The 56,862-nt window shown below is 44.0% G+C and overlaps 1 protein-coding gene across 1 annotated transcript; it reads left to right on the top strand.

The window, feature by feature from the left end:
• The first annotated feature begins 10,287 nt into the window (after positions 1 to 10,287).
• On the top strand, positions 10,288 to 46,343 carry CABLES1 (Cdk5 and Abl enzyme substrate 1). Its single transcript, XM_009582356.1, has 9 exons — positions 10,288 to 10,354; positions 12,622 to 12,714; positions 19,773 to 19,850; positions 30,197 to 30,296; positions 31,821 to 31,977; positions 32,752 to 32,855; positions 42,737 to 42,843; positions 43,781 to 43,988; positions 45,556 to 46,343. Exons 2-9 carry the CDS (start codon positions 12,686 to 12,688, stop codon positions 45,694 to 45,696), a joined length of 924 nt encoding a protein of 307 aa, XP_009580651.1. The 5' UTR covers positions 10,288 to 10,354; positions 12,622 to 12,685; the 3' UTR covers positions 45,697 to 46,343.
• Positions 46,344 to 56,862: the final 10,519 nt, after the last annotated feature.

Genomic DNA, 56,862 nt, shown 5'->3' with positions numbered 1-56,862 from the left:
CGAAAGAGGAGGGAGTTTGCTTCTCCCAGAGCAGTTATGCTGGTTGGCTCCGGGACCTGTCCCTGGCAAGAAGAGCAGGGAAGAACCGAGCTCTCTCTTGCGAGCCCCAGGCCCACAAGCTCGCAGGCATGTTGAAGCAATTCTGCTGGACAGTGAGGATCTTCCTTTACCCTAATAATGGATCTTCTTGTACTGTTTTTGAAACATGTCTACATTATTGCAAATACGTTTTTAAGTAAAGCATAAGCAAATGCAATATTTTAAGTAAATATGTCTTTCTGTACTCAAATGTGTTTGGCATTAAAGGTGACTGTGCATGAACTAACAGGCAAGAAGGCATTAATCCCTGTCGATGTAATAATATTTAAAATTATGGCACTGGACTGTCTTGCGTTATCACAGATATCCAAAAGTATACCCAGTATTGGATATCTAAGCTACCCAATATTTGACTTCTCTGAAGCGTATGAATTGGCTTGGGCTTTAGCAGCGCATGGCCAGCAAAAGGAGGGCATTGACTCCTGGGTATGTAATAGGATGGTGGGAAAAGTGCCTGATCCCGAGGGAGTTTGTAACAAATGTGCCCAGCACTAAATCCAATGATCCCGAGGGAGTTTGTAACAAATGTGCCTAGCACTAAATCCAAAGTATGCACCAGTAAACACTCTGATTGCCACCACCTGTGCCAGCATTCATATCTCATGCATGAAATGCCTCATGCTAGCTTTTGCTTGTTTGGTTTCGTCTTCATGTCCTGCTCACATAGGGGACTTCCTTTTTTCCATCAAAAGAACTTTATCCAGGCAATTCATAATGTCTAGGATAAATTTCACAGCACAAGACAGACATGGACCTGTTGGAGCAGGTCCAGAGGAGGGTCACGAAAATGATCAGGGGGATGGAACGCCTCTCCTACGAGGAAAGGCTGAGAGAGTTGGGCTTGCTCAGCCTGGAGAAGAGAAGGCTTCGGGGAGACCTTATAGCAGCCGTTCAGTACTTAAAGGGGGCTTATAAGAAAGATAGCGACAAACTTTTTAGCAGGGCCTGTTGTGACAGGACAAGGGGGAATGGTTTTAAACTAGAAGAGGATAGATTTAGACTAGATAGAAGGAAGAAATTTTTTACAATGAGGGTGGTGAAACACTGGAAGAGGTTGCCCAGAGAGGTGGTAGATGCCCCATCCCTGGTAGCATTCAAGGTGAGGTTCGATGGGGCTCTGAGCAACCTGATCTAGTTGAAGATGTCCTTTAAAGGTCCCTTCCAACCCAAACTATTCTATGATTCTATGATTTTTTTAGCAATGAGATTTATTAAGTGCCTGTTCAGATCTCTTCTAAGTCTAATGTTAAGATGTGGGATTGCAGAATATGTTTTCCCAGATAGCACATGTGCATCTGGAGGCAAGACAGGGATATGAGTTGGGCTGCAGGTAACCTAAGAAATACTGCAAACAAAATAAAGGAAGACAGTTTTAATTGCATAGGTATGTATGCAGGCTAGAATTAAAATCTTTTTTTCAGATGACTTAGGAGTGCATATATGTGTTTCCATGTGTTATGGTATCTACTGCATATAGCCTTGACTTGCAAATGAGTTTCTTAGTTACTTCCAGAACTTTGACTGCTCTGAAATACAACATTACGGGATTTGATACTTTAAAAACTGGTCTTGCAGTGTGGCTTACTCAAGTAGTGTCCTCGGTTTAAGTGTTGATTCTTCATCTCTTTTCTTAGGAATAGGTATCCTTAGGATGTGACTTTTAAGGAGCAACGTTGCTTGTGGACAGACCTAAATATTAATCATTTTACAATGCACAGAGTTTGTCAGGCAGAAACGACACGTGAAGAATCCGTTAGATTAATGTTGATCAGACAAAGGCTACTACAGTGTGGGTTTTACTGTAGAAAAAGGACATAAAGATGGAGAATTTGGATGTTCTTTACAGTGCTATTGTATCTGCTTTGGCAAGCATCCTTGTTTTCATAAGGACAGATGATTAATCTTGTTGTTTGCTCCTTTGCTAGTTTTGAACATCTTTAATTAAGCTGGTGCCCATTGATGTCTTACCATGATAATATGTGTTAGGTTATGAGGTAATGGCTGTTTGAAAAATATAGCTGTGGCATACTCAAAATAAATCACTGCGCACAAGCCTCCTGAAAGCTATCACGTTGCTGCAGAGTCAGTAAAGTGAAGACAGTGAATCTGTAAATCATTGGTTACAGATAATAGAGGATGTAGATTTTAGGCGCTTCAGGATCCGGAGAGCTCTGCTGTCTTTAAATGAATCTTACTGAATTGCAGCTGTAGCTCCTCATTATGGCTTGGGTAGAGCCAACAGTAGGAGGATTGGGTGCAGAGGCAGCTGCCTGCAGAGGGAAGATGGCAGGTTTCAAACCATCAAGATCTGTCTTCGGTGAATTGGGAATCCAGCTGGGGAAGGTGAAAATGAAAGGGCCCCCAGAATCAACAACATGTGGTGATTGCTCTTCCATTCTCCCTAGACTCGACCCTGGTTTTTTTCCTTCACTAGAGATTTCATACCAATGCCTAATTTTGAATGCTTTTCATCCCAGAATCATGTCTTCTAGCAAGACTAATAAGTAATATATCAAGTTGAATTGTGCAAGATGCTAAAAAAAAAAACCCCAAAACCAGTTCTACCGTACCTTCTGTTTTTCTGCACACATGCGTGTGTGCATTCACGCTATACAAATGCTTCGCCAGTGAACAACTTGCCTCTCAGCAATTCTAGTGTAAGTCCGCTGTCTCTTCGCAGTGCTAGTACTCCTGATTTTGTATTTGATATAACCAGACCAAGATGATCCCTCTGAGACATTGGGACAGAGCCATGCTAGAATTTTGTGGGCCATTTGAAGGATCACGTATGTAAAGCTACATAATGATTTGTGAACAGAGCGTGATGTTGCATTGCCACACTATGAAAGGTCAGTGGGATACTTCAGTATTGTCATTTTGATTTCCTTCAGTCTTTCTTACTGCTTTCTTTTTGTACTCTGTATTTGACAAGAGTATGACTTGTACACAAAAAAAATTCCTACCTTTGGGACAGCAATGTAGGTATTTTTTACGCTGAGATGTTACGTGCAGACAGGTCAGCAGGCAGCAGTTTGAGTGCTGTGTATTTCGAAGCTTCTGCCTTGGGTATTGTGGGAGGATGAAGCTTGGAGGAGGAGTTGGATGGCAATATAGGTAGGATACTCAGTGCAGGGGGGAACATCGGATTTGGGAGGAGCCTGGCATGGAGGCATGTTCATGCTCTCCCCTCATCCCCTTGTTTTCTGCCCATCTTCCTGCTTACCCTGGAAAGGTTGATGGAGACTGAGGAGGCATTTGGCATGGCATTATTCTCCTAATTATCGTTAGCTTAGGGTTTGAAGGTCTCTCTCTTTGCGATACATACCCCAAGAGGAACAGGTTTTTGGGGGTCCTGCTAGCTCAGGATTTCTGCGTTGGAGACTTTCCTTCACAGCCCAGTGCAGAAGGCGGTGGTCTTAAACCATGTTTGCATCCTGCCTGCACGTAGGTGACAGCTAAATGGAGATCTCTTGGTATATTCTCTGTGTGTTTGGGTTGGGCTGCTAAATTAACAAAATAACCCATTTTCAGCGTGCGCCAGATGCTTTTAACTCCCGTTGTGGGCAGCCTTGCCAATGCGCTGCACAGCTTGGAAGTTCTAAATGGAGTTTGATGTTCTTTGCAGAGAATGACTCTGCTGCGTAATTATGATAGCACACAATTAAATACCGCTTTATATCGGTTTGGGTAGCTCCTGGAAACTCTGTTTCCCTTAATAATTTTTAGTAGTCTCAGGGTTTGTTTTTCCTGTGTTTGTCTTCCTGTGATACTGGCAAAAGATAGGAAGAAAATGAGCTGGGACGTAAGAATCGCAGTAAAAACTTCAGAGGGAGGGCGAGAGGTGACTCATTAGCAGGTCTTTCATCTGGGTTCCTGCTGGGTCATGGAGTCAGGGGTCAGGAATTGAATGGGAATTCGTACACAGCTGATGTATTGTGTAATATTTCAGAAGAGTGTATTAATTGATGGCAGCTTAGCCTGGGAGTTTGGGCAGAGGCGTTCAGCCGGCAGGCTGAGGAGGAGTTGGAGAGAGGTGGCTCTTAGGTTTCCCCAGGGTGATGAAGGGGCTGGGGCTGCTGGGGATGGGGCATTGCCCCCTGCTGACTGCCGCTCCCCTGGCCCAGGGGAGAGCCGGCAGCTGCGTTTCTGTTTATACCCAAATCCTGACTCCAGAGGACTTAGGGAGGAGAATGGTAAATGTACCTTATTCAAAACTCAGAGTTGCTTGGAAGAGTTGCTTGGTCAGCATGTGCTGAAGGAACTAGAATACTGAACGGCCAGGGTTTGCTGTGGACTATAGACCAGAACTGTGTTTTTTTATATATACTTCTAATATATAATACATATATTTACTTCTAATCTTTTTTTTTTCCATTCTAGCACCTACAAGAATACTCTCCTTGTTTTCTTTTTACTGTTCAAGCCATTTTGGTGCTGGAGGGGACAATATGAAGCACAATGAAAAAACAGCCCTAGGATTGCTGTTCCTGTAGAGGTAGGGTCAAGGTGGTGCTCTGCCTGGTTTGAACTGTGGGAGCTGCACGTCCAGAGCATGTTTTGGTGACTCCCCAGGGAGTGTTTGCAAAGGACTGGGTTGGCTTTTGGGCAAGAGCTCCTCTTTGAGTCCGGAGCTGGCACCTCTCAGAAGGGTGGATGGATGGCAGAGGGAAACCCTCCGCTTACACCTCTAGGCAGGCCCTGAGGTATCCTTACAGGTATCCTGATCTCACTCTCCATTGCTGCAAGTTTTATAATGACCTTCCTTCCACTCCCCTTGTGTACATATCTGGGGTAGTCTTCCTGCGTGTAGGATACATCTTTTGTTAAGAAGGCACAGTGAAAATAAGGAACTCGGCATTTTCCAAGTGCCAAGCAGTCTTTTGCTTTTATGATGCTCCCAAGCCACAACATTAGAAATGCAGTTGTGACCAGAAGGTAATAGCCCTGATGTTTCTGCCCCGTTGATCTTGTTCATGCACGTTCATTTTCCCCGGCCACCTGAAGGGAGAAGGTGACCCAGCGGGCATGTGAACTACCAACAGTCTTCAGCTGCTGAAACGTCTTTGCCCTCCCGAGTGCTCCCATCAGTGTTAGCGCAGTCGGCAGATGTTCAGATGATTAGCACTTGTGTGTCCCATCATCACTGCATCTCTGAAGGGGTTCAGTTGTCCCAAAGTGGAGAAGCTTGTCCTGAGGGATGCTTTTGTTCTGGGAGCCAGTGTCACCCACGGTACTGGCTTCAGCCATTGTAGGTTTGTAATCTTAACAGAAGCAGGGGGGATCTACACCCACAACTTTCACAAAATTTAGGCGTATTTAAAATGCAGTTTTTTCTTCCTGGTTTTGTAGCTGTGCTAGAAAGTCATTACACATGGATTTATTTTTCCTTATCTCTTGGATTATCATCGGCTTTCTTCCTTCCTTCCTGGATGAATTTATCCAGTGCTCTGATTACAGCTCCATTTTTTTATCACCTCCTGTCTATGGGGCTTAAGATTTTGTATGTTTAACATAATTGAGCTGAGTATTTTGCAGCAATTGACAGTGAAGATAATTTTCCACCGATTGATGGGTTGGTTACAGTGAATCTTTCTGCAGTCTACTCAGTTTGGCTATTTGCTGTTTTGGTTGCAGACCTGCTTTATTTTATTTGTCCTTGTATTTTATTTCTGTTTTTGTCCTTGTATTTTATTTTCATTTTTGCAACTGAACCACATATTAATCTGACTTTGGAGAGGGGAAACGGAGACAACATTTTAGGTTTTAAGAAACTTCCACAAAGATTCAGACAGCTGGGCAAAGATAAATCCAGTATGCAAACAGCGTCATGAATATCTTAGAAAACAATCATTTAAAATACCAGGGCATCAAATATCTCTTTAGTCTCTTTTTTTGGACTGGGCTTGGGATTTGACTGTAGGGTATTGGTTATTTCTGGGCTCATGTAACAATTGCACAGGGAAGAGGGAAGAAACAGGAAAAAATATTTTAGATAGGTGTTTAAGGAAAGTGGTATTACATGATTTTAAAACAAAAAAGAAATCTGTAAGTTGCATGAGACTGTGACTGACAATGTCCTACAGGGGCTGATTGTTAGAACTAGGAGGTCATCACCTTTCCAGAGCTAAACTGCTTTCTTCTGTGTGCTTGGGGGTGCAGGGAGAGAGGGGTGAGTTTGGTATACCTGGGATGTCGTAGTTAAACTAGGAGGAATTTTTTTAAGGCTTTCCATGAACTAGGAGAAATTAACATTTTTACTGAAACATCTTTAATTTTGTTGTTAAGGGCAATTGTAATTTAGTGTGTGTTAGCTGGCTGACATTTACTCTGCACAAGTTTTAAAGCATTTTATATTGAAAATGTATCTGCCTAAAGACTTATCCCAAACCCTGAATCCTGTATGAGTCACACAGTGCTATTTTATTTTGGTCTGCGTATAGATACTCTTCCATAACAATAGAAGGATTTTCCTCTAATTATTATTGAAATAGGACATTTTTTATTATAAAACAGGTATCGACACAGCTTTACATCAGAATGATGGTGATGTGTGATATAAAACAGTTTGGGTTATTTCAGTGCAAGTGTCTACATACACCAGCTGCTGTAGCACGTTAATCAATTTTTGAAAAATAACCCTTTTAGAAGTTGTATAGACAAGCCCTGACTGCTTGCCTGCAGAAAGAAAGATGATAAATTAATTTAACTATTAAACACCAGTTGAGGTGGTTAATTTTTAATGAAGACAATGAAAAACTGGTTTTGCTTGTATTCCCTGGAACACCCTTTCAAAAGCTTTGCTTTTCCAAAATTTTTTTTTTCCTATGCGTGTGGTGCAGGATGTGACTTGGTTCACAGCAGGTAGGTTCATTAGTTGGCATTTCTGGTATAATATCCCGCTGCGGACAACTTACAAATATTGGTATTTAGGTCATCTTAATTAGGCCTCGAAATGAAGATGTAAGATAAAGTGAAGTAATTGCACATACTTCATTGCGGCTGAGCTTCTTCAGTGAAAAGAGGGTGCAATTCCCGGGCAGTATGAACTGATTTAAGCAGAGTTGCTGCAGATCCGCCTCACCGGTGCTCCTGTGGTTGTACAGGGAGCTGAACCGATGAAAACGAATGATTTTGGGGAGAGGTGAAAGATGTGGCAGTTTTCAGCTGCGTTAGGTGCTGTGCTGGATATCTCTGCTCTCACTACTACTGATGCCAGCACAGGGGGGGAGGATTGGACTGGGGCAGCCCCCATTTATATCACTGCAGGCTTCTGTGTGACCCATGCTTCTTCATTGCTGGTGATTTGGCGGGGTTCATCTGCTTTCTTCCTTCGCTCCTTCCTGGATGAATTTATCCAGGGTCATGCTTACATTCACGCTAGTTCAGAGGGAGCTCAGGTATCGGTGCTCTCCTCCCAGGCTTGGCTGAGCAGAGCGCTTCCCCCCATTCTTTGTGCAGACTCACTTGCCATGTTAGGTCCCCAAAATACTGCAAAGTCACTACCGGTGAAAATCACTGTAAGCTCTTTTGTGCCAAGAGGGGTGGCAGCGATTCCCATCCCACTTGCGTTGCATTCGAGGTTAGCAAGCAAAAACCAGGAGGCAGCATCCCTGGTGCTGCGTTTAAGAAGTTGCAACCAGCAAGGGGTGCCAGAGGAATCTGAACAGTCAGCAGGCAATGGATGACCAGCGTTTAAAGCTGCCCCGGAGCTGATGAAATGCAGTTGTGTGTATTTCTGCCAACCAATGCATCTGCCTTAATAACAGATGCAGATGTAGGACGTGCAGTCTTCAAACCCATCTCCACCAAGCCATTGGCAGTGAAGTGGAGGATGGTGGGTCACTGGGCGAGGAGAGGCTTGGAGGAGGGTTGCAGTGGTGGCTGGAATATGCATCCAGTGTTGTGCAAGCGTCTTACGGCATCTAACAGGCAGCAAGGGGAAACACTGTGTGACTAGTTTGATAAACGTAATACGAAGAAGGTGGCAAGGTTGTACTGTTGTTTATCTCTCTTTGGCTAGCAACACGCAAAGTATGCTTTTGGTGTTGTAACACCGCAAGATGGGAAGGTGCCATCATTTAAGTGTGTTATTAAGCTAATAACATATAAAGAGGTATTAAAAAGCAACAGCTATCATCTGCTACATCAGTGATGCTGGTAGTTGAAACTTCCAACTTTTGTTTATGGACCGATGTAATTGAAAATGGAGGGGGAGCTCCTCCTGATCTGAATTTCTCCCTGTGAGAACATCTCTTTGTGTCCTCTGACTGTGGATGGAGCCAAGGGAGCACCCGTGGGCACAGGAGGCAGATATTTGGTCTCTTCTTCCTTGTCTATGCCAGCAAATTCAGCACACCCTGAAATGCAGACTATTTTTTCTTAATATTTTGAAGGTGTATCCTATCATGTACCAAATCTTTTAAAATTCTCATTTAGACAAAGCCTGAGGGGATTTAGGTTTACATATTTTCCTAGGAGGATTATGTTTCACACTTAGTTGCTCTATAAATTGTTTGAGGTTTTTTAAAATTATTTTCTAAGTACAGGAAAAGCTACATACACATTCAGACTGTCCTGAAATGTGTTGTCTGGGGTTTAGTGATAGAAATCTGGTGTTCGAACTAGTAGTAAACTGGATCACTGAACCTCAAGGTTATTTTGAATTGAAAAACATTCCGGTAATCAGATTTGCAGCACGGCTGCAGGAACAGTTGTAGCAGCACAACTGGAAGGGCTAGCAAATTGCAAGAAGGATTAGAAACTGCTTACACTGGCATCAGAGAAAACAATTTATTGTGAAAATACAGCCCAGGAATAAATTAATGAGCACCCTTCCAAGCACGGGGGTGCTCATAACACACTGAGATTCTGGAAGCTCTTTACATGCAGATCAAGGCAGTAAGGCAGCTCAGTGGGAAGGATATTAAGGTAATTGGGAAAAAATAGTGGTAGTCTATGAGGACTTTTACAATTTAAGTTCACACTCATAAAATCACTGGCGAGGTGCTGTACAGCTCAGCAATGGCCCCTAGGAGTGATGGGTGCTGACAGTCCCCGTGCTAGCCGGGTGCTGCGGCACGGCGCCTTCGCTCCGCTGGCTGTCGCAGCTGCTTGACACCCACCGACCGGGGTCGTTTTGATGATTGCCAGCTTAATTTTTCATTATGTGCCTGCAGGTGGGCTGTAGCTTACACATTTATTTTTTGTATTTACGGTGTTTTTTGGAGGGCTGGGTGCAGCTTATTCTTTTGTGCTGCCATTTTTCCATGACGGTAATTGCCGAGTGATCTCTCCCCCTCCTTATCTCGCCCCACGAGCCTTTCGTTGTATTTTCTCTCCCCTGTCCAGCTGAGGAGGGGAGTGATAGAGCGGCTTTGGTGGGCACCTGGTGTCCAGCCAGGGTCGACCCACCACAGGTTGGAGGTTGTGTAGCAGCAATTGCTGCTAAAACCAAGCCTGTACCGGGGCTTCTTCCCTGCCCACTAGGACAGTTGGAAAACTTGAAATGCTGAGATTTCCTTACTTCGTTTCACTGAAGGTGGAGGAGGGGTCTGACTCAGCCCTGGAAAACTGGTTCAAAACAGGGCTAAACTCATCTGTGCTGCTCAGAGGGATGGTCAGAGCTCCCTTCTAAACTGCTGGTTTGTGCCCAGTGCGGCCGGCTCATCTTTCATCTCGCTTCAGTCACTCCTCACAGGAGTGATGAGGTGGACATCACTGAGGAATGAGTGGCATTTATTTGGTAAAAAGGGCAAGGGGCAAAGAGAAGTGTCCCCTGTGGCAGTGTGAACGACAGGCAGTCTCTGTAGATCTATGTCTGCGTTATTTTATCACAGAGCTGTACTTGTAGCATTGCAAGCTATACCACAGCAAATGTGGGACTGGTGTTAGGTGGGCGTTAAACCCTTGAAGGAAGGAAAACCTGAAAGCGCAAACTGAGGAGGAGCTGTTGGGGAAGTTTCAGCTTCTGTTTTGCTATAGAAGCTTTTCTGGAGTAAGTTTGCTTCTGGTTGGGATCAAATTGATTTAGTAAGGTAAGCAGAACAGAACAAAATTGATTAATTACCAAAGGTATGGCTTGGCTAGTGAACAGCAGTTTGTGAGCTTTACTAAATAACAGCTCTGAGGACTTTCTCATGCCCTCTAACCCATGGTGATCTTTTGTGTTCTGTCTTCTCTGCAGACGTCGGCTGATCTCCCAGCGATCTTCTCTGGAGACTCTGGAGGACATCGAGGAAAATGCCCCACTGCGGAGGTCATTTTATTTACTCTCTCTCTGGTTACTTGTCTGTAAGGCACGTGCGTGGACAGACTTGATGTCCCTGTGCATGTTGGAGAGTAGCTGGGTGTTCACGTTAAGATGTTCTTCGTAGTGGGTAAAGTGAAACCTCACGCAGCCTGCAAGGTGGTAGGTGACATGAATTACACGTTCCCTGGCTTCAGGTTATTAAATAAAAAGTCAGTATTTAAATAAAATGTCAGGAAATAAAAAATCAGATTTGATTAATAGGGAAGTTTAGTTGTCACTAACAGGAATGACTAGCCTCTAACATAGTACCTTTAAAAAGTAAGTACAGCTGGTTTCATAAAGTAAGCTTTTGAAGGCTAGTATTTTTAGTATTCTTACTTTTTATGGATTTTTATCGTTTGTTCTCTCAGCACACACAATCTTATTTCGGTAACTGGTGTTACTATCTTTGTGTGTTGGCTGGTAGGTTTGTGACTGCTACCTCACTAATAAATCTGCCCCCATCCTTGTTATATCAGCAGCTTCAGTGTGGTTTTATTTCTGCATCCAGGAGGCCACAGCTTCTCTGGGGACCGCAGTAATTAGTCACTATGCAATCCTCTGGGGTGATAGAAAATGGAGCAACTGCTTAACAGTTCAGAAATGGGCTGATGAACGATCTGACTGGTGCATGGTATGCTTCCAGGTCAGCTGTTCGGCAAGGCGGCAGCTTAATTTTGAATGTCTCTTTATCTTAGGACGTGTAATTCAGCTGGTTTATATCGGTGTTTAGCCTATAGCCTTGTTTATCCACATGCAGATTGGCTGTCTCTCCCCACCTCGAAGCAAAGACTTAATAGCAGAGGCTGTACCAACTGGCCTATTACCAAGGCTTGATTATTTTTACAAAGCTTACCGTTGAATGCTTACCAGCATTTTATGAAGCTTTTTCATAAATTATTCAAACACATATAATTGGCAAAAGGTATAAACAAAGTATGGTTTGCGAGGCAGTATTTTTACTTGCTAATTTGCAGAATTGATGCTAGAACCTCTCTCTTGGTGGTATTTTCCTGTGAAGAAGCTAACAAGGCTAGTTGCAACCAGAGGGTGAGGGAATTTTACTAACAGGAGGAAGGCAGAAATGGCAGAGTGATGGGGCCCCCCCCTCGGGGTGTGCCCATGCAGCGTGATGGCATTTGGGTACAGCAAACAGGGACTGGCAGTCTCTGGTGACTTGGGACCAGTGGTCTGTGGTTTGAGTCCAACAAAAGGACCTCTCAAGGTTGGGAAGCTGCTGAACTCTGCCTATCCATAGGAGAGGATGAGAAAAATAGGTTAGGGAGGCTCTATGCAGAGGGACTGTGCTGGTCCCGTGTGCCAGCGGAGGATGCTTGTCCCGTAGCTCCCACGGAGGATGCGGCGGCTGCGGTCCAGCAGCCCCGGCCGCGCAGCGAGCGCAGGAGTTATCTTCGGTGCCTGCGCGTCGTGCCGTGCCTTGCAACAAAACAGCACTGAGATGAAACAGAGAAAGCTTTCACATGGCGCTGTGGTTTCAGTTGATTAAAAAAAGCAAGGCTGGAAGCGGGGGGGATATTGCTGTTTGTGTCATCTTTCCTCCCTCTGGCAATTTCTTTCTCTAACTGCAATTTAAAATGTGCGTTCAGATGTAAAATGGATTTAAGGATTAATGTTTTGAAGAATGATTTTTTTTTCCTGAGGTAATTTATTTTATTTTCAGTGGTTTTTTATGCTGTCAGGAACGTGAAAAGTAATATTTAGAGTTAAAAGCAAATAGGAATTATCCTTGCAAATGAGAGATTTAAAATCTTGCTAAAATTAAAGCAAGAAAGAACTTTCCTCAATAGCTCCTTTATCAATAGCTGAGGAGGATACAAAAGTGTGGGTGTTGGTGTGAGTGGGAAAATCGCATATTTACCAGGTTTTGTTTTAGTTTAATTTTTTTTTCCTCTGAAAGCTTGGGCTAAGCTGTCACGGCAGATTACAGGAAGTTTTATTTTGCTGAGGTTTTTTTATGATGTGTTTTTTTGCTTGAAGGGAGGGGTGGTGGTGCCTTTTCTTATTACTATTTTAAATATTCTTTTTTATTTGAGCTGTCGCATTTCCAGACTTACTGTCTTTATTGTTCTTGCTGATTCCTAACACAGGGTGACTTGAATAATTTGTCTCGTCTTTCCTTCCTGCCTTTGTGTAGACTTCTTGGCTCTACAGCAGGGAACTGAGTACTTCTACTTTTTTCTTTTTTTCTCCCCCTCAACTGATTTATTTTTCAGATGTCGGACACTCTCAGGATCACCCAGACCAAAGAACTTTAAGAAGGTTCATTTTATCAAGAACATGCGGCAACATGATACCAGAAACGGCAGGTACTGTGCATGCAAAGGCTGCTTCTGCAACGGCAATCCATGGGGCGCAGGGGGAAGGGCAGGGTCAGCATCCCCGTGCAAGAGCACAGTGTGCCATTGCCACTTAACTGAATATATAGTAATGGGCTTTGAAATAGTCCGTGAGGTGCAGGCTGCAGTGCACGCTCCTTCCTCGGGTGAAGCATGAGTCAACAGAAGTGCTAGCCCATGGATTTTCAAGACCTGTGTCTCCATAATACAAATAACTTGCATAAAATGAAAATCAGTCGGAATAAACTAGGCGTAATCTGGTTGCATTTCTTCAAGGGTGGTGCCAGGTGCTAAGTGTGAGAGGGGCACATGGCCGAACCTGGCGGGGGACAAGTTTAGCAATGGCTGAATGACATTTCAACATCTATTAGCGGGTATAAGGGTAGGCGTCAAGCTAGCTGGGTTGTCAGGGCTGCCTGTGGCGGGAGGCTTACTGGACAAGTGACTCAAGAAAACAGCTTCAGGGAAAGGTATTAAGATTATCCTGAGTCTTACAAGATAAATTATAAACGTGACAGATCCCGATCGCACCATTGCGTCCTCCCGGATGCAAAGTGCTGGTTGGTAAACGTGCAGCTGGGGATGGTTGTGGCAAGGTGAGGAGTGGGATCCTTGTTTTCAGGGCAGAGGCAGGCAGAGGGGCTCCCGGGGGTTGTGCGAGAGGTGCAGCTGTGCCCACGGCACACCGCGAGGCTGGGGCACGCGCTGCCCGGGTTGCAGCCATAGGCACCAGTGGGACCTATACAGCAGTGGTTGGCAGGGACTTCCCATGCTGCAAAGGCATGGTGCCTGTCGTGGTGTTCCCATCAGCAAAATAGGTTCTTCATTGCAGTATCATCCAGCTCAGAAGTGAAACTAGCTCCTTCCTGCTTGTAAAGAAGACACCTGCCCTCTCTGGTTTTTTCCCAAGACAAACTCCCCACGTGATTTTATTCTTGTCCTTCCAAACTTGAATAGGTTTTAAATAGACTACCTGAACAGGTTGCATATAGACTAAACCATCCCACTGAGTGCTGACCTTTGCACATACCTATTCTCATACAACTGCCGTGGGTGAGAACCACATATGTTCCTGTGGCCCAATTTGTGCACATAGCCTGTGGTTTCCATCAAACGTGGAACCAAATCAGTAGAAATTCTGACATTACCTTGAACCGCAGGTTTTTATGAATTGAATTCTGATGGGTATTACTTGGCTCGAGCTAAATTTTCCTCGCGTTTATTCTCACACGTACAATTAAATGACGTGAAAGGTAGTAATCAGCATAAATATTGCAGAAGGTGGCTCTGAGAAACGACGGCTTTTAGAAACAGCTTTTGTAGCAAACAGACGCATGCAGAACTGTTAACTATTGTCTGACTGGCAGCTGATTATTGTCTTTATAACAAATACATGTGATACCAAACGCTGAAAAGCAGCCCTTTAATTTTAGTCTGTTTTGTACATAAATATATGTACAGTCTGGGAATTTCTTACAGCAAAAAATACTTATTCATAAAGTATTATGCAAATTCCACAGAGAACGAGTAATTTCTGAGATGCATATATAAAATACATCCATAAACTTGATAGAAATATTACCTGCAAAAAAATGAATAAATATTTGGTTTCTGAACTCTTTTCTCCATCTGTTGCAAAAAAGTATTTGAAGGATATTTCCTAGCATTTTACCTTAGTTCATGTATCAGTCATTACATCTGATAATATAACTGAATATTTTTCTTGCTAAGGAAACAGTGAGCTGTTCCGTTATTCAGCTGGCTTCTTATCTTCATCAGCAGACACAGTTTTCCAGAATATTTCCATAACCTTAATAAAGATCCCTTTACCTAGAGCACAGACACAATAAGAATAAGATACACAGTTTTGAAAATGCTTTCTGTCCTATGGACAAAGAGCCATAGCGATATAAGCTAAAAATAAAATGCAAAGTCAACACTTTGTGTCACCCCTAAGGCCAGCTAAGTCTAGCAGTAAGTAATCTGATATTTATGAAGAATACCGTGTTTTTCCGAGGGGTCTGGATGCTATTGCAGTCAGTGAAGTTAATAGGCATTCTGGATGAAAAGGACTTCTGGAAATTCAGGTGGATCTGCTTTATGTGTTCATTGTAAAATCAACGGAGTTTGAGTACCTTAAGACCTTTAAAGCTGGTGTCCTCCCTGGTTCCCTGTGACACGGAGGAGCATAGGTATTGCAATGGATAGAAAACCCTCCTGGGGCTCCTTCCCCTGCCTGGGACCTTGTCCCAGGCGGCTCGTGTGTGACCGTACAGGACGCAAGCGCTGAGCCGGGCTGGAGTCGGGCTCTCTGAGTTCTTTCCGAAAAACCCTGACCCTTCTGTCGCAACACGTCAGCCTTTCACTTAACTTGAGGAACCCAGCTTTGAAAACATATACACAGAATATATTTTTGCGTGGTGAATTTGATAGCTGGGCTTTAAAATAGCTAGCGCTTTCAGTAATGGTTTCACTGGCTTGTGACTGTGAGTGCCACAGCAAAGAAAACTGCAATGTGGATGATAGCTCCGGGCTCCTTTCTCTGGTGACTGCCCTTATTTGCGGCTCTCAACCTGTAAAGTGATGTGTCCTTGTCCTGCGGCACTGAGAGCTCTTCCCTTCTCAGCCCCGCACTGAGCAACGATGCTCTGGGTCCAGCCTTCAGCAGTCCAGCAGCAAGGCAGGACCGGCTGTGGTTAAAATAACAGTTCAGCTATTTAGCACAGAGAAAAATCACCTACACACAGACCGCAGCTTATCAGCTAGTCCTTGTAAAGCTCCCTGTTGGTGGTTCTGTGCGGTGGTTAAACCGGTTTCTTCGGATTCGTAGGACATGGCTTATTAAAGGAGCTGGAAAATTAGGTTTCCTAGACTGTATTATCAAAGCAGTCTTGTAAAATAGCACAAAATAAATTTTCCCGTTAAAAGACAAAGACAAGTTAACCCTAACATACAAATTAGCACAGGTAGCCACCAGCGTGTGGTTTCACGCACTTTACTCAGCATGTTTATTGGTGGTATCTTCCATAATCTGTGAAGCAGAAGATTTCCTATCTAGCAGAAACAGGCCACCAAAACAGCAACCTGAGCCAGCTGAACAAACAATTCATGGTGAGAATGGGACAAGAACGTTTTTAGAGTCATCCTATATAGCAGATACAAAAGCAGTAAAAGAATGCTCCCCTCCCACCCCCATGCCATTGCTTTCTCAATTTTTTTGTTAGTATACAGATCTAAGCCAAGGCCAAACACCACCCATAGGTCATGAAAGGTCTCTTTTGCTGCCCTTTTAATTGTGGAAATGCACACACATGCACTCTTAAGAGGTTGACTATTTGCAGCATCCTCACCGTTCATAATTACTCTCAGCCACCTTCCAATAGCCCCAAAATGATGGCTGCTACCCAGACAGCATCCATGGTTTGTGTGTTCACCTTTGCATGCAGGGCAGCAAAGTCCTGGTAGTCAAACATCATCAATCAGATGTGAGAAAAGAGATTACAGTATTCCGCATGTGTATGGTACATATGATGTATATATCACATTGCCTGATCACAGCCTTTTGGTGCAACACAATCAAACCTAGAGAGATGCTAAAGAAAACAGACATTATTCTTCTTCAAGTCAAGCAAATTATTGATTCTGTTGAGAGCCTTGTGCTCAGTAAGTTTTTGTGGTTTCATAGGATACACCTCATTAAAGAAATGGGAAGATTAGCTTTTACAGTCTCAGTTGCACATTGTCAGAGCTCTCTTGCAAAATAATGGTTGCTCTGAACCATAGTAATTAGTACAACTTCTTGGTGAAATGTGAGAATTAGAGAGTGAAAACCTTTTCATGAAGTAATTTTAAACATGTCTAGGTGGCACAATGGCACTCAGGGCATGTTAACCCACTCTGACTCAAGCTGCTTCTGATGTCGGAGGTAGCTCATTCAGAGCTGCGCAGGATTGTAGACGCACTTTGTTGAAGAGTTGAAATCCAGGAAAATGCTTTTCTCCCATAAACAATAACTCGATTTTCTTCAACAGCAACAGGCTTCCACCACACCTTCTTCCCCAAAGCATACTTTGTGACAAGTTTCTGGACTTTCTGCTCCAGCAAACCACTGCAGGCCCTCAGAATTTTTTTGTTTTCCATGCATATCATCAGACCTCTAAATAAAATGCCATTTTATCCCTCCGTGATGAGCTTCTGACCACTGCCTTCCCTGCTTCTCTTCCAGTCCAGCTCCTAAGGCTGGTTTTGCACCGGCCCCAGCCTCCAGCAGCTCAGCAGATGAGGTTCTGTGGCATCCTGGCAGTGGAGGCCGTGGGCTCTTCTCCTGCTCTGCCTGGGAGATCTTTATGTAAAGAGGGTCCCCTGGTTTATGGAAAGAGAGGCAATACTTGGGTCCCCAGGGAAAGAAATCTGAAAAAACTAGAGGCTGGGCTGGTGCTTTTTATTTCCTTTCTGGTCTGATTATTTCTGATACACACAGCAAGTTTTCTGTGGTTACTTCCCACTGTTGTCTCTGCTTGTGGACATGGAAGCACCAGTTTGTTTTTCTTTAAGAGTTGGGTTTTTTTTTTTTAGGGACGTGTAGGGCGTTGGTGGAAGAGCTGTATTTCCAGAAGCAACCAGAGGGAGTGGGGGGAATACGCTTAGTGGGTACCGTGGTTTTCCGAATTCAAAGATGCTTTCTGATGTCAGCCTCGAAATCTGTGCCAAGTTTCATACATCAGCACACAAGGCTTCCAGTGAACAAGCAAGCTGTTGTGAGTAGCAACCATTCAGCAATAAGCAGTGGCAAGCACAAAATTAATCATATGCCAGGTTTTTTTGCTTGTGGATTGCCTTTCTTAAATGTGAAAAATTATCCCCCCCTGCTCTATAACTTACTGCTGCACCATGAGACCATCTTACAGAATCTGAGATGTTTACCATAGGTAAGGGGTGTTATAGCATTCAGACAAACAATGAAATCCTACTTTATCTGCTGCAGGAGAACTTCTAATGCTGTATGCATGTTTATTATTAGAAACCCTCCTTTATTAAAGGGTAAATACCACTTTGCTTTTAAACATGCTTTTAAGGAAGAAAATAGGATTGCTATAACAGAACGATCCAGGAGAAGGAAAGTTGATCATTCTGCATTTTTCCAAGCATTACATGCAGCAGCTCTCTTGGGGATCTAAACCTTTTCCAAGAACGATGACTAAGCTGGTCACTTAAGGAAAAAGTGTTTTAGTAACAGCGTAACCGGTGTGAGATTGATAGGTGTGTATGATGGTTTTCGGACAGTAAAGAACAAAATAGCTTGCTAGGGTTTGTTGTCCAACTTCGACCAATATAGGACAAAGGATGAAAAATTCACGTGAAATCCTCACATACAGATCTGTGGCACACAATGTCAGAAAAATCAACATTGGAGAGCAGAGCGAGGACGTGCAATAGCTCTGACAACCAGCCTAGCAGTAGGTCCTAGAATTTGGACCACAAATGGAGATTTTTAGAAAGGTAAAACATCAGTAAATTCTAACACTAATCAGATTAGAAGATGGCACAAATTGCCATCACCGTGTCTTACAGGAATTTGAGGGGATGCAGCCAACTTTAGAGGGAAGATGGATCTTTTTAGTGTACGTTGTACAATTGTCAGTGTCCTGAAGGTAATAAGGAAAGAGGGTATATTTATAAACAAACAGTTATTTATTGGCATTTTATATCTTACATCTTGATTAAGCTTCCTTTGGCTTCTTGCCAGTCTGCAAAAATCTCTCAAAACTATAATTATGTAGCTGTTGGCACTCCACGCAGTTTTATGTAAGGTGGGTCTTGACCTGAAGGTGGTTTTGATGTTGCTTAATGATATGTCAGTGCTCGATGGCTAAAGGTAATAGTGTGGCTGTAAAACAGATAGGTTGCTCTAGGGTATTTGATTTAATGCCACGCAGATGATGTAGAGATTTGGAGACTGGTTAAAAATACAAGGTATTTGCTGGAAGAGTGGCCTGGATTCTGAGATAAGCTCTGTGCAGGCAGATAACGTATGCTTTCACGTAGCCAAATCTTGAGCTGCCTGCCTATAAGGGATGAAGGCAAGCCATGCTTAGGGGAGGGATTCAGCCCTGACAGTTAGTGACCGAGATAGACGTGGCGCTGGAGGAGAAGGGGCGAGGAGCTGTGGGATCAGTTCTGCCTGAGTGCCAATGCAACATCACAACCAAGAGGGCTGATGGGATTACGGAGCGCAGAGGCTGGCGGGTCGTCAGGGCTAGACACTGATCTTAAAGGTAAGACTGAAAGATGTGGTGTTTATATCTGGCATCTGTGCAACTGCTGAGGCCGGTGATACTGCCCAGAGACCAAGAAGGGTGATGGGGAAAAACTGGAGAAGACTCAAGGAGGAACCTGGAAAACAACGAAAGGATCTGAAAGCTTATGATAATAGCAAACTTTGACTTTATCCATCAGTCAGGCTATTTCAGGAGCGGGAAGCTGAAAATCAAGGGAGTCCTTCGATTTAGCAGAGAAGGGTCATGACCAGCAGCTGGAGATTCTTGTCCGATAAATGCAGACTCCAAGTCAGCCACAGAGTTGTGGTGTGCATCGCAGGTGGTTGTTGGTGTGTATCACCTGCGTTGCTGCTGGATTTGTCTGTTTAGTTTCAGCCATAGTGGTGAGTGGTCAGAACAGCTCCTGGCCTTTCTGAGTGGACTCCTTTCACTAGCACTCCTTTCACTAGAAAAACATCTATCCTGGATTCCAAGTAATGTATTCAAGATAGTCTTCCTAGAAAGCCTGTAGAGGGGATGGGACTCCACTACTCATTCGCTGTGTAATGTATGTCACAGGCTTCAGCACTTCTGTAAAGACTCAGTAGCACAATACCCTACCTGTGGTACAAAAAAGAGGAGGGAGAAAGCATACGTGATGGAAGTTTTATGATTACGAATTCCTCAACGGTAACATCTGTTGCTTTGCTTATTGTGGTGGGATTTTTAAATTTTAGTCTTTGATTTCTTTTATTTTCTTTTATATTTTAGAATAGTCCTTATCAGCAGCAGAAGATCCTTCTGTAGCATATTTTCAGTGCTGCCATATCGAGACTGTACCCAAGTCGGGTATGTATATTTATACATGTACTACATAGTCTTTCTGGGCCTGCATGTAGACCTGATAATGGACAACAGCATGATGGAGGTTAATGCTTCTACATATCTGCTCTGAGAAGAGATAAATGCACTTAGATATATTTGCCTTGTGGAACATTACCAGGTTGAAACTACAGCTCTCAGTCCCCAGTTTATTTATATGTGTTTGGTATCTTTGATTATTAAACGGGAGAAAACTACCCCCCTGAAATCAATGTTCTTCAAAAATGCACTGTTTTTATTGTTTCTTCTGACTTCACTCCTCTGACAAAACAAGTACTCTAGACAGCACAACTTTTATTTTATAAGCAGTCTTAGCTTTCTCATTCTCCCATGCAAACATGGTGCTACTGTATCTAGATTTCCAGGACTGTAGAAGAATATTTGGATTTAAACATAATACCTTTTTATTGTACATTTAGCTGTTGGTCAGATCACTCAGTTGGTGAAAACAGATTATTTTGGCCATAATACCACAGAGGTTCTTAGCTGGTGTAAGCAACGTCCGTGGAGCTGCCTTGCATCCCTCGACGTGCTGAGACACTAGACCTCTGATAGAAAAGTTTCAGATTGAAGCATTTCTCCAAAGACTGAAAAAGCTTTTTGCTCTGGCGCTGCAGAAGTGGAAGAAACTGGATTTGGCGAGGAGACGTTGTCTGGCAGGCTCTGGGGCGCAGCTTGCCGGGGTGCCGGCAGAGGCGCAGCGCAGGGCTGGGAAGGGCAGTGCAGGTCGGCCGCGGCTCCGTGCCCCTGGGGCAGAGGAGTAAAGCGTGGCCACCACAGCTGCTCACCGGAGAACTGAGAGGTGCCTGTAGTTGGGGTCGGCTCAGCACCTTCAGGGCACAGAATTTGGGGGAAATACTCAGTTATACCCACAAATCATCTAGGGTCAAATTTATCCAGGGCATAAAGGATGAATTTGGCTCATATTGTTCAGCCATCTATTTAATTCTGGAGAACGATTTGCCACAAGCTGCTTGTGCATCAGTAATTCAAAACAAAGGAAAATTATTTTTAATGCACAAAGGAAAGGAGGCACCTTTGTAGGAGAGTTGACTTGCTCTCCTGTCTCTTACAGTAAATTTTTTCCCTTAATTAAACTGGGATGACACATTAGGCAAATTCTTGACAGACTGGCAGCTTTGTTCATTCTCCTTGGGTACACTGTCATTCATTTATGATCATTGCCCTGTGGAAGTTGCCTCTTTATTGAAAATTGAATATATTTTGAAATGCTGATGACTGGTTATACCTTCTAAATTACAGCAGTAACGAGCCCAGCTGCAAACCTAAATATTATTTCAGCATGTAATGTCTTGTACCATGCTTGCACAGCAAGAAGGGCATGGGATGAGAAGGTAGCAAGTGCCAGTACAAAACAATCCAGCCCTGTTCCCTTTGCTAAAAAGCCAAGATTTAAAAAAATGCCTCTGTCTTTCTTCCAGAGCATCTGAGGAAGAGAGAAACAATTCAGTGGCACCTCCTTCCAGGAACAGCTGGTGCAAAGAACAGATGAGGCAGTATAGCATAAACTGTAGCCGCTCTGTTCAGGCTGCACAGTGCTTGCTTACTTCATTGCACGTTTTGGATGTGTGGTAGAAGGGGGGAAAGACACTGGTACCCTGTTGAAGTACGGTAGTGACAGCATCCTTTAGCTTTGCTTTCTCCGAGTCTCTGGATTGCTGATGTCTGTCCCCAGGCAAAACGTCCTAACTGGGTTACGTTCTGCAAACATCACTGAATAGTTCAGGAAAAGAAACAAATCGTTGCAGGAAACCTTGGGCCCGTCTGCAATTAGACTGCAGTAAGCCCTGGCAGGAGCGGGGGAGTGGGGTGGACGTGGATGCAGGGGGGACTATTCCATGTGAGAGGAGCACAGGGTGGAGCTGCTGCTGCTTCTCCACCTCTGCTCCGACTGGCGGGCACTGCGGCCAGCGAGGAAATCTCCAGGCACAGCTGTGTTTTGGGGAGGATGCCAGCCCCCCTTATGTTGTAGGCAGCACAGAAGAGCTCTACTGTATCGATGCTGGCAGCTAAACTGTGCTAACAGATCCACTTAAAAAACTGATCTGAAAGGCAGTTCCTGCAAACACAGCTAAACTCTGCGTATTTGGCCAGGGTGGATGTGGCAGCATCGCCCCTCACCAATGAGGTGCAAGCAATGTACTCGAGGCTGAAGCCCTTGCTTGCCCACCTTCCATGCTGAGGTCAAGCTACAATAGCAAGAACCCTCCCCAAGCCCCCAAACTGTGTTTTTGAGTGGTTGTACAAATACCAGTGGAAGTCTGGAGAGTGCAGGGAGGAGAGCCATGGAAGTACATGAGAGGATGAAGATTGAGCTGTCCCCTGGAATATCTTTCCCAAATCCCCCTCCCCAGCAGCCGGGCAGCTGCCGGCTCACCAGAGTGTGCCTGGCAGCAGGCTTTTGAAGGGAAACGTACTCCAGAGCGGCACAGAGACTGCCAGAGATGAATGGTAGTTTTTGCTGCCCGTGGTTTCAGAAGGCCCTTCTGGTGGTACTTGCTGGGGCTGAGGAGGAAGGACACCATGTACCAGGGGAATTACTTTCTCTAGTTTTCTCTGTTACGCTGAAGAGAAGCGAAAAGTACAAAGCAAAGAGTGACGTGGTGGGGAGAAAAAAGTCATGAACAGAAGAAATCGCTAGAATTTTCAGCCCTCAAAATTTTGTCCATACCTTGTATCTAATCGAAACCTAATGCTTTAGCTTATACTGCTTTTGTGCAAGGGAAAAGGAGAGAATTAATACTAAATTGACGAAGGTTTTGAGATGCGTTAACTCCTACTGGAGTCACTGAAAGGCAGGTACTTTTGTGGAGCTGGACCATAAATTCTTCTCTCTAGGTCTGGCTATGTTAAGGCTGCCCACATCTTTGCTGGGGGCACGAAGACAGGCACAGCTTCACCTGTTTCCATGGCCAAGAGTAGGGTAATGGGCAGGACCAGAGTTTGCTTTTCTTCCCCCACCTAGACCAGCAGAGCAGCTGCAAGAGCAGACACAGCCAGGTGAAAGCAATGTAAGGAGCCTATACTGCAAGTCAGGAGCTGAAAGAGGTGCTGAGTATTTTGCCTGCTGGCTTCCCTTGGCCCCCAGCATCCTGCAGCGTTACAACCCAAAGTCATCAGACCCTACGCAGGGTTTAGTGGTGGCTAAGGGCAGTGATGAGAGGGTTGCCCTGTAGCGAGAGCGCTATAACAGTGTTATTGCCTCTGCTATTAAATTAACAGACAGACACACAAACTCTCGTTATCATTACAGGCTGATCTGCAGAGGCAGGTAGCACCTAAGGATTCAGCAACACGGATAATGCTTGGTTTTGATTATGTTTTCATGAAATACGAAGTCGTCGTGTGATGCACAGGTTAGAGACGAGGCAATTCAAGGACAGGATTGGTTGTGCAGTTGCTACTCTTTTTTTCAATGTACTGGAAATCTTCATGGCTGAAGGGTATTCAAGATCTGAATTTTTCTGCTGAACAAAATCTTGCTCACCTGTGAAACGTGCCTGCGGTTACCACACAGAGATGTTGGGGTAACGTTTTCAAACAAAACACATGCATGAGGAGATGCAGCAGTGACTACTGAACCTATTTTACCATTGTGGAGAGATACTTGTGCTTTATAAAAATCGTTTCTCCTCTCCTTTCTCGTCATTCACTGATGTTATACTATGGATCATGTTGACACTGCAATATTCTTTAATAATACTTACAAATTTGAAGCATCTTATGTAATGTTATGCTAATACTATTCTTCAAGTTCCTCTTTCTTATTTAAATATAATACTCCAAAAGGTGGAAGAGCTACTTTGAGAATGGTATTGAAACTGGATTTCTGGCTCAGCGTCCACTTTATTCTTCCTTGCAGGAGATGAGAGTTAATCCCCATCTAGTTCTGCAGATGGGCAGAAAATGGGATGTAACGACAGTTACCAGAGGCGCATCTTGTGCAACCCCTGAGCTGCTGTGGCTCACACCTCCTTTGTCGAAGGTTGTCACGGTGGAAGCTCACAGCAAGTGGAGTTGAGCCTTGGTGCCGTTCCTCTTCCAGGACAGGGGGAGATGCCTCCGGTCACTAGCAAATAGCTACCCCACCACACACACGCTCAGCTTATGCACGTACACACACATACTGACCTGCTCTAGGCCCTCAGAGGGGATTCATTTCATGGCAGACCAAGGAGTGGAGCTGCTTGCAGGTGGATTAAACAAGACTTGAAGGAATTATTCATTTGGAGATGGGCTCCAGATGGTTTGAGGTGAATTGGATTTCAGCCCTTTGAGCTAGGGATCAGACACAGCAGATACTAGCCTTTTAGCCATTAGGCAGGTCGTGCTCCAAGTGCTGGGATCACCGTGCACGTCCCCAGAGAGGAGTTGTTATGGCCGGGCTCTCCCTTGCAGCCAGCACAGGGAACGTGCCTGCAGGTTTCTGCCCACCTCACTCCCCAGCACGGTCAGTGCAAGGGCGCCCTGCGGACCCCCCGTGTGACCCCAGCTGGGATGGAGGAGGACCAGGTTCAGCTTTGCCTCCAGGTAGCTACCCTGGAAAAGGCAGATTTCCTGGGCAAAGGAAAGAAGGGAACCCATTCTCCATTGCTTGCCTGCTCTTGGAGCTTCTCTAGGCATCACTTCTCCTTCGACTTCCAAGGAGATGGTACAACCCTGGCAGTCCTCATGGATGTTGTCGGAGTCACTCCGTGTGGCCTGCAGGACATGGTGGCCTGCAGAAAGGCTCTGCATATGCTTGCAGCCAACTGAGAGCAATCCAGTTCTCGTTAGTATTTTAAGGTGCCTAAGCATTTTCAAAAAAGATGATGGCAGTGTATGTCTGTCATTGTTAGAGATGTTATAAAGGAGGGAGAAGGTACGATATTGTCTTTCCCCGCAGGAAAAGAAGGTAGTGCACTTAGTTGGCTTTATAGTTTTGTTGTGTTGTGGTTTTTTTTCTTTGGCATGCATCATTATGGTTCATAATTTAAAAACATGTTTTTGAAAAGGGACTTTTTATGCTTGTTTTTGTTAATGGCAAAAACATTCACAGATTGAAATCATACCTATTCTAATGATATTTTATTTTGTGATGTTGTAAGAACCCTTTAAGAGCTTCCAAGTTCCTGTGAAGTCCTGCCCAGAAGATGAATCTAGAGGACCTGGGGGAGGAGGAGAGCCGGTGGTGTTGCGCAGATGTGGCACTGCCACATGGCTAGTCTTACATTCCACTCTCAGCCACTGGGCTCGCAGTGACCGACTGCCGTTGGGGCTGTACGTGATGAGCTACAGGACAGAAAATCCAGAGCATCAGGCAGTCGTGTCCTTATAAAACCAGTCACCTCGTCTTCTATTCTTCATGGCAGTGAATTCATTAAGTGGTTAGAAACTTACCTGCAGTAGGTGTAGCTGCTGAATATTGCTGTCTTGACAAGAATATAGGTATTTATCTGACTAAACTTGCCTCCAGTTAGGGGAAATAATACAATATGAGTAATCGAATGGATTGAAGCCCAGGAAACGGACCGTTCTTCTGAAGTAAAGCAGCAAGTCGTTAGATAAAAAGAATTCGTGTCCTTCTCAGAAATGCTACAAACCAGCTTCATCCAGTTTCTAAAGATAAATCACTGCTGAATTTAACTTTGAATTTAACTAAGTGCTGGCCAGAACACTAATGAGTTCAATGATGCTGCGAGCAAGAGCTTTTCAATACCATCATCCCAAATAACATGTAGCCACAGCAATCAATGAGTCCATAGGCCAGGCATTCCCAACGGCCTTCATTATCTAAATTCTGAGATCTTTGTTGGTTTAAACTGGCTAAGAAAGTTGTATGCAAAATGAGGCAAGAAGAAGCATTTAGGTGAGGTTGTCTCGCACGCCGCACCCCTGCCGTCAGTTATTTGGCAGGTCAGGTAACAAGCATTGCGGTGAGTGTGGAAAACCGGGGAATATTTACAGGAGAAATGAGAGCATGTAAATTGCCATAAGGATAGTCGCAATAATTATGCACACAGCAAAGCGGGATACTCTGTTACATCCTTCAGGTTTGTTACCCAGTTCCTTGCTATTCTTCCCCAACAGATTTTTGTATGTGAGGCAATTTTGATTAAGTCATCAATCTCAAGCGCTTTTCCTGAACATCTATCATTCCGTAGGCCTGGGGAAGAATAACTATCTGTTTTGAGACGATAATAGAGAAACTGAAATATCCCTGGTTTTCTTTACCATTGCCCATTTTCCTTGCTTCTCCCAAAGTGAACAGAAAACAAAACCAAGTGTGTATTAGCTTTACAGAAACACACATAAATCTGTTTTTTTTCCCACACCAGGACATTTCAAAACTAATCATCTCATGTATGAATTTTATAGAGCCACCGTTCTTCTTTTTTGTGAGTTGCCCTGTTCTCCGCAAAAGCTAATAGGTTTAAATTTTGAACTTTTACTGCGTGTTGGGCAAAACATCAGGACGAGAGCTGACGTGCTGACACCTGAATCCATCTGGAGAGAGAAAAAGGATACTGGCCCGTTAGAGCCATCTTTCCAGGAGTTCTTCCACCTCCTCTCCCTGTAAATTGCTGCTGGAGTTGTTGTTCTAGCAACACCAATGGCAATTAGGATCTGAAAGCTCTCGATCAGGCAGTCCCAGGCAGCGGGAGATCTGCTGCTGGACTGGCTGGCAGCACGTCTTTTCCAAAGCTGTCATTGTCCTTGTCCCTGTAAACAGAGATGATAAGTAGAAATTATTTACAGTGACGGATAAGAATAGTACCTTTTCTTGATGTGTCATGAACCACCTTTGCTTTTAAAATAAATCTTAACAGTCAGGAATCACTAAGCATAAAATATAGACACAAAAGGCTTACATCTCTAATTAACAATTATCAAGTTCCTTTTTGCAATAAGCAGAAGGCTTTTTTCTTGTATCTAGAAATCTATTTAATATTTAATGGACTCCTAAATTATTCACAGGTTAAAGTGTTCAGCTGCTGCTGTCATTTAAAGAGCAAGTGCCCAGCAGGAGTCTTGCATGGGGCTTTGTAGATCACGTCAAAGCATAATGTTTGATTCATTAAAGAAATGTTATACTTCCAAAGGTAATAGGATCCAATTTATATTCTGTTAATCCTGGCCTGACTAATAAAAGACACGGTGAGATGTCCTGTTTTGATTCCTGTCTACCTGCTCAGTAAAACTTTTCACCGTCCCACGACAAATTTGGGATCCCAAGTCACCTGGTACTGTTCCAAGAAAACCTGTGAACTCTGTTAGGTGGAGAAACTTCTGTTTTTTTCTGCACTCCTGGATAACTAAAACAATATGCTTAGTTTTGAGTGTAGTTTGTAACACTACTCAGCTTTCTGGAAATGGTATGCACGAATAGAAAATCTAGAGCTTGACGTTGATGTAAATCAGGGTAACTCCCCAAACTTTGTCAGAAACTGGGATCTAGTTTTTTGCCTCCTAAGGAAATGTCATCCCTGAGCTTCTTATTTCCTCAAGCTTTCCCTGCTCAAATAAAGAGTAGTAAAAGGTAGTAAAATGAAGTTCCCATGATTTATTTTTGCTTTTCGGTGTCTGCTCGAAACTCTTGAAAACTTTGTTAAAAAGCACTTTTGGAAAATAAAACAGGAAAATCAAAAATGAGGAAGAGGAGGAAGGAAGTTTTCTTCACATAAAAGCCTCTTTGGCAAGGACCATCTTTCCTACTCCACATTTTGTAAGCACCTTTTACTACTGGATATTGATTTGTGCAGTTCCTCAGTCCCATCGGTAATCTAAGTAACTTAAACACAGTGAAAGCTTCATTTTTTTTTAATATGAAGTGCCTGTCCTCCATATGCTCCTGCCCCGCGGGGCCCATTGACCGTGGTGCCAAGGGAGGGCATGTGTCCTGAAGAACTCGGTGGGGGTGGTTGGCAGCACTGGTGCGGTGGCTGTACCCAAACAACCGACCTGACTGTTCCCCAGGCACGATTCACCCGTTTGGAGAGGGCAAAGCGGAGGCATCCCCCAGGTCTCTCCTAGTTGCTCTTGGGATTTTGGGGGTGTGGGGAGGAAGCAGCTGTGCTGGGGCTCCCCCAGCAACAGGGTGGCAGCCCTTGAGCTTGCTCTCCCAGCAAGAACTTCGCTGAGGCATTCGTGAACTTTTTGTCTGTAATAGGAGGGAGGGAAAAAAATCAAGGCTTGTCCTGCAAAAACTTGACTAGCTTGCTGTTGATCGTAGTGATAGGGAACTCAAAAAGGATACAGTAAAGTCGCCTAGGAATTTCTTGTTAGGTGTTCACTGAGATCTTTTACCAGTGAGAGGAGGATGTGTACAAGCTAGGATGAGTCTTTCCATTTATACGCTGATAAGAAACTGCGCATTGTTTAGTATTGATTTTCCTCAAGAGAGGGAGTTTAATTCTCTGTTTTATGGACAGGTTTCTCTCCAAACAGTAATATTTTATTACTCTGTTTTACAACGCAAGCAATCATATACTACCTAGAAATACAGAGCATATGTAGAGGAGGGGAAGACCCTAAGTAGCCCTTGCAAAACACCTAGGATGAGGGAGAATTACTGCAGTGTTGTTCACATGGTCCTGAAGGTACAGTCTTCTTTAGAAACATCAGAAAGATGGGAAAGTGGAGGCATTAATGTCCATCGATCTTCAGCTAATGTCCAGGAATCATTCCCGTGAGTGCTCACACGTGCCAGCTGACCCTGCTCCCAGAACACTGATTTCTTTTCAGTCCCCAGAGCTGCTCTTTTTTTTTTTAAAGCTGCTGTGCTGACTCTTCAAAGGGTGCCGGATTTTCATCTGATGAATTGCAGTTATCTATCCTTGTCTGTTAATTGCGTGGAGAAATTTCTCTGTGACTTGTTTTCAAAGTCGTAACAGCATTATTTCTTACTCTATGCCTGTAAGGTTTTGAGTGGAAGGAAACTAAACTGTTCTGATACTATTTCAGGTAATTCAGATATTTATTTTCATTTCTGGGTTTGGGGACTTCCTCAGGTTTTGTGTTTATTTTGTAAGTAAGACCTGCTGAAATGGTTACTATTTGGCATTTACCTCTATGAGAAATAGTTCCTTTAAGCACGTTCTGCACAAGAGCGGAGAGGATAATCCCATGCCTCTGACAGAGGGTTATTTTTACATAATTACTTGTACAGCCCCTCACTAACATGATATCAGGAAACAAGAATGATAATGTGACACTGTGCTAAGTGAACCCCAATCAAAAAACTAAGAGGACTTTGTTGGGATTAGAAACTTGATACAGTCTTTTCCTTTGCTGCAGAAGTATGTTTGCCAGCAGATAGACGTGTTGGATTTTTCCAGCAGTAAGGTACATGATTTATTGGGGGCTCACCGATTGCCATGTTTCAGAGAAATAAAGTGAGTGACAGGTTGGAAAGGGCAGACAAGGAAACAGGATGTGCAGAGACACAGTAGGAGATAGCCCAGCCCCGCAATCCGGTGAAGAGCCTGCAGGGCTTCTGCCTGCCTCAGTGTCAGCATCTCTCCCACACAGATTTTTAAGCACATACTTGGACGTCAGCGGAAATCAGACGGGAGAATATTGCGAATTAAATAATCTGGAGTTGTATACAGCTGTTATTTGTGGAGCACAAATTGCTCATAGTCTTTTCTACCTTCACTCACACTTTGATCGTGAGGCTAAAGCATGGGATACAGCCTGGTTGTTTCAGGCATCTCATTTACCTCCAAGTGTAAGATGCTGAGTGGGTCAGTCCTTCTAAAGTAGATCCCCAAGTTTCCATCCCGAGGGGATGGAGAGCTGCGTTTCTCCTGCCAGCCTCTGGCAGGAGGGTCACTGGGCTTTGGATACTCTTCTGCGCTCGGAGGAGCAGGAATCCCTCCCGGAGGCTTTCACGGGCAGTTACCTCTGACAGCGTAGGTGGGTGACAGCAGGACGTGGGTACATGCGCGGGGAGCATCCATCTGCTGGATACATGGCAGTCAAGTGTTCAAGCTAGATTGTTGGATCTCACCTGAAGTGTATATGACTTCCAGTTCCTTCCCAGTGCCAGGTTCTGTCAGAGGCACCCAATGATGGGGACCCTTACTCTGAACCGTAAGTGGGGTATGAGGTGCAACCTGGAACAAAGTGAGGGTTTTCTCTATAATGTATTTTAGACAACACAAGTGCTGCCCGTAGGAAAAGTTATCTGGTCTGTGCTTTGCATTGGCATGTTTGGATTAATGCTGCTACCTTATTTCAGCATTGGGTGGTGGAAGGTGAAGAAGGCGTGTGTACTAAGAGCTGTTTCTGCTCTGGTTTCTGTTTCCCAGGGATATGAAGCTGGACGGTGGACGCCAGTGCCATTCTACTGGAGTGTGTCTGAAAGAGATAATTGGTCTTGAAGGTGTGGAGCTTGGAGCAGACGGGAAGGTGGGGATGCTTCAGTTCCTACTCCCTTAGCTTTTATGTAATAAGGGAAAAAATGGCTTAACTAATAACAAGCACAAATATAAACATAAATTATAACATGCAGTGTAACACAGTAGTTAGTTAAAGCACAGTATGCGCAAACTGTAAATAAGCTTAGCAGAAGTTCAGGAGGGCTGCCCAAGCTGTCAATGCAAACAACTCTGTCTCCTTGAAGAAATTTGCCTCTGGCAAATCTGAGTCCGTAAAGCATTACTGAATTGCGCAGCCTTCCCCTGGCTCTAGCAGGAGGTATCACTGCAGAGTGTATTGTCAGGGACTTGAAAAGAATTTCTGGTGAGAGTTGTAACTTGTAACTCTGCTCGCTCTCAATTTTATTTAATAAAATAAATTTTGCTTAACAGAATATTTTTCCAAAGAGCAGGAAGACAGTAGTACAAATCTGATGAGTATTTCAAAATCCAAGAGTGCATTCACTCGAATAGAATAAGCAATTATGAATCTTTAGGGAAAGTGATCCATTTTAAACAAATACGTAGAGGAGAAACAATTTTAATCATAAATGAAAACATTTTTTGCTGAAACCCTGATTTACTTTTAAAGTTCAGTTTACCCAGCCTGCTGTCGTATATGGATTTAAAGTCCCTAGGTCAATGCTGCTACACATGGTGTGCTCACCTAACCAGGTGTCAGGCCAGACCACAGGCTGTAAATTCCTGAGGACAATCTGTCTGCTTATAAATAAATGAAAGCTCACATGTTTTAGTTGATACCTGTTCTGACCTCCTCGTAAACCAGTCTAGAGTCTGAGACTCATTTTTTTTCTTCAGTATAATGTTATTTTTGGAAAATAAACCTACGAGAAGCAAGGCGTAGCCTATTCCCTTCCAAGGGTACAAGCAGAGAATCAGTACGCTCTAAAAATAATTTTGTCACAAGTTATTCATTCACACTTAGTCCAAGTTGGGAGGTAGTAAATGATCTCCCACAACCATTGCTGTAAACTGGAGCTCACTTACAACACCAATAAGACTCTGCCAGGCAAAATCCTAAAGGAGAAAAATACCAGAGAAGGTACTTAAGTTTAGCAAGGTTCAAGTGATTTGCCTCTGGCAGCTCTGTGCTGAGGGACCCATACAGATGATGCTGTTTCGGTAAAGAGGGAGCTGAAATCTGCTACAGAGGAGGCCCACTTAAAAAAACCCGACCAAGTTGACATATTTTTAAATCTGACCCTTGAGTAGGATTTTGTAAATCCAGTGTATTAGAGCTTGTCTGTGTGTGTTTGCGGTTTTGTTTTGTTGAAGAATTAATGCCTTTGCAAAAGCTTTTTTTGCATGGATAAACTGGCTGCACTGAAGCAAATGTAGGTGACTGGTGTTTATTCATCTGTGCCTAACTATTAAATCCAGAAAATCCTTTGCTAATTTGGCTTCCCTTGCTTCCAATTGGGATGCACCAAAGGCATCCCGTTGCGGCCGAGCTGGGCTGGTAGTAACTGTCTGTCCGTTCTGACTTTCTTTTTAGACCGTTTCTTATACGCAGTTCCTATTTCCCACCAATGCTCTGGGAACACGGAGAAACACGATAGACTCCACCTCATCCTTCTCGCAATTTCGCAATGCAAGCCATCGTAGCCTTTCTTTGGCAAGAGCTAACAGCACCCAGGGGAGCATTGATGCAGGTAACTTCTCAAGAAGCTTGTTTTAATATCCTTGCATAACCTGGTGATAGGCAGTTAATGTGAAGGACAGACATATGTAATGTTTTAGCCCCCTTTTTTGCTTAAATTAAGCAAAACGTAGTCTCATGTTGGGGGTGAAATAGAGCTCGTGCCCTGTTTGTTTAGCAAAGCTGGCTTAGGGATGATGGAAAGTTAAGTAAACAAGACTGCTGGTCGTATTGACAGCCCCTGATGGCACTCGGCATGCCTCCTCCGGTCACGGGCATTGTTTGTTCCTCCCGCATCAGGCTCATTGTTACCTTCCTTTGCTATGGAAAATTTACAGGGGCAACACAGTAGTCATAAGCTGAAGGTGTAAATCATACTTGTGACCTTTATTAGGCTGTGTTTACAAAACCGGGCACAAAACATAAGCCAAAGCACTATATGCTTAAGATATTTTGGCACGTTAAATGAAACAAATGAAAACATCTGCATAAACAGATGAAAACTTGTTGCTGGAAATAAAAGTCATTGTGGAGCTTTATATAATTTTGCAGTTCTCTAAGCCCTAAATTCACATTTACCAGGTAATTCATAAGCTGTAGGTCCTGTGTATCTTTGCAAATTGTATTAGTAGAGTTTTCAAGATTTAGAGAAATCTTTCGACTCTTTCAAAAGTCTTGCATGAAGATCATCTTGTGCATTATCTGTGAACTCGTTTGCCACTTCTGTTAAGTCCAGAGGTTTCTTGATGTAAGGAATTCCTTTCTTATATTTACCATTCTTTTATAGGTAGCGACCTGGGAGACTTTGTTGAATATGACCCAAATCTTTTAGATGATCCCCAGTGGCCATGTGGCAAACATAAGCGGGTTTTAATATTTCCTTCATATATGGTAAGTGATATGCAAAATTAGGTGTAGCACAGATAAATTTTGATAACAATATTTTGAAGGTTGAGGTTACATTTGGCCGTATTTTAAGAAGATTATTATTATTTTTAATCTACTAATAACAGCTGTTTGGAATGCTTTGTTCTAAATGACAGTTACTTACCAGAACATGTAAAAACAAACTCGTGGAGGTATTACAAAAGTAAACGCTTTTATTACCGCTGTATTTCATAAATGCTTTAGATGAAAGGCTTGTTCAAACAATGTGTTCATTCTCTCACATTCAGAGGAAAATTTATACTTCCTCTAATTGGCATCTATTACAAAATAGGAGGATGCCCATTAGGGTTTTTCTGAAGTCACGAAGCTGCATTGTGTTTTGATGCTTATCATTCAGTCCTCGGAACAGCACTTCGGTGTCTAGTAGAGCCTTTGTTTCCCAGGTATTTATTTCACCATGGGATAGTCCTTCCTTTAATTGCAGCAATTACGAGCAGAGCCCGTATATTTTCCACTATATCCAAACCCTGTAACAATACAGACGCATAACTGTTCCTTGATCTGTGCTCTAACTCAATGTTTTCTGTGGTGAGAGACTTCTGTAGCCTTTTTTCGGTTGCACCAAGTCTGTAGACTTTGGTGTGCTATTTTGGCAGGGCTGTAGGAAGATGCAGTGCTGTTGTATGCATGTGAGTACGTATCTGTCTGAATTATACTTCCAAAGTAGTAGTAGTTAGCAGGGAAAAGCTGCTTTTTTTTTTCCCCCCAAAGTGGCAACCTAGCACTCTTACCTATATACAAATAGGATAGGATTTGAAACACAGGTCTAAAGTGTTGTCCATGTCCTCACTTAACTTGGAACAGAGATACGATTTAAGAAACTACTAATGTATGTAAAGATACAGTCTTTGTAGGTTCTTTTCTGCGCCCCACCCTGGTCTTTATTTGATAATAGGGCTCTTGGGTACTTCTTCTTCAAAATAAATGGATTTTACGGGTTCCATGTAGACTGAAGCTTATCTCCTTGCTGGCAGGAGTGTTCTGCCTGTTGTACAGAAAGGCTTAATCGAGCTCTGAGGCTGTGTTTGTGCTAAATTTTCAAGTGGAAAGTCCAGCATGTCCTCTGCTTACTTTCAGCCAGTTTTGGGGTTGGCAAGTTATGTTTTGGCTACCAACCCACAAAATGCCAACCTTTTATGGCAGCTACATCTGGGTGGGAAAATATTTGTTAGGTTTTGATACGGTTATTGTCATGGACAGGGAGCTGTCTTCCCTCAAACAGAAAGATGTTGTTAACTGGCATCCAAAGTGAACATAGCTGTAGCAGTCATGGTTGTGTTTCCAACCTTCCTCGGGCTGAGAATGTGCGCCGGCAAATCTCAGTCCTCTAGGATCACCCAACGTCTTTGATCCCTTTTCAACTTGGTGCCGAGATGGACATGGTTGGGCAAGTTAAAATAGGACAGCCAGGATAGCGACCTGCAGGGGAGGTCTCCGAGGCCCAGGAGCGGGTGTTCGTTGCCCTTCTTTTCCATATGCTGGTTAACCACAGCATTTGGAGGTACTTTTATTGCAATAAGGAGCTGACTGGGGATTTCCACTGTAACAGAGGTATGATTAGATGCTTTAAAGTTGAAAAATGGACTTCAAGGGCAATTGTTAAAATCAGCGTCATTGCTTGGCTAGAGTATATCTGCATTGACAGGGGTCTCCCTGCTTTTTCATTTTCTCTAGGGGTTAATTACTGCTGTGTCTGGAAGTATCCCTTATTTCACATTTTGGGTTTTTCTGCCTGTATTTGCCTTCCAGCCGTCACTTCTTCAGCCTGAGGGTCTGGAGCACTCACGTCTCCCTCTCTGAAGGCAGGCACTAATATAAGAAAGGGCTGAAGGACAGTAAGTGCTGTGTTTCTTTTGTTGGTGAGAATAACTGGCATGTGCCAAGAGCTCTCTTGTCCAAGGTCCAAGGATTTTGCCTGACCCTGGTCAAAGCAGCATAGCTGTGATGCCACGCAGGAGATGCACAGCTTTGCAAGAAACTGAAGAGTGGGTAGTTGTTCTTCAGGGCTTGGCTGAGGGATTTCACAAGGGGCTGGTCCTTCCTTCAGCCGCAAGAAGAGAGAAAAGGTAGTGTCAGAGTGTCCCGGGAGCTTGCAGGTTAAATCGGATTTTGCAACTCGGGCTGTGGGTAAGGAGGGCTTGTGCATCAAGCTGGTGAATATAGTGCCATGTTGGCTATGTAGGAGAGTTTACTCGCGTCTATATTAGACTTTGCAGACTCAGCTGGCACTCCCCCTCCCTGCAGTTCACATCAGTGTGAACAGGAGCATAATAGGCTGTAATTTCAAGTAATTTTCTTCCCCAGATATAAAAATCGGTGTATGCTGCAATTAATGCAAACTGCAGTCTGAGGCCAGCGAGATACCTGTGGTTTTTTCCTGACCATGCACAGCCATCGCAGTATTGAGAGACCTCTGCCAAATGACCGCAGAGCTGTAGAGCTGCTGTACACAGATTGAAACCAGTCCCTGGTCCTGAGCGGAATATAGCTGTAATTACTGCCTCTCGCAAGTGCCGGAGCAGCTGAGAGCAGCTCTGATGTCAGCTCCGAACATTTTCTTGTGTGCGGAGCGCTGCAGCTTGTAATTAAAGTTTTGTTCCTTGGCCAGCATTTAGCATTAACGCTTGGCAGCTGCAAGCTTGTAGATATTTCCCCCCGCCCCTTATGGATGTCAGAGCAATTAATGGGGGGAAGGTGTGCGAGAGGAATGTGAACACATGGTGGTGTGGATGAGCGAGGCTGGATGCTGGGCTGCGGCGCTGACTGCAGAATAGGGCTACATGCACCGATATTAATCCTGGGAGCCCGGCTCGTTCTTTGCAGGCTAGGATTTCTCCGCTGGTAAAACTCCGTTGAGGTCTGTGTGAATGCTGCATCAGTAAACACCGCAGGCTTTATCCGGAGGCACAGGACAGGCAAAATGTGTGGTCCTGCTTGGATTTTACTCTGAAATATGTGCAGTTAGCACTCAAGCCTATGTTCGAATTCCCTCCATTTTTCTGGAGCCTGAGTTTATCATCGCTGGCATTGACTTTGTAGTCTTCTAACTTTACTGAGCTGAATTAGTCCTGACTTGCAGAGGATTTTTAACTGCAAGTCCTCAGCTGTTTTCAAGGAGTAGCTGAGCTTCCTCCTTGAAGATAGCTGTGGGGAAGGAGACGTGCTTTCGGTTTGGTCTTTTCCTACAGCGAAGTTCCTAGCTTGAAAGGGTATACACTTCCCTGTCGCATTTCTAAAAGTAAAACCCACAAACAGCCTGTCAGGGGATGATTCTGAAAAAGCAGCTTCAATACTTCCCCAACACAAACTCTACGGCTTCTGTTAATTGTGTTAGTCATATTTAAATTCTAGTCTACCCTGGAGAAATTATTTTGCTTTATGTTGGCCTTGCAGGAGAGTCTACAATCTCTATCGCAATATAAACAGTAAGAGGTAGAAGAATTTCGTGCTGGGGGGTGGGGGGAGGAGGGAAACATCATGTCATGGTTAACAGATGTCTTCCTGGCTGATACTGCTAAAACAGGAATTCTTGCAGATTCTTAAATCTCTCTAGAATGGGAACTTTATCTACCAGACAGAGCAGTAATTTCTGTGCTCGAGTCTCACGTTGACCAGGGTACATCCAAACTCGTCAGTGCCTCCCTGGCCTCCTGCATTCTTGCCAGCAGAAACAAATTCCTTCCGTGGAGAAGGAGAAGACTCTGCAACAGGCGTGAGGCTGACCCTGCAGTCCTGCTTTTGTTGGTAACACAGAAACACAGGAGCATGTTAGCTGGCTGCTGTGCGCTGCCAAAACTTGCAGCAAGAGAAGAAAAGCCCAGATTAGTAGCATTTTGACTTTGAGTGACCCTTCTGTAGTAACATCCCTGCAATATCCATCTATCTGTGCCCAAGGGATACACTTGGAAATTGGTTTGGGTAAATTTCAGTGCATTGGTTTAATTATGTCAAAATAAATTGACATCTCTACACCACTAATAAAAAAGCATGTCGCAAAAGTCTGCAGTGCTCTTACAGCAGACTGACTGTCAGCCTGCATTTGCTAGGACTAGTGTCGAGCACAGCCAGGCTGCATTATTAAATGTTAGTCCTCCAATGTGATTTTAAAATTAGAACTGCTTGCTGCCCTGGCCGTTTAGTCTAACAAAAGCCCTGCATGATGATGTAGCGCATTCGGTCTCTCGCTCCCCTGTTCTGTCTTTCACAAGGAGCATCAAGGTCAGGAGTACTCTGCCACAGCCAGCGTCCTTCGGTGCCGTCACCCTATTCTTCGAGCCGTTTCCGTAGTTGTAAATTAAGCATCTCCAGACTGCTTTTTTATCAGCTGCTGACCTTGTACCCAAAAGCCTCAGGGAGCGGAGGATCTCAGTGGTGGTATATATTCATATTTCAACCCTGTGCTCTATGCGTTTGATGCTATATTTGGCTGAGACTCCAATAAACACATATTCTGTAACAATGACACACTGTATTAATTGAGAATTATTTCAGTGTGTTAATGGTATAAAATAAACTGGCATCCTTCCATGTACTTTAATTCAAAGAGGCAGTTTTGAGATTATTTGCTTTGTGAAATTCTAAATCTTTCCGTTTAAAGTCCTTGAATATTAATAACTTTCTAACAACGGAAACATCATCTTTTAGTCTTCCTTTTCCTTGTTTTTGGGTGGTTTATTTTTTTTGTTGTAAAGAAGGAATCTCTCCCATTTTCCATTGCTGTTTTAAGCCTCTGCTCTAGCAGGATTTCCCATATATATGTATCTTCAGCCGTAAGTATATGCATTAGGTTACTGACAGTTTATAGCTACATAGCTGGTCACCTATGGTATGCATTAAGGTAGCCAGGCAGTGCAGAGTCATTGACTTCTTTTCATTTGTTTTGTGGTTGAGGACTTACCATTGACCTACTGAAAGTCTGTTAAAAGTATCAGTCTTCTGTCCACTCTCTGTGAAGTAGATTTGTCAGAGGGTACACGGTAACGACAGCTGAAGAGACCCTATTGTATACCTTTCGTTTTATTCACCTATTTTGTTCTGATTTTATCCTTCTTAAGCGAGAGATAGAGGCATCCAAGGCTAGATCATCTTTTACTGGTAGCATGCCAAAGTAGGATTTATTTTCAACAATATTTCATCTTGCCAGTCTTTCCAACCATTTCAGGCATCCTCCCTCCTCCTGTATTTATGAAACTAGATATACAGCTTTCCTATGAGAAAGCAGCTGCTTGAAAACGCTTGTGAATAGCACACAAGCTAACCTCCAAGTTCAAAACTGCCAGCCATGCAAAGAGTGTGCAGAGTACAGACTTCGGCCGAAGCATTCATCATGTTGTCCAGGCATCTGTCAGCTACCATATATCAAGGCTTTCATTTGTCTTGTGCAACTTCCATCGCCAAACTAAAATATACATACACAGATTTGTATACAGAGAACGTGAACAGAGCTCACGAAGGAGTATTGCTGAATACTGAAGTGAAATGTGTTTTGTGCAAATAAGCTGTGAGAAACAAGACAGACATTTCTGGATGACAGAAGTTACAAACATTCGAGATTAGAGTATGAGAGAGACAGTTTGGTAGTTCCCAGCCTTGCTCGTGTGTCTGACAGCTCTGGGAGTGCAGAGTGCCTGCCTGGTAGGGAATAACATTATGTATAAGAAAGCACGTTTGGACAGAAAAATGCTGTGCTCCTTTTAGAGAAATATTTGCAAACCCTTCATAAAATTTGGCGCATTGGTGTTGAACGGTGCTCCTACACGGGCAATACCAGAATTGTCCTGGACAGACAAAAATCCACGCCGTTTACAGTCATGGCTTCTCCTCAACGTGGCGGCTTCATTTGGGACTTGCAGGCAGCTCAAGCGCAACGACATGGCCTAAAACAGAGAAGAGAAGCGTAAACGCTGAGCAGAGAGCAGGCAGCGAAGGGTGACGTTAGGTCAGATCCCAGCCAGTCCTTGTGGGTCACTGGGCCACCCCAGAGGTTTCCTCCACTCCGTCCCTCGTGGGCAGGGGCAGCGGCGGAGGGTGGCTGCTCGGTGCTGAGCCGTTCACGGGGTGCGGGAGGTGCCCTGGGCAGGAGCGGGGTCGGGGACTGGGATTTCTGTGTAGCCTCATGGGTGCTGTGCCCCAGCCACAGCGTGACAGCGAGAGGGGTGCTTGGGTGCCTGGTGAGAAACAGAAGAGTGACTGATTTGGTCACTCAACAGGCACTAATTCAGCATTGCTTTTAAATTATCTGTCAACAGATACTCTTTTTTTTTTTTGCTGCCTGCCTCTCTGGTGGGCAGGGTCCCACATGCGTGCATTTCTATAGGCACCAGCTGGGCAAACAGCATCCCACTGCTCAAAGTTGGGCTTCTGCAACAGCTACGAAAAGAAAAATCAAGGGAAAAAAAAAAAGAAGTTACACAATTCCTTTTCTTGAGAATAAGGGCAGTTAGCTGAGCTCTCCAGCATGGCACTGACAAGATGAGACAGCTGCCTTAGAGCCAGTGTGTTCAAACATGCTGCCGTTATCCTGTTACATGAATCAAAACCAGCACACACCAGCTTTCATCTGGATTTCATTATTGTGATTTATATCGTAGAGACTGTTGTCTTGCAGGAAGCAGCAGTATACGGAGTTGCGGGGGGGAGATTCTTATCAACAGGACAAAATTGACAAACCTCTCTGTTTAAAAATAGCCGTACCTCCTTACCATTTTCAGTTTTAAGCTGCCTGCTTATTCTAAAGCCTCTGAGTGCTTTGCTTTAAATAAAATTTGAAAAAAGAGCTTTTCTCCTTCTAAAGAGAATTTATCTGAATTCTGGCAAATCTCCCACGGGCTGGAGGAGTCCCAGGTAAAACAGACGGTGCCTGCAGAGCGGCCGTGGGGAAAGGTGCACCCCAAGGGGCTGCTCCTGCTGTGTGGCAGAGCCCAGGGCTCACTCCCCCTCTGCGCAGTCCCCCCCAAAGCTGGGGTCACACCAGCACCTACTGTTAGAGGTGAAAGCAACTGAAACTTGCTGTCCGGTGTAATTTCTGTGCAGCTGAGTCCAGAGGATGGTCGGGTTTCTGTTGTGCAGGCGAGGTTCGTGCGTGATTGCATCCTCCTCTGTGCGAGGGAAGGTGATTACCCGGAGAGAGCCAAATGCAAGTCTGCCAGAAAAACCATGATCACTTTGAGGGAGATAATTAAGATAAAACTAAGGAGCTCCGTGGTAATGGAGAGCAAACAGCAGGCAGTTAGGTTTGCAGTGAAGCACAAAATAAGGTGTCATGTAGCTTTGCACAGTAGCACTGAGCTCAGTCTTTCTAGGATTGCCCAAGACAACCAAAAAATGCTGGTAGTGACTAAAATCATCTTTGGATTTAATAGCGGGTAACCTTTATGTGCTTAGCGTCTCTTGACTCTGTAAGTAGGAGCAACATGGACTGATGCTTCTGTACTTTGAGTAGCAGATGGCACTGGTCTAAATTACGTTATGTGGCTTGTTTCAATAGTCCTCTTATAGCAGTACTAAGAGGAACCCTCTTAATAACACATAAAACTCCCAGCGTATCTGTGTGTCAGAAGCACCCAACTTGCTGATGATCCTCTGGCAACAAAACCAAGGAGTAGGCAGGCAGGCAGCGATGTCCCAGGGAAAGAAAGGAGAGGAGTAATTGGTAAAAATCTTCATTCTTCTGCTTCGGAGGGCTGAGCCCTGCCAGGTGAGATGAAGCACGTGAGAAGCTGTCTGTGACGAAGAGCCGTGGCTGCACGGGTGCATGCGTACATCCTTCCCACCTCAGCAAGAGTAAAACCAGGCAGACCCACACGTTCAGTTGAAGCCTTTCTCTCCAACCTGCGGTAGGGCAAGGTTTCTCCTCCCTGTCTTGTCTTCTCTTCCTTTTATTCAGGTGTGGTAGCGCGTTGCCTGCCTCAGCATCAAGACAGCGTATGAATTTTTAACCTCAATGGCACTGCAGCGTCTGCCCGGACCTGCGCTGGAGCTCATCCATACGCATGCAGGGCAGCAGGGTGGCTGAAGAGGGTTGATGTGGCTTTCTCCTTTTTAATGATTTCTTAGAACTGGCAGCTTTCCGTAACAGGACTGAATTTCCTTTATAAACTATCCCCCTTTATTGAGCAAAATTTGGACCGGTGCCTAGCACGTAACTGTGTTGGAGGGGGCTTACAAGCATTTATACTTAGGAAAATGTCAGGCAACTGTTGTGCGTGACCTGCCCAGCAGAATTACCTGCCAGGATGTAGTGGGGAGTAATTTATCTGGACAGATGATGCTTCTCACACTGCAAATCAGATGATAGCAGAATGGCCCACATTTTAAGACGTGTCTATGACCCCGTGGCAAGAAGTTGTTTTTTTCCTCTCTATTACAGTATGTTTACCTCAAATATTGCTGTGTGCTATTCAGGGGAAACACATGTTCTGCTTTCTTTTAAATTCCTGTAATCATCCGTTATTTCAGTACCATATCTCCTAAATAAAGTGCAGGAAAAGTTAGGTGTGTTTTAATCCCCTTCTTGCTCATTTCAGGTCCAGACAAGAACATGATCGGATAAAAAGAGTTGTCCAATTGCTCTCTAGAGCCATTACACTTTCTCCTCCCCCAGCCCTTCCATATACTATTTTAATTACTGAAAAAACCTGCAAGCATATGCAGTCAGTCTTTTTGGCTGATGTAGATTCCCATGAGGATATAATACAGCAAGGCTCCGTCTTCAGCAAGGCATAACATACAAGTGTTTTGCTTGCCTCTTTCCACGTCGTCTTGTTTAGCGTTAACAGCCCTTTGCCATAATATAGGTTAATCATAAACAGAAATTAGAAGGGAAAAATTATTTTACTGGCAGGAGAATGCACTGCAGACTGCTGCTCTCCCACTGTCCGTGCTTGAAGCTGGCCGGGAGCTGGGTGCCTGGGATTCAGGTTGTCCCCTGGCTGCCTAAGCTGGGGCTCCTCTCTCCTTCTGTCCGAGGGGCAGAACAGCCAAAGCCAGGAAGGGAACTGGCACATGCCCAAAATGAAGGTTGGTTTGTTGTCCAGCTGATAGATTTTGGCCACGTGTGTGGTGACAGAGGATTTGGGTAAAATGCTTCCTGAATGAAGACTGAAGGAACGAGAGAAGTGCTGCACACCCATAGATGCGAGCGCTGGCATTGCAGTACTGGCTGGGAGGACCCTCTGCTACTTGAGGAAATTCTTTAGGTTGTGACAAAAAGGAATAGCAAGCTCAACGTAAAGGAAATAAACTGTACACTTTGAATGTTGTCCTAACTCAACATTTTTGTCCACTTATTGCCTAACTTACGACAGCATTACTATCTTGCACTCTACTGAATGACCTGCCTTATAGGCTAATTACCTATTTTATCACAAACGTACACTATGGCAGTCAAGAATTTGTACCAGTGGTTCCTCTGAAGAATCAATTTGAGAGAAACTCACAATATGTCTCAGAACCGTATGGAGATATGCACACAAAATCTGGTCATAAATCAGTTATTATGATGATTTTTTTTGTTTAACAAGACTTCTGAGCTAGGTTTTATCCACCCACATTTAGCTTAAACTCACTCTTAGCGATACTTGGAGGGTGCTAATAAGGTATGTATTGTTCTGGGCTTGTGCTGACCCGTCGTCTCAGATTTCAGGTCGCTTGTTCTGACAGAGAAGTCACAAACAAATTGTTGCCTTAATTCAGACTTAATTTTCCCCTCTAGTGAAGACATTGGAACCGATTGGCACTTGTAATGTATTCCTTGCTTTTGGGAATTGAGTGATCTTGTTTGTTACAAACTAAAAGAGCAATTCTCTCTTGACCACGTGTAACAGACTACAGTCATAGACTACGTGAAGCCATCAGATCTCAAGAAGGACATGAATGAGACCTTTAAGGAGAAGTTCCCTCACATCAAGTTAACCCTCAGTAAAATAAGAAGGTATGTTGCAAAGCTTGGTAAGGCTGCAGCGTGATGCAGCTGTCTCACATTTCAGTGCAATTGCTGCTGTACATGAGGGGAAGCACAGCACTGGTTGATCTTCCAGGAGCAGTGACCGGCAGAGGTGCAGAATAAGTCACGTGATTGCTTTGATTAGTGGGCTGAGTAAACAAGATAGGGGAACGTATAAACATGCACCGGTCAGGTGTCAAACGCGGCATCTAATGGGATGACGATGCGAGCTGGGCATGCCCTAATACTAAAATATCCAGAAAAATAACATAACAGAGTCTCTAAGCTCATGGCACTTGGCTTAAAAAGAGACTGAGGAAAGAGAAATGCTGACTTCTGTGCGTTGTCCAGAGAGCACAGCCAGAAGCAAAACAAGTGGTCAGCTTTGCAGCTGAAGTTGTAGTATTTCATCACTGTTTCCAGTGTAGCAGGCTAGACCTACTGCTTCACTGAAGTAATGATAATTTCATTTGACTGAAGTGGCCAGAAGGGTACTGAATCGTGTTGCTCTGTAACCAGACAATACTGCAGTACATGGAAAGACTGTTGGTTTGGATTTGACCAACCATAACCAGCAGCAAAGCTGCATATAGAGCACAAGCAATCAAGCTGTTGTTACTAAATAAATTGTATGCAGCTTAAGAACTCTGATTTAATATTGTTACTAAAAATGTCAAAGCTTTTCAGTTGCTTTTATAGTTTGACGCAACTATCTATTGGGGGCAGTGAGGGGGAAGGGTGAGGTCAAAATGTGCTGTGAAATGTGTCCCCAAACAGAGCATAAAGATATCTGCCCAGTAAATTAGGTTTTCCTTTTCCCCTCCATTTGACTAAGCAGGAATCTCTGAAAGGATGACTCTTAGGGTGGAATGAGAAATGCTTTAAAACGCAGTTCACGGCATACTTGTCTGGTCTCTTTACTCAGCTTGAAGAGAGAAATGCGCAAGCTTGCTCAAGAAGAATGTGGTTTTGAAGAGCCCACAGTGGCCATGGCCTTTGTCTACTTTGAGAAGCTCGCTCTCAAGGGGAAGCTGAACAAGCAGAATAGAAAGCTTTGTGCTGGAGCCTGTGTTCTTTTAGCAGCCAAAATTGGCAGTGACCTCAGAAAACATGAAGTCAAGCATCTTATAGATGTACGTATCCATAGGTTTCCAGTGTTCCTTCTACGTGAAGTGCCAGCGTGTGGTCTGCACAAGCCTGCTTGTCAGTCGTCACACTCTCCTCTAGGTTTCCAGCTGTGCAGCCAGCTAAATACCTTTTTTTGTTATACATTTATGTGGCAGTAGTAGTGATCAATGTCACTGTAGAGGCGTGGGAAGCTCGTTTGATGTGATTGAAGACCCTGGTGTCAGATACTGTGAGGTCTGAGAGGTATCTGACCACCATTCTGTCAATATAAGTCAAAAGTTAACGCTCAGGAAATTCATTTTGCTTTTAATTATGTTTTCAAGAGTGTCAATAAGGGCTCTCCTTTGAGAGGTAAATGCAGATACTAATTTCAGAGGGAGTCTAAAAGACTACCAAGTATTTCTTTCATCAAGTTAAGCTTTTGGGCAAGAAAACGTAAAGAAATGTTCCCATTATAACACCTCACTCCAACTGTTTTTTTGTAGAGTAAGGTGTTTGGTCTTCCAGCCACTCCATAGGAAAGAGTTAACAGAAGGGAGTGTTATTCCATAATCCGTCTGCAAGCGCTGAGATACCAATCTGATTTAATGCTACAGAAAGTTAGGGCAGGTAGCTAGGTACTTGGCTACAACCAACTCACTCAGCTCAAGAGACATGGAAACTCGGTTGGGGGGCAGAACTGGCCTCATGCCCTTCTGCCACAGTCACAGAGCTGGGTCGACAGCCAGTTTGTAAGAAAGCCCTCTAAATAACCAGAAAAAAAATCAACCCAGTGAGAGTGGGAAGATCTGGCCTCTCTTGCTGTCCTGAAACATTGGTCCAACTTAAGACACATTGAGCTTTTCAGTAGACCCAGTGGGCAGAGAAGTAGCAAGCCAGGGAGATCATAAGAGGATGACGGGGGGGAAATACCCCTGAACAGCTGGTTGCCTACTTGTAGCATCTAAATCCAGTGAAAACAGCAGAGCAGATGGGAGGTTTAGTATGTTACAGGAGAAAACCAACTATGAAACCCATCTCATCCCCCTTGAAGATAGTAGTTTCTATTACTCACTATTCTTACGGTTGTTGCAGATGACACCTTCTGCCTCTGAGGTATTAAGATCAAATGTATCTAATTGTAGCAGAAATAATTTCCCCAATAGGGTGTTGTAACACTGTCTAATGCTGAAAGGAAAATTAATGATTTCAAGCAGCGCAGGAAGTTTGTGGGCAGTTACAAGACGCATGTCTTCCATTACACAAGTGATTTCGATGTTTGCATGAAGCCAGGAGTTTCCTCTTCCTGCAGCGGTAATCACTATGATCGTTAGAAGGCGTATCTGCTGGAGGTGGAATAGCATAGCTGGCTGAGCTTTTTAAGTTCACCTTCACAGTAAGGAATCAGTACATCCAGTTCATCCTGCTCTCATTTTCTGAACCTAGAGCCATGCAAGTCCAGCAGGGCAGAGGTTTAATGACAGCAGCACACATGTTTTGAATAATGTCCTCTGTAAGAAAGCACTAGAAAGTCAAATCCTCATTCACAAAGACTTTTTTTTATTGGTTTTTTTTCCTCGGCTGTCGTTGCAGAAACTGGAAGAGAAATTCCGGCTGAACAGGCGAGAGCTGATCGCCTTTGAGTTCCCGGTGCTGGTGGCCTTGGAGTTTGCTCTCCACCTTCCCGAGCACGAAGTGATGCCGCACTACAGACGTTTGGTGCAGAACTCCTAGCGCTGGCTGCCCTGCGGGGAAGGGGCTCTTGACTGTTCCTGCTTGGCTCTCCTGAGCCGCAGTTACTACTGGAAACGCAAAATCGGACTCCTAACACTTCACTCTCTCTCTCCCCAAAACAGTTTTTCCGGCAACATATAGGAAACACTGCATCGACGTAAGACTCTCAGCTTTGACAAATTTACGTAGCGTTACTTTCTCAAAGCAGGTGAAGACTGAGCTGTTGGTAAATGGTTAACGTGCTGAAACTGGGTGGCGACTGACCCTACCTGTGGGGACTACAGCTACAAAAGTAGGCAAAAATTTCAAGGGCAGCCTCCATGACCACCCCTCTCTCCATCACACAAACCCTGGAAGCCCACGTGAGGTGCATTCTCATAGCGCTTTTTCTACAGACCTGCTGCAACTTCCAAGAGGACTTCTTAACGTGAAAAAGCTTTTCAAGAGGATATCTTCACTGTGTCAAAAAGAATGTGCCAATCTATTTTTGTATCAGCAATTGAAAGTGCACTTTTTCCTGTGGGGTGTTTGTGTGTGTATCTGTGTGTGTGTGCGTGTGCGACACCGAACTGATCTCAGTCCAGGTGGTTGGCTTAGCTGTTTCCGAGTGTATCAGTTACCGATGGCAAAGATCAAGGTGACCTTACGTGTTTACTTCTTGAAAAACATAACTACTGGAAAAGTGATAAATGGGATCATTTTTGGACACTTGGTATTTTTATTCTCTGATCTTTCCAACATTGTACCTTTGAAAGGATCATACTACTACTACTACTACTACTACGAGAAGGATCAGCAACTGACCTTGAGTTTTCAGTCATGTTTGTGATAAAGATGAAAGCATTAGTATGAGATATCCATGTCATGTTTTTTAAAAATATCTTGTGTTAAGCCACATGCATATTTTTAACCTTCGCACTTTTCCCACTGTGGAGATGGTTAGACTTGCACTCTGTAGTGTTGAATTTCTGTGCTCTATGTTAGAGTGCGTAATAAGCACATTTATTGTGCTGTATCTTAAAACAGTGTTTTATTAAAAAAAAAAAAGAGTAGGGCTCAGCAGTATAACAGGTGTCTTAAGGCTCCAACAGCAGGGGCATCAGCTATTGTTAAAGTTTTCGGTTTTTAACTAGAATTGACTGTGCAAAACCTAAAATCAGTGCCCATTGAAGTTAAAGGCCCAGTTCCTTTAGACATTTCAGTACTGGAGTTTTACAGTAAAACTTCTTGCAGCTTCCCTGGTTCTGACTGGACACCCAGAAAGCTGGAGGGTTTCATCCAAGCTCCCCGGTGCGACATACACACTAAGCTAGCGCCATGCTTACGGACATCGTTCAGTTGTTGTTGTCCTGTGAGATTACACCCCTGTCCAATCTTCTCCTGTGCTGGTTCACTTAACAAGCCTCGCCCTCGACATGCCCCACACGGATCCGGTAAAGTCAAATACTTACCGTTGGTATTTATAAAAAAAATTTAAAATCTCAAGCATGAGATTTTAGCTGAAGCCTTACCTCTCTAAGTTTGGGAGTGCTTGCTCAGAGTATGGAAAGGGCTTGTGAGCAGAACGTAGAGAAGTGGGACATACCAGAGGATGTAAACACACTAATGCTTACTTTCTTTCGCTCTTACTTTAATCAGTTTTATTATTTCCTTCAGTTAGGCCAGGAAACATCCAGTTTCTTTACCAGCTTTGACTCCTTTAAATTCTAGTATGAAAAATGCCTGCGTATGATTGCTCTATAGGATCTGGAAAGGTTACACATGTCAGGACAAATGGGAATTTGTTTGATGCTGTTGCTCTCCCTCCATTTTAAGGGGGAGGGTGACTATGCTAGCTTACAGTTATTGTTAATACTTACCTAATTACTGATGAGATACATTCCAACAGGATTGGGGAGGAGAGGGTAAAGAGGAAAGCATGCACTTACCTCCCCAGTGCAACACCCCATGCCGCTGCAACCCACGCGTCACTTGGCTGGCTGCGGAGCAAGGGGAGGGGGGCCCTCGCCGGCTCTCCTGCTCCCTTCTCCCCCTCCCTGCCCCCGTGCAGCTAAGGAACAGAGGAGCCAAGAGCCTGGAGCGCGCCTAATGCCTACGGCTGCCCTGCCAGTTTATTCAACCCAAAATGGCAGTGTGGTGTTGACCTACAAGCCAAAATGGTCTGCAGGTCTGCCAGGAGGGCTTCCGTCCTTGGCTGCATCCCTTCCCACCAAAATGGTGTATACACGTTCAAGATTTGCTTCTGATTGCAGAGATCTGTTTCTAATAGTGACCACTCAAGGCTAAGCAGAAGCTTTACCTTTCCGTAAAGGCTTCTACCTTTTGCTTTTGAGTCTGATTTTTTTTTTAAATGTTGCTTTATAGTATTGCAGGGAAAAGGCAAATTGTGATTGCAAGATGCAGACTAAAGAATGACAGTCTTACAGTAGTCTTTAGAGACGCTATTGAATCACGCTGTCACATCTTTTGTCTTCTGTGCTGCTACCCAACCCTGATCTACAGTTTACACAGATTTCTGGGATGAAATCTGATTGCTGGAGACTTTCTGCTTTTCGTTGTTGTTCTCGTTGTTGTTGTTTTGGGGGCAGGAAAGGGTTTCGGAGTGATGTTCAGTTACAGTTTGAATGTGGAATAAACACTTAAGATGGTGATGATGTTGCACTGTTCACTTAGGAACGTATATAAAGCCATATGATGCTAGATCTCAGAGCACAAAGCTTGGTCAGTACAATTAAGGTTAGGACAACGGGCAGAATTTGCCCCCCTTTTCTCCCCAGCCCTGGGAAAATTCAGGCTGAAGTGGTAGAGGAAATCTGTACCAAACAAAAAACATGTTGATTGTTTGCCTTTGTCTTACATGGTAATGAGTGTTGATTTACAAATGATTTTAGGTTCAACTTTAAATAGTTTGGGAAAACAATCCATTCCATATCACTTGTTCTGTTTTGAAATGATATACCATACACTCTACCATGCAGAGTTTATTCCTTTTCTAAAAAAATAAATAAAAGTTTAAAAAAAATTGAAAAACCCAGACTCTTTTCCATACTCTTTTACATGTATGTAAAATTATTCCGTTCTCTCATCTGTATGTGTCAAATGGGTTTGGTTTTGTCTTCCTCTGGGACATAAAGCTGCTTAGTAATAAGCCAATGGTGGGATTGCCCAAGGGCCCTCGCCATCTCCTGGCATTCATCTCCCTGCAGAGCCCTCACTTCCAGGATCTTTCCTCCAGCCAAGATCTTAATCATCTTCTTTCCAGACCATTGGTTTGGGTTCGATTTTTTTTTTTTTGAGCCCTACTTTTTGGCACCAGCTCCTCCTCCTGCAGCTGCCAGGCCCTGGTTCTCCCGGTTCAAACCGTCGGTGTGCAGAAGGAGGAGGCACAAGCAGGGTCCTCAGCATTGCTCGTGTCTCACCACCCTTTGCTTACTGGAGAATTTGGGATACGCCACTTTGGTTTAATCCAGATGGTAGTAAAATTTACTCCCGCTTGGGAGCTTGAAAGTTCAGTTTTGGACAATCATGTGCGCACACACCCAATTATCTACCACCTATTGGCATTCAAGCATTTTTTTCCACCTATGACACCCCCTAAATCCAACACCTAGCTAGGTGGTCTCGCCAAACACCACCATTTATTGAGCATTTTCATTCCACATTAATAAAGTTATGCGAAAGATTTGGCTCCCTACCTCCACTCATCGCTGTCTGGGTTCTCTAGAGACCCTCAGCTGTAAATCGTATTTGTGGCAATACGAATATTAGCTGGATTTACACAGATGCCAGAACATACAAATAGACAGAAAAATGCTTTACTAATCATTTTCCAGAACTACTCAATAACAGGCAATGGCTTCTTTGAGATAAGAACATCTTTAAATGATATAACTTCAACTAATTGCTCCAGCCTCCTAAAATATGGAGCCCACGGCATAAGTCTTCCCTGGAAGCAGTGAGTAGTTTGTTAGGAGATGACAACACCTCTCCACAATGCTAAAGGATTTTGGCACCGGGCCCCACATTAAACATTTTAAAAAAAAACCAGTTAAAAGTAGTTTAGCGAGGCGAGAGACTGAGCGATCACAGCAGCAATGCCACCACCACTAGCTGAGACTGAAACCTGTCCCAAGTTGCACCTTTGGGGAGGGGGGGAAAGGAGAGTGGGAGGCAGGTTTGAAGGTAATTTGTTCATCTTCCATTGTAAACTTTGTAATGTGGGCGGGGGGGAGAAGAGGAGAAAGAAACTTTAGGTGCATCCCTTCAAAGAAAGTTGCACACCGGCAAAAAGGCATTTCTGAAATCCTAAACCTTGTTCCTTCCCACCGACTTCACTGTGAGCCCACACAGCCAGGGACTCCCTGCCGCAGCCTGGAGCCTGCTGGTCCGGCTGAGCTCGGAGGAGAGCTTTTCAGTCACTATAAACAAAAAAACCCTTGCCCAGACCCCAACAGCAAATGCCAGGACCAACAGTGAGAGGAGAAGCAATGCTTACAGCGTGCTACTGGGAAAGAGCAGGAGCTGTGATGCTGGAAAATGGCCTGTATACCTTCAAAGCAAGGCAGGGGAGACCAAGAAGTTGCTGCTGACTTGAGCAGCAAACACTTCCTTCCCTTGGCGAGAGCTAAATGCTGGCTACTACCAGAAGTTAATTTACCCTTTCTACACATTCCTCTAACCTGTCATACACCCCTTTCCGTAATCTTGCCAAGCAACATCTTAAACCAGCCAGGACCCTTGCCTCTGCTACACTGTTTAGACAGATGCTGCAGGACTTAATTCCTGAAACCAGAAGCAGCCTTCCAGTTTGCAGTCAAATTTCATTGGTGACTAATTTATAACTTTTTGAACTCGTGTCAGTATTTCATCTAACTTGAAACTGAAATCTTTCCCCTATGGGAACTCTGGGATGGGGGGGTCCTCAGCAGCAGCAGCAGATATTCTTAACAAAGTTCTGGTATTTATTTAGACAAGATACTAGAAGGAAAGGCAGGAAAATAATCCTCTTCCAAGAGCTTCCACGCGAAGTGTTGCCTTGGCTAACATCAATGGGTACGTCCATTGAGGAAGAAGTTGTACAAGCCAGGTTTCCAGAACCGCTGACACGAGGCCTAAACTTCCCTCATTTTCAGTTCACCAGCATCCATGAGCTAGCCTTTATACTCCTCTCTCCTTCCCAACACATACAGACACAACGGACAAGTTTTCATCTTCCCCATTGCTTCCCTCTTACCAAGAGCTGGAGGGTTTTTTGAGAGTTGACTGGGAGAGAGAGAGGATGAAGAGGCAGAAGGGGAGAATGTAACGCCTGGTTTGTTTACAAGCCAGTGTTAAATCCTCTGTGTTCACAAACAGAGACTGGTTTACCAGGAATGGATTCTGTTCATTGATACAGGAGAGAGAATATTGAGATTTTCTTTCCGTTTTTAGACTAAGCTTTAGACAAGCTTTTCTTCAGCACTTTTAGAAGCTGGAGCCTTACAGCAAGGAAAGGTTTGGAGACATCTAGACTACTTCAAGCCACCTGTTTCTCCTCTGTTGCCACACCAATTATTTATGTTGCCCACGTGGCTGCACTGTGCTGGGTTTTTAAAAAGGACAAAGGCATCATGTCGCAGCACGAGAACGGCGGTCGCAGCATCGGCTTTTAGTCTCTCACACCAGAAGGCAAAAGGTGCCCCATACTGGTCCCTAAATTTCTGCCCATCTGTTTGCGTATCAGGAACCCCTGGGAGCGCAGAGGTCTCGGCTCTTTCTCCTTCTCTCACACCGAGCCAATCATCACATACACACAAATTAAAATAAAAAGCAGGTAAGATGGCAAATCTCAACATATTTCTAGAATGCTAAAAAGAAAAAGCAAGCTTACCAAATGGTAAGCGCAAGAGACTCGTTACGTGCTGGTCTGCTCCCCCCTCGCGAGGAGCTCGGGTGGCAGTCCCCGGCTGGTAAAGCAGCACACTCGTGACGGCCTCCCCCCATTCCTCACGTCGACATTGCCTCAACTGAACAGCCATTTTGGATGTGGAGAGGAGGTAATGCACCAGGAATAGACTCAGCAGAAGTGCAGAGTCTGGCAGGCTGTGTGAGGGAGGGAGGAACCGCTCACAAAATTATAAATATGCAGAAAACAATGGGAGTCTCTGGTTTCCGGAGGTATTTTCTGCTGGCAACCAAAGAAACCCGATTGGACTTTTTTTGTTGTTAAAAAAGATAAAAACCTAATGTAGGAACATAGTAGCTGTAAGGTTTTAAAAAGGTAGATAAAAGGCTTTTATTTCTAAACTGCTCTCATCCCACTCAGAGCAAAAATGACTGAATTGTTACCATCCCGGCTGGATTAACAGTCTAGACCGTGCTGTTTCCCCAGTCCCTCCCCGCTTGCCGGCGGCTGGATGTCCCTGCGGAACGAGGCGTGTGAACATCCCTAACCAGAGGCCTGAACCCCAGACACCTTCCTCATGTCCTCCCGCTTCTGTGGGTGAGAGCACAGCCTGCGAGGCAATCGACTCAATTAAACTGCCACGTGCAGTCCTTTTTAATCAGGGAAGATACTAGGTCTCTCTTCAGTGCAGGGCAGGAGTGCACGGTGGGCCTGGTTCCCACCTGTACGCGTTGGCTACCTCTTGGTTGCATGTTGGGGTCAGACCTGGCTCTGCACGCATCCACCACCCACTCAGCTTTCCTTTAAAAGGAAACCCACAGCGCTGGCAAGAAGGGATGCAAGGAGCCATCAACACATTTGTCCACGTGAGCATCCCTAGAAGAAAAGGGAGAACTGAGGCATGTTAAAGACATGCCCACTTAAAGAAAGAATTGAAGCAATGACTACCCACTCATCATCATCATCATCATCATCATCATCATCATCATCATCACCATCATCATCTTCACCTTCATCTTCATCATCATCTCTTCTTAAAAAAAGGATCTCTTCTCCCATCAGCTGTGAGAGGACTAAAAGGGTGCTGAAGAGCATGGTTGAAATACACTCATTAGCAACCTTCCTTCTTGCCTTCAAGGCCAGAGGTGAGCTATTCAAAGAGGGATAGGTCTGTGCTCAGATCTCCCATGATGCAACCCTCAAACTAACTGCACTGTAGCTCCTCATGGAGCACAAGCATTTTAAAGAAACATCTCAGCATGATTAGACAGTTCAGATGGACAAAGTCCAACACATGTCCAAACATCAGTAGGTTGTAATCTCAGTCTCTTCTAGTTGTAAACATTTTTTCTAACCAAAACTAGACCAACTCAAGCTTATAAGCAATCCCAGGGCATTTAAATGCACATCTTTCAAAATGCCTTCTTCCGGAGCAACATCCTCCCAGCTATCGTGAAACGCCGTCCTGTGAGCAGCAAAGACTGGACACCAGTCAGCATCTGGAGTACTTCCGTGAGCAAAGATTACAATGCACACAAAGCCAACACCAGAACTGCAAAGTGCTCATCTCCCACGAGAGCCCGAGAGATTTGTTAATGTTTTCTGAATGCAAGACTCCATGAGCTGTCATCTGCCTTCCTGGGTGACCTGTATATCATCTTATTTCTGTACAGATTGAAGTTGAATTAAGACAACCTACATAGAAGAAAAATTGACTTTTTTTTTGTCCAGTACCCAATCTTTCATTTCCTCTAACCTGGGAAATACCATGCCGAGTTAGACCTCTACCAGTCAGTGGAGCACACAAGGCAATGCATTCAGACGTACTCTCTAAGGAATATCTCAAATATCACAGCTTAAATTATGGATCATGTAGATGGATTAAGAACTGCCAGATCCTGTTTCCTCTTTTATTCCTTGTTAGGTGCTTTTTGCTTGACTGCTGCTGTTTAGGTGTTTTGTTGTTGGGTTTTTTTTTCCTTTTGGTTCACCTTTTATTATTTCAATAAATGCAAAGAGAAGCAGAAGAAGCTGGTGCAGCGCTGGGAGTTGGGTCTGGCTGACTCTTTCACACGGTGCATCCGGAGCTGGAGACTCCACCCTTCGTCTGATTTATTTTAAAAGCCTGCTATGTGCATTAATGGAAAATTGGACTCTGTTCAGGCTGTGATGGTGTCCATGGACAGGAAAATGGAAAGTTTCAGATTAAAGCTGCAGGAGGCCAGGAAGAAAAATATCTGGTGAATTTAATTGATGGTGGCAGCACAATTATTACGGACAAATACTAAAGAAATGGCAGTCTGTGACCCTAAGCAGCTCCTTAGTTAGAAAGATAAAGGAGGGTAGCATGAAAGTCTGCAAGGCCACAGGGCTAAGAAATTGAAATATTCCTCACCAGCAGGAAGTTCAGACACTTTGCAAACTTCATCTTTTGAACGTATACGATAGGACATCTACCACTGTGACGTTAAATTTGCTAACCATCCAAGTTATTCTCTCCTTAATTTCTTAAAGATCTGAGACATACCTGATGACACTCGGGCCTCCCCTGCTCGTTTTTGTACTCACGAAGACCTGATCAGACACTGGAGAAGCCCATCGAGGCACATGGGAAGCCATCTACACCTGGGTTGCTGCTGTCCACAGAGCAGAAGCCAGTAAATCAGTGAACAGACTTTTCAAAGCGCAACTGAGCTTAGATCCTAGCAATGGGATTCTTAAGGGGAAAAATTGATAAATAAAAAGCTGGAAAACCAAGCAGAACTGCTGCTCTTAAACCTACTGATTGATTTAATAACAATACTGTTCTCATATGATTTTTTTTTGCAGTTAAGAGTGTAGCAATAAAGTAAAAGAAATATTTATTTTTACAGCATAACTGTAACTACGGTTATTTATATAAGACTACTACAGAATATAGGAGGAGATGAAACCAGTATGATGACATGGACACTTAATGGATTCTACACCAAAAAAACCCCAAAACTCCAAAACCTTAAAGAATGCGCGAGCTGAAATCTCATGCCATGGGCTTGCTTTATTGTTTGTTTTTAAACTGTCACATGGAAAATGATGATAGAATTCTATAGCAGGAATATATTTTTGGAGTGGTCAAAAATATTTCAGAGTACTTTGTACCTTCCTATTAAGGCAAGATAGCCGAATCTCCAGACCATGAAAGAATTAGTCATGAAGTGAGTTCATGAAGTCTCTCAGAGAGACCAACGTGAAAGACATTGGCTCTTTAAGAGTATGTTCCCTTCTCTCCTCTCCCTAAAAACCATAAACACTTGCAAAACCCTTCCAGTCTTTACCTTTGGATGAAACAATTGAGTGGACTTGGAGCTGGTGCAATATAATATTCCTTTATTTTCCTCCTCCTAGCTGAAGTCACAGCCTAAGACATTCCCATCAGCACAACTATCTGTTTAAGGGAGCTGTATCTAGCCTGAAGCCCATACAAAGTGAATGGAGTATCATGACTGATTGATAAGCAGATTTAATTTGCATCAGTTTAAAAGAAGATGTGGTTTTTTAACTCACAGTGCAGAACACGGTAATAGACACAGGTTTCTTCTAGTCTAGCAAACTCTCTCCATTTTCTCATGAGCTGCTGAAGCCCCAGGTGCTGGCAGCAAGAGGTTACACCGTTATATCGGCTGTTTTCCACTGCATTTACTCCTTTAAAACTGACTTCCCGTGGTTTCAAAGAGGAGTTTGAACCAGAATGGTGCCCTTGTGTCACGTTTTCAGAAACAAGAAGAGTAAAAAACACGAGAGAGATTTTGAAGGAAAAGGGGAAGATACTTTGTAGCTTTTACACCGATTTCTGTAGCAGGAGATTAAGGGTTCCTCTGTCAAAATTTTCAGTGGTGTTGCCTTTGCAATTCAGCATTTGCTTTGGTGAACCACACTGCTTTTCTCCAAAGATTTCTGAATCACAGAAGGTTTGTTTTATGGGTTTGTTTGTTTGTTTTAACCCAAAAGAAAACAATATAGTTGAGTTTTTTCCATCTGAGAGGCTGTGGTAAGCAACTTACCCATACAACACGGCTATTCACAACACGAGCCATTCAATTCTTTGCTCAGCAATTTTAATATTCCACTTTGAATACAGCTGAGCCACATGAAATTCTGTTGCATAAGGCTCTCCTTGAAAGTAAAGATTTATTTTCTTTGGTTACAGCTCATGAAGTCTTGAGGCTACAACCATCTGTGTTAATCTCCGCACAGTCTGTTCTTATTCATCATCAATAATAATACCAAGGAGCACCCATGCTGAAGACAGTATGAACAGACAAGTAAAATAAAGAAATAAAAGCTGCCTCGCTGAAATTTTTAGCTTCTGTGTCTATCCTACATCCTAATTCTTTGAATATAACTGGAGATGTTAAACGAGAAAAAACAATTAACTTTGCCCTGAAGGAGCGTAATGTTTGAAAGAAAGTTCAACTCTGTTTTCTGAGCAGCCGTCGCTGCAGTGATTTGCAGATCTCAGTCTTTGGCAGTGGGACAGCCAGAAGCAGGACGGCAAGGAGAAGAATTTGGATGCTGTTTTCTTCTGCCTGCCAAAATTTATTGTGTCTCTTACACTACAGCTATTGGGGTGTTCTCCACTAACTGCTGAAGTTTGCTACACAAGTACACTGGGTCATTCAACTGCTGGCAAGCGAGATCCAGGGCAATGCCTGCAGAGTCGCATACAGCTTTTACCTCTAGCTTGATCTCCAGTGACACCAAAATGGGGTTGGCGCTTCTGTCATTCCGCTTAAATGAAGAAACTCACTGTAAGGGCTGACCACGCTGAGCACCGCTGGCAACATGCTGATTATCTTTTTGCTGGCACTGGACTGCCCACAGGGTTGCAGACTTATGGGGATAGAGGGTCTCAGTTAAAATTTCTTCTGACTGCTCTAACCTGAATGAACTTCATTTGCTAACTTGTGAACTTGAGGAGGTAACGAGGAGGCACAGAGGCACAGGGACCCCTCCCCTCAGAAGGCAAAGAACAGACTGATTTCTAGGCATCAGTAAGGGAGAGGTGACTCCTTGAGGGAAGTTCTCCATGCCTTGTTTGAAGCCAAAGCTCATCCCTTGGTGTCCCAGAAGGTGCGTGACAGACAAACAGCAAAAATCCTTTCTGGTTCCCATCTCCAGCCAGGGCTAGAGGGGACGATTAGCCAGACTGGCTTAGTCTCCACAGCTTTCAAAGGAAGGTCTGAGAAATATTTGCCTTGCGGTGTTTCCCATCCCAATCAACGAATGCTTTCTGCTTTTGCGAT

The sequence above is a fragment of the Fulmarus glacialis genome, unplaced genomic scaffold (assembly GCF_000690835.1).
Source record: "Fulmarus glacialis isolate BGI_N327 unplaced genomic scaffold, ASM69083v1 scaffold8717, whole genome shotgun sequence".
Lineage (NCBI taxonomy): Eukaryota > Metazoa > Chordata > Aves > Procellariiformes > Procellariidae > Fulmarus > Fulmarus glacialis.
Note: the sequence above shows the minus strand (reverse complement) of the source record. Positions and strands in the feature narration are given on the sequence as shown.

Coding starts and splice junctions, on each gene's coding strand:
- CABLES1 (XM_009582356.1), top strand. CDS start 12,686: ATGCGGCAACATGATACCAGAAACGGCAG. Junction 31,978..32,751: donor CCAGGGGAGCATTGATGCAG/GTAACTTCTCAA, acceptor ATTCTTTTATAG/GTAGCGACCTGGGAGACTTT. Junction 43,989..45,555: donor AAGTCAAGCATCTTATAGAT/GTACGTATCCAT, acceptor CTGTCGTTGCAG/AAACTGGAAGAGAAATTCCG.